Source organism: Serinus canaria, chromosome 24 (genome assembly GCF_022539315.1).
Source record: "Serinus canaria isolate serCan28SL12 chromosome 24, serCan2020, whole genome shotgun sequence".
Classification (NCBI taxonomy): Eukaryota; Metazoa; Chordata; class Aves; order Passeriformes; family Fringillidae; genus Serinus; species Serinus canaria.
Genome location: NC_066337.1, coordinates 3,273,256 through 3,334,203, shown reverse-complemented (window position 1 = coordinate 3,334,203; position 60,948 = coordinate 3,273,256). Strand labels below are relative to the sequence as shown.

Here is a 60,948-nt window from a genome sequence, read left to right as displayed (position 1 = left end):
GCATCACCAGGTCTTTGCAGGGAGGATGGGTGGGCTGAGATGGGGGAGCACAGGGGCGCTTCCTGTTTTCTGCCTGTTTTCCATTGAAACGAACCCAAATTCTCTCTTGTCAAGTGGGCTGTGCCCAGCAGGGGACAAGGAGCTGTCGCAGTGGGTAAATGGGGTGGAGCAGGAGCAGGGGAGGCAGCACAGGTGGTGCAATGACAGGAGGAGGTGGCACAGCTGGTGCTAGAGGTGACAGTGGCACTGAGCTGGTGCCTGGTGAATGTGACACCAAGCTCTGGTGGTGGCAGTGAGGTGACTGAGCAGTGCAGGGTCCTGGCAGAGGTGACAGCACGCTGGTACAGGGGGCAGATGACCTGTCTGCCCCAGGCTGGTGGGACGATGGCCTGGACCTCTGCCAGGGCACAGATGGTGGCAGCTGTGTTACCCTGAGCTGGTGCATGGTACAAGGCTGCAGTGGCATCAAGCAGCTGGCAGGGAGGTGACCCTGAGCTGGTGCAGGGTGGCAGGGACAGATGGCACAGCTGATGTGGAGCTGGTGCAGGGGGCAGGTGGCTCAGCCTGGGGTAGGGAGGTGACCCTGGCTAGTCACAAGCTGTCATTGGTGTGCCAGAGAAACGGTGTGTGGCAGCTGGGGCCAGGGAGGTGACACTGCACCAGGGGAGGGGGACACAACTGGGACAGGGAGGTGATGCTGAGTTGTTGTAGGGGGCACATCCAGAGACAGGGAGGTGACAATAAAGCTCTGCAGGGGCACAGCTGGGGACAGGAAAGTAATGCTGAACTTGCACAGAGAATGCATCTGGGGACAGGGAGTGACACTGAGCTGAAAGTGATGCTGAGCTGCTGTAGGGGACACATCTGGAGACAGGATGGTGATGTTGCACCACAGCAGGGACGCTTCTGGAGACAAGGAGGGAGCAGTAAGTAGGTGCAGTGACATTTGGGGATAGGGAGGTGATAATGAGCTGGTGCAGGGGGCACATCTGTGGGTGGGGAGGTGGCACTGAGCCGGTGCAGGGGCACATCTGGACACAGGCAGATGACATGGTACCAGTGTATGGGTCCTTCTGGGGATGGGGAGGTGACACTGATTTGGTGTGGTGACACATCTGGGGACAGGGAGGTGGCACTGAGTGGGTGCAGTGACAAATCTGTGGTCAGGGAGGTGACACAGTGCAGTGACACATTTGGGGGTGAGGAGGTGGCACCGAGTTGGTGCAGGGGCACATCTGTGGACGAGGAGGTGGCACTGATCTGGTGCAGTGATGCATTTGGGGACAGGGAGGTGACACTGAGTAGGTGCGGTGACACATCTGGACACGGGGAGGTGGCACCGAGCCGGTGTAGGGGCACACAAGGAGGTGACACTGTACCGGTGCAGGGCACATCTGGGGACAGCGAGGTGACACTGTACCGGCGCAGGGCACATCTGGGGATAGGGAGGTGACACTGTTCCTGTTCGGTGACACATCTGGGGACAGGGAGGCGGCACTGAGGTGGTGCGGTGGCACATCTGGACACGGGGAGGTGGCAGCGAGGCGGTTCAGGGGCCCAGGCGGGCGCGGGTCCCGGCGGGTGTCCGTGCGGGGAGGTGACCGTCCGGCGGAGGTGACCGCGCCGCTCCCGGCAGTGCGCATGATACTGCGGCGCAGGGGCCCCGTGCGCGCCAACCCACCTTGAACCGGCCCGGGCCGCGGCGGCGGCCAATCACCGCCCACTCCGCCGGGGCGCGGCCAATGGGCGGCGGGCGGGGGCGGTGCCGAGCCGCTAAAGGGCGCAGGCTAGGCTGCACCGCGCGGCGGAGCGCAGGTGCGGCGCGGCGCGGGGATGGGCGCGGGCATGGGCGCAGCGGCGGGCGGCCGGCCCTGAGCCGCCCCTCCGGCCCCGCCAGCCCCGCCGAGCCCTGCCCGGCCACGGCCAGCCCGGCCCGGCCCCGCCCCGCCCCGGCCGGGCCGCCCGGCGGGCGGAAGATGCTGCGCACCGGGGGCCGGTAGTACTATGATTTGGTATGTGGCCGCTTTGGTAGCAAGTGTGCTCGGCGCCCGCGGGCTGCCCGTCCAAGGTGAGTGCGGCCGTGGGGTGTTCTCCGCCGGGATGAGCCCTGGAGGGCCGCGCCGCGGTCTGCGGGGCGGCGGCGGGGCCGCCTTTGCTTGTCTCCCCCCCCTTCTCCCGGTGTACCGGATGCGGCGGGGGGGATGCGCATGGACCGGGAGGGATGCGCTCACCGGGGGGGACATCACGTCCCGGGGAGAGGGTACCGGGAAGGGGCTGAGGAGGAGGGTAGGGGGGGGAACTGCGGCTGCGAAGGGGGTTTGCGGGGTTCGCGTCTTCTCCGCTGCCGGTGCGGGGACCGAGCGCTTCCCGCTGCGGCGGGGCGCTGGCGATTCCTTCATCCACCGCTGCCGGGGGGAGCCGGGAGCGCCCGGCGCATCCTCCCTCCGCAGGCGCTCGGCGGGGTTGGCCGTGACCTCCCCGAGGGCAGCGGCTGCAGCTGGGGAAGTTCGGGAAGCCGCGCTGCCGGTGCGGCGGAGCCTCTGCCCAGGGGTTGGAAATTCCCTTTGGGAGAAGGCGAGCGGGTGCGGGTCCTGGCGGGGAGGGAGCACGGCTGGCTGAGTGTCCCCGTTGTTCAGGGATGGGCAAGCTTTTCTCCGCATTCGGATTTCTTCTCTCATCCTGAGGAAGCGCCTGCGGCAGCTCCGGGGGGTGCGGGCAGCGTTTGCCCTTCCCTGCAAGGGTAGCCCGGCTGGGCAAGGAGAAATGCAGGAGGGATTCGTCGCCTTCCCCTGCAGCGCCCCGGCTGCGGGTTTGGGGGTGACTTTGCTCCCACCCCCCCGCCCAGGAGAGGCTGCCCTCCTTCTCCCGCTACTGCAGGCTGGCTGCTGTGCTGTGGTAAACTGAGGCACAGGGTTGTCCAAGGTCAGGACGGAGACAGCAGCAAGGAATAACCCTGATTTTCCTGCTCTGGCTTCTTTCCCTTCAGCTGCCAGCCCCCTCCCACCCCTCCGAGCCTTCCCTGCAGGTAGAGGGGAGCTCCCTGCCGCTGTTGCAGCACCGTCCCCCATCTCTCCCTCTGGTTCCTCACTGGGCACACGGTTTTCCTTGCGTCCCGATGATCCTTCCCCGGGATGAGACACTGGAGCCGTGCCCTGGGTGTCACCCACCCTGCCCATGGGATGCGGTGGCTGCCGGCAGCAAGCGATGCCTGGCTGGGAGCCACCACCACTCCCCTCCCCGTGGTGGGAGGACGCTGCCTCGGGGGACACAGTGGGCTTGGAGGGGGCGCCTGCCGGGGTGCTGCAGCCCCCCCAGTTCACAGCGCTCCCTGAGCCCACTGGGTCACATCTGTGCCGCGCCACAGTCCCTTGTCCTTCTCGCCTGGCAGGCGGCTCCTGGAGGCAGGGGGTGTGTGCCAGCACGGGGCTGTACTTTCGGGGGTGTTCAGGATGCGGCTGCCCCATTTGGGGGTACGCAGCCCCTCTCACTGAGCCGTGGCCGGCTGCTGCCTGCCTGAACTGCGTGCTGCAGTGTGGTGAGGCAGTGTTTGCAGCAGCTGCTTGTACAGGGATGCTCCGCCGGGGAGAGGAGCAGAGCAGCGCGTTCGGCACCTGGGAACTTGGAAATGCCCTGGAGCCGCTGGGATGGAGCTCCGGAACTGGTGCCGGGGTGGGTGGGTGCCGGGAAGCCCCGGCACGGGGGTGCTGTGCGTGTGGAGCAGCGTGTACGTGATGAATGAGCGTGCCGTGAGTAATGCGGGGGTGGGTGCCGGGGGAGGGGGATGCTGCGGACCAGCACGGCCCCCGCAGGGACAGGGAGCCCACAGCACTCTCCCCAGCTGCTGCAGCCCTTTGGTCGCAGCGCTGTCCCGTCCTCATGGGGAGTTGTCACCCTGCATTGCTTGGGGACAGGGCTTTGGAGGAGAGCTGGGGTTCGCTGTGTGCTGGTGCCCTCGCTGGGGCTTTTCCTCTTGCCTTGGCCTTCCTCCCACACCACTTCCTCCTTGCCGAGCTGAGAAGCAGTGGTGCTGGCCCTGGGAAGCCTTCTTGCCTGGCTCTCCAAGGGCTTTCCAGGCGTTAATCGGCTCAGAGAGGGAAGGAGGGTGCGTTATCCCCTCTTATGGCATGGGGGAGGAGAGCCAGGACGTGACCGCGCCAGGAGTGGGTGTCAGAGGAAGGATCCGGCCTCCTGGCATTCCCAGCAGTGCCGTCACACCGAGGGGCTTTTCCTCCCTCTCCCACGAGTGTGACGCTGTGGCACCACACAGTGAGTGGGGACGCTGGTGGATCCGGCAGCAGGGTTTGCAGAGGGAGGATTCGGCTCTGGTGAGGAGGTTCCCTGGGCACCGCGGCGGGCAGTGGTCCTGGCGCTGACCTTGGCCGGTTGGAGTGGCTCGGGGTGGCAGTGCCAGCCCTGCATCCCCTGCCCGCTCGCCGTGCAGAGCTCTTGGGTTTTGCCTCTTTGGCCGTGGAGGAGTCTGGACCGGGAGCTGCTGGATTTGGCACGTGTGGCTTTGGCCCCGCTCTCTTCTGGCAAGGGGATGGTTTGGCACCGGGAACAGCCAAGGGCATTGGCTGGGCTCCCATTTCCATCATTCCCTGGAGGTTTTCTGCTCCTCTGGACCTGTTGGATGGGAGCACACGGGGCTCCGGGAGGGAGCGGTTCAGTGGATGACTTGGCTTGCCGGAAGGTCTTTGCGGTGATGCTTTGCCGGCTCAGTTGCCTTTTGACTTGGAAGATGCAACTTTGCTGGTGATGAGTGAGCCCTGCAAGTTCCTCTCTAGAGCTGTGCAGGGTGGCACATCTCCCCTTCACCTCTGGTCCTCTGTGTTGGAGGTCATGCCTTCATGCTGGACGAGAAGCCCTGCAGATGGGCCAGCAGTGGGTCTAACCCCATGCCGTGCTGATGGAGGAGTCCTTCCCTCTCCCTTTCCCTGCGGTAGGAATCTCCCAGGCTGGGAGCCCTGCACGACCAGCTGGCCTTTGGAAAAACAACTCGCTTCCTCCCGCTCCTCCATGGAGAGGCTGGCGTTGGTGGGAGGGCTGCCTGAGCCAGGAACAGCGTGATTCAGGAGCTGCTGGCGGGCAGCTCGGAGCGCTGCCTTCATCCCAGTTTCCTGCTGGAGGGCTGTGAATGCATGGGGATGGTACCCACTGCTCCACGGGGAGGGTGGTGCCAGCCTGCATGGGGGTACTGGTGTGATCTGGGGCTGGACTGGGGACACAGCGCCCTGGCAGTGCTCTCCAGCTGCCAGAGGTCTCTTCTGGGATGGGCTTGGTGCTCCAGCTCCCAGCACAGCTGCTTGTTTGTCCCCGTGGTCTGTGGAGAGAGCTCATGGGGAGTGCACAGGTAGCTGCTGGTTGTTGCTGGGAGATGATGCCTCCCACGAGGCAGCTGCCAGCACTGGATGCTCAACGCTGGGCTGGTGGTGATTAGAGGGAGGGGGCACAAGGGACCCCCAGGTAGGAGTAAGATGACCTCAGGGAAGTAATTTTCTTTCCTTCTCCATCTCCGTGCCTCTCAGAGTATCAAACTGTGCTCCCATGTGCTCGCTGAGCCGCTGCCCAGCCAGGCACATTCCCACCTGTGCCATTCCAGGGAGCAAGGACCCACTGTGGGCTGCTGTGGGGCAGCATCCCATGCATGCATTCCTCTTGGGATACCAGGGCAGCTGCCTGCCTGCCTGGTGATAGTCCCACAGGACACCCCTTGTGCCCAGGAATGGGGTTCTGAGTCCCCATTTCCCTGGGAATGGGGCATGAAGCCACCCCTCAGAGCTGCTAATCCTTCTCCTCCCTGGCCCCGTGTGACCTTGAGGCATGTCACTTGACCTGCGCATCGCCCTCCATCCATCTGGAAAATCGGGTTTAAAACGCAGGAATCGCACTGAAAGCCCAGATGCTGCTTTCCAGCTGGGGGAGGGGGTGAGGGCTGCGCTCCCAGCCCCAGGGCTTCCCCCACCAGGGGACAGACGGGTGCTTTTGGGGGCTCTGGATACCCCAAGATAGGCAAAGGGGCTCGTTTGTAATGGGGGGTGCAACCCCCACTGAGATATTTAGGGGGCTACAGGGGTGGGGGACAGGCAATCTCCCATCACCTCAGACCTTGCCCTGGCAGCCAGGGTCCCTGCAGCACGTTGTCCCTGTCCCCCACCCTGGGCTGCAGTCTCCCTCTGTCATCATTTCATGGCGATGGCTGCCTGCTCTCCTTCCCTGCTGGCCTCCATATGCCACGCTGGTGGCCTTGTCCTCAGAGATCCCTGCCATATCCTGCCTCCACCGATGGGAGCGGGATGTGTCAGAGCACATCTCGTCTCAGCTCACCAGGGAGGAGAGGTCCACAGGCTCCGGGCCTTGTGCCTGCTCCCTCAGCCGTCCCCATGGGGGCACAGGGGTGGGAATGAGTGCCAGGGGTGTGAGGCAGCACTGGAAATGGATAGTGGTGCCTCTGTTAGCAGTCTGCGAGGCGATGGTGGGTCTGGACAGGATGCCCTCTCTGCCCCAGAGCATGGGTGTCCACTGGGCTAGGAGGGGAAGCTTTCCCAGGTGTTCATTTCTTTGGCAACCTCTCTGCCATGGCCCTGAAAGCACCTGCAGGAAGAGTCCTGCTTCAGCGAGCACAGCAGAGATGCTGGATGCCTTCAGCTTCACCGAGTCCTGTGGCACCTTCCACCTCTGCCCTTGGGATCAGAGGAACTGCATGCCCAGATCCAGGTGAGGGTCTCCTCCTCCTTGGCATCGCCCTCCTGGGGAGCCCCGCGGTGGCACCGTCTCGGTGGCGGCAGCCTTCCCTCCTCTCCCTTTGGGATGCTGTTCAACTCCACCTCCGCATCTTGTATTCTTGCCTCCTGGCACGCGGCATGCTTTTATTTTTCCTGGATCTGCTTGGATGACGAAGCCTGTTGATTACTTGTTTTTCTTTACGAGGCATCCCCCAGCTTCACGTGAGCTCCTGCACCGAGGTGGATTTGGGGTTCGCCTCGGTGCTGCCGTTCCCTGATGTTGACCCTGTTTCCAAGCCACAGATTCAGCCTTGAAACCTCTCTGAACTTGGCTGGGAAAATCAAGTGGGTTTAAAAATACCCCGTCTATTTGTGCTCTGTTTCTTCTGGCGTCTGCGGGTTGTTTTCAAGCGTTTCCCTACAAATGTGGGGGTGAGAAAACACTTTGAATCGAGAGCTGCAGTCTCCATTGCTCGCTTTCTTCATGGTCTGGACTTGGAAGGAAAACCTGGTCAGGGTTGGCACCCCGCAGGGTTGGTGGGTTGGGAAGTTGAGGAGACCCCAAAAGGTTTTGTGAGACATCTCCCCGTTGCCTTCCTGGCGCTCTGGAGGTGGGGACAGGAGGGCACGGGGCCGGTAGCGGGGCGGGTGGCAGCTGGGGAGAGCCAGAGGCCGGTTCCCCGCCGTGGCTGCCAGTCGGCCGTGCGCTGGGGAGGTGATGCTCAGCCGTGCATGCAATTCCCCACCGGCCTCACGATCAGACACCGGCGCTGTGAGCTGCCGGGGATGACCTATTTTCCTGCACCCGGGCAGCCCTGGCCAGGCGTGGGTCCGGTGGAACGGCTGGCTCGTCCTCTCCCCGGGGACGTCACCCACTGCTCTGCCAGGGAGCCAGTCAGGGGATCCTGGTGAACTGTGACTCCCTGGCGCCCATCCCCAGGGTGTCTGGGTGGCCTCGTGAGCAGCGGGCTTGCTCCAGCTGGGCAAACATTAGCATTCCAGGCTCCAGTTGGTGGAGAGGTGCTGGAAACCAAGACTCTGTTTTGGTAGCCCAGAAGCTGGAGTGCTGGGGCAGGTGCGGGGCTTGGGAAAGGGGTTTGAGTGCTACCTCTTCCATCTTTTCCTGCTGGTGGGTAGAGGGTGTCACTTTGAAAGCGATGAGGTGCTGGGAACCTGCTTTCTCGGGCAAGGCGGCCGGGGAAGCGCGTCCTTGGATGCTCTTGAGCAGCACGTGACGGCTCCGTCCCCGATCAGCGCAGCAGGACCACGGGCAGGGAGGGGGGCTCCAGCCCTGCAGCGCAGCCCCCCTCACCCTCCCGGATGGAGGGGTCAGGACGGGTTCTCACAGCTCAGTGCCGGGGTGGCAGGGGAGGGCTGATACCGTCCCTGCTGACAGGGTGCGAAAGGGAGCTCATCGGCGATGCAGCGCTAACGAGGGATGGAAAGGTGCAAGAGTGTTGTCGAGGCGGTGCAAAGCGTGTGCGGGGGTGTGCGTGCACACCGCACGTGTGTGCTCAGCGATTCCCCCCGCCCCGCCGGGGTCCGGGTGGATCCGTGGCCGTTCAGGACCCCCAGCTCTGCAGGTCCCCCAGAGCGGGGCCGGGTGCCTGCAGTGGGTGTGCAATGCAGCGTCTGCTCCTTGCAGATGGCTCACAGCTCTGCACCCTGGCGTCACCCAGCCCGCTGCCACCAGCCAGCCCTCCCAGTTAAAGAGCCACCCGTGCCCAGTTTGCCGGTGGCGTGGGGGCTCGGGTGACCATCAGGCTGTGACCCTCTGCAGGGACACACCTTTTGCATGCCATGTGCTAGCGGCGGCCAGCTCTGCCCGCTGCCCTTCCCGCGGGGACACTCGGCTGGTGGGCCCGTGGGGTGGCACATCACGGGCCTCTCGCCGGTACGCGCTTGTGCCAGAGCCAAAAATAGCCGGTGATGCTCGGTGATGCTCGGCTCCCGCGGCGGGGAAGCGGTGATGTCACTCGCCGCCAATCACCGGCGGCCCCGAGGAGCAGCGCGGAGGAGTGGGAACGTGCTTCCCCGAGCATCCCTCCCCGAGCATCCCCCCCGGAACAGCCAGCGGCCGCGTGTGCCAGGAAATCGGGGGACCCTTCCTTAATGGGGAGGGCGATGTGGGTCTAAACCTAGTTTTGGGGACCCCCTGTTTGGCTCCCTCCCAGCCCTGGGTTTCCCTCTCTCTCCCTCTCTGAACGCCGTGCTGAGGATGCAGCTTTGCTGCTGCTGGCAGAGCGGGATGACGCCAGGCTGCAGCGAGCAGGGCGGCACAGCCGGGGTGGAGCAGCCTCGGAGCTGAGACCAAAGTCCCCTGTAATTAGCCAGCTGGGAGGAGCAGGGTGACAGACCCGACGCGCAGGTCGCAGACGGGTTTTAGGCTCGGGGCTCCCAGGGATGCCCGAGGACATGTGGGCTTGGCTGGAGCATGGCGGCTCCGGGGGCCCGGCCCACCCTGGCACCGGTGGGAGAGCTGGGTCTGAGGGTTGGCACAGCAGAGCTGTGGCCAGGGGTCCCTGCATGCTCAGTCTTGCCTGCTGGAGGATGCAGGGGCACAAGCTAAATGCAGCCTTTTCCCTGCCACAAGGATACAGGGTAGCCCAGATGGTGCTGCTATGTGGGGAGCAGTGCTAGGCATGCTCTGTGCCCCTCTACTGAGAGCAGGGGTCCCCAGAACCCCTGCGGGGTTACTGGGCATCATCCTTGCCCTGGTGCAGAGGTTGGGATGCTGTCCTGGAGCACTGGGGTGCTGATGGCCACTGTCCTGACTCCTGTGGTAGCTCAGGGGTGGCCTTGGAGCTGAGTGTAAGGGCTTGGGGCTCTCTGTTGGTTTTGGGGCAAGGGTGACCCACAGGCTGCCCTTGTTGGAGGCAGATGGCTGGGATGGGCATCCTGGTTCAATGCTGGCCACCAGCAGTGGGATCAGCCACAGATTCTTCCTTCGCCCCCTTGCAGGTGCCCTCGGCTCGAGGGAGGAGCCCGAGTTCGTGACCGCTCGCGCTGGCGAGAGTGTGATCCTGGGATGCGACGTGATCCACCCGCTCACGGGACAGCCCCCTCCCTATGTCGTGGAGTGGTTCAAGTTTGGCGTCCCCATCCCCATCTTCATCAAGTTTGGGTTTTACCCTCCCCATGTGGACCCAGAGTATGCCGGTGAGTCCCGGGGGCGCAGGGGGACGAGGAGAGGGTGCCGGGTCCCGGCTGTGGCACGGCCCTGGACGCGCGGCTCCGCTCCATCCGTTCCTCCGTCAGAAACCATGCGGGCTCTGCCTCTCGTTGCTCGCTTTCCACCCAGTTGGTTTTAATTAAGCAGCAGCGTTAGGAAGCCAGCTGGGCTGCGTGGGACGGGAGCAAGCGAGGCAGAGAAACCCAGGGTGACGCGTGGTGGCGGTGGCTGCTGCTGCCGCCGCTGCGCCCCAGAGCAGCTGTGAGCCCAGGGAGGGGTGCTGGGGGACAGTGGGGATGGAGCCAGGGCCACGTGCTGGGCGGAGGTGACAGGTTGGAGCTGCAGAACTCATGTGGCTGCTTGCCAATGTGCTGCCTGTGACACGTGGCCGGTGTCCCTCTGGTGGGATCTGTGAGCTGGAAACCAGCCCTGAGAAGGTTGGTGTGGCAGGACAGACACGTTGTGATATCTCTTTCCCTGTGGAATGCAGTCCTGGGAATCTTCCCTGGCTCTTCCAGGACTCTGCCCAAATTTCTCTCTGAGAAGTGCAGCAGCAGGGAAGATGCACCAGCTGAGCCCTGCCAAACTTGGCTCAGGAATGAGTGATCCCACAGCCCGGTGGCCACTGCACCAGGGTGGAGCTTTTGGCTGCTTTGCTCCTGACCCAGTTTTTGGGGCTGTGCACAGGGTCAGCTCAGGGCCGCCCTGCTTTCTGGGAGTCTCCCAAGCGGGGAAAAGCTTTGGGGCACGCCCGTGTGCCGGCTGTGCCGCCGCCAGCCCCCGGCTGGGAGCAGAAGGCCGGTGTCGCTGCGGGCAGACATTGCTCCAGGCACCTTGCCTGGCCCTGGCAGCTTGGCTCTGCCATCCCCAGATGGGCGAGTGTGTCACCGGCCTGGCATCACCATCCTGGCACCATCGGCTGCAGCCACACCACGGGGCTCAGCCAGCCCCAAACTGGGACAGTGCCCACACAGGGATGGGGTGTCCCCTGTGGTGATTCTCCAGGGGCTGCACCAGTTTGGGATGGGGTTTCCCTTGTAGTGATTTTCTGGGGGCTGCTCCAGTTTGGGATAGGGTGTCCTCTGCAGGGATCTCTGAGGGGCTGCTCTGGTGTCAGGATGGGGTGTTCCCTGTAGCTGTGCTGTGGGGGCTGCACCAGTTTGGGGTGGTTTGTTCCCCACAGTGATGTTCTGGGAGCTGCACCAGTTTGGGATGGGATGTCCCTTGCAGTGGTGCTCTGGGGGGCTGCTCTGGTGTTGGGGACATGGTGCCAACGCTGTGCTCTCCCACAGGCCGGGCCAGCCTGCACGACAAAGCCTCCCTGCGCATTGAGCAGGTGCGCTCTGAGGACCAGGGCTGGTACGAGTGCAAAGTGCTCATGCTGGACCAGCAGTACGACACCTTCCACAATGGCAGCTGGGTCCACCTCACGGTCAATGGTGAGCGGGGCGGGGGCTGTGGCGTCCCTGCAGTGCCAAAATGGGATTTCTGGGGGATGCTGGGTGTCTGGGGGATGCTGGGCCTCAGTGGCATCTGTGCCTGGCTGACACATGAGCCTGAAGCCATCCAGGCTGGCTGATCCGGCCAGGGTGTGACTTCAAAAGGGACAAAGCTTTATTAGGGATTCCTCAGTTTAATTACATGGAGCTTGTTTAAAGGAGAGACGTCAAGAACCGGGGCTGGGAATGAATCTCCTCTCAACAAACAGATCAGAAAATCAAATCTTTGTTTTCTTGAAATTCAGATTTACTCAAATTACTTTTCCATTTTATTAAGGCTGTATATTAAACTAATTAACAAATTGTCATTCTGTGCATCAGGAGGGAGATCTTTATTTTTAGCGCAGCAGCAGGGCTGTGCTTCTCTTGCTGCAGTGGGGTGGCTGGAGAGATGTGGCCACTGGCAGCTCCTCGCTGGTCTTGCCTTGACCTTGTGCAATTAATTTAACCTTTGGGGGGATGGCTGTGCTGTGGCACAGAGCAGAGCCACCTAATTGAGCCCAATTAGTGAGCAGGAGCTTTGCAAGCGGGGCTGTGCAGGCCACCAGCCCCATCCCTGCCTGCTGCCCTGCCTGCTGCTTCCTGCTTTCCCCCAGCCTGCTAATGAGCTCCGAGGGCTTGGGAAGGAGAGCAAGGGGAGGAGGAAGGAGGAGGATGGTGGTGCCTGGCTCACCTCTGCCACGTGCACAGATCCTGCAAACTGCCAGGCACAGGGGCTGGAAAATGGCCCCAGATGCCCTGTCCCTCCCCTTGGCAAAATGGGCCAGTTTTGGGGCTTTATGCAGCACGGGGCGTGCAGGGGCTTAATAACAATATAATAACCATAATCCTCCCAGCCCGAGGAATTGCTTTCAGGGTGAGGGCTGTGGCTTTCCCCCAGCGCATTACAACGCTTAATTTTCTTAGGGGGAAAATAAAAATCATTTGGGGAGAAACAAAATATAATTCCATTCCTTTTTTTTTTTTTTTTTTCCTCCCAAGCAGATTAAATTGCCAACCTGTCTTCCTCTAAAGTGGGCTTTAACAACCGCGGGTAATTAGGGGCGGGCTGTAATCCTGCCAGCCTCTTTCATCAGGAAGGAGCCTTTCGATCTGCACTGCGGTGTTTTCCCATGTTTTGACAATAGCGAGTTAATGTGCAGCGGGGTGGGGGGAGGACGTGGTGCTGGTGGGGAGGAGAGGGGACAGGGCTGGGGTGCGACGTGGCACCTCTTGGTCGGTGTCCCCAGGGACGCCCCTGTCCGTGCAGCCCCGTTCGCCTTTGGGGTGGACGCAGCCCTGCCGTGGGGATGTGCAGAGCGTCCCCTGTGCGCAGGCAGCAGCTTCCCCTCTGTCCCCGTGTGCCCCCAGACTCGGAGAGGCCACGGGTGACCCGGTGGTCTCGTGTGCCCCCAGCTCCCCCCACGTTCACGGAGACCCCGCCGCAGTACGTAGAGGCGAAGGAGGGCAGCAGCGTCACCCTGACCTGCATGGCATTCGGGAACCCCAAGCCCATCGTCACCTGGCTCAGAGAGGGAGACCTTTTGGGTGCCAATGGCAAGTACCAGGTAGGTGGGGGAGGGCTGCCGTGGGGACTCCTGGGCTGGGAGTTGGCAGGGACAGTATTGATGGGACCACGGTGGTGGTGGCTCCGCCGTGCCTGGAGCCAGCCGTGCTTTCTCAGCACTTCTCCTTGGTGAGATGCCCATTTTCCCCCACCCCATCCCTGCTGAGCAGCAGCCTGTAACGCTGCCAGCCCTTGGGTGCAGGCTGGAGACCCTCCAAGTGCTTGGGACAGCCCTGCTCCTGCACCTGACCTGCTCCCTGCAGACTCAGCCCAGGGGCCAAGACCCTGGAGATGGGGTGGGGGCTGCAGCCTGGGGTAGTGTCCCCCCAGCAGGGCAGGGCAGGGTTGAGCAGGGAGGATTTCCCCTCCTCCCCTCCCCTTCAGGACCCTTTTTGCATCCCAGAGGCTCCCAGGCAGAGATTCCCCCCTGAGCTGTAATTGGTAAATCAGGCATTGGAATCAGTGCAGGCACTAATGAGAGTAATTAGGAATCATTTGTTACTAATTGAAATAGAAGGATGAGGCAGAATGAGGTGGGGGGGCAAGCCTGGCTGGGAGGCCTCCCTGTGCGTGGGGGTGCTGCTACCCCAAAGGTGACAGCCCCTTGTCCATCCTTCTGCTGTGTCCCCAGGGGGAATCCATCTGCTCCTCTTCCAGCTGAGAGGTGGCCCCACAGGGAGGACAGTGGCCAAGCTGGGGTCTCTCCTCACCCCCCATGATGGAGCAGGTCCTTGGGGGGCAGGGAATGCTCCAGCAAGGCTCCTTGTGAAGCTCCAATGGTGCCGGAGTGCTTGGCAGGAGCGGTTTGGAGCCTGCTGCCTGCCAGTCACTTCAGGGAGATGAATGTGCTGGGATGGTTATTTATTTATTTCATGATTTTTTTTTTCCCTTCCCCTTGGCGTCGAGCAGAGACGCGTGTGTTGGTTTATTAATATCCCACGTCTTGCAGAGCGGGGAAACCCGTCTCTCATCCGGCCCTGAAAGCGCCGGCAGCTCTCTGCCGTGGGAATCAGGGAGGGTCTTCCCCCATCCCCCGGGGGTCCCTGCCCATGCTCCAGGGTCTTCCCTTGTTCCCAGGTGAGCGACGGGAGCCTCACGGTGCTCTCGGTCAGCCGGGAGGACAGAGGTGCCTACACCTGCCGGGCCTACAGCATCCAGGGCGAGGCTGTGCACACCACGCGCCTGCTTGTCCAAGGTGAGACCTTCCAGCTCCTCAGCATCCCCTGGGAAGCTGGGATGGGGGGGTTCCATGGGCCACAGGGCTGTGCTGTCACCCTGGGGCCACCCCCCAGGCCTCTGTGCCTGGCTGCCCCACGGCTCTGCATCCGGTTTGTAGGATGGAGGAATCTGCTTAATTGGGACATGGTGGTGGCCGTGCTGATGAGCAGGCAGGCCCTGATGGCAGCTCGGTTTTGTTTGGGAAGCGGGGAAAAGATTGAGGCTGTCATGAAGCGCCTCGTCAGACAGCGGTGATGCATGACAGGCCTCCTGCTCCTTGCTCCCTCTCTTATTAAATAAATCTTTAATTAGGTCAACAGCTACCAGCAGAGAGAGGAGCACGGGGTGTCCTCTGCTCTGCTTTTGTGGCAGTGGTGAGCTGCTGGCTCCTGGCAGTCTGCTCTCCCTGGATTTTTCCTGTGGGTGATACTATCCTCTAGAAGTGCAGGGGATGAAGGGAAGTGTGTCCCTGTGTGCTCTGGGAGAAGCACCATGGGCGTGGATCCCCTCCTCAGAGCTGTAGAGATTAGGAAGAGGGTTGGGAATAACAGGGTCACTGTGGTTCTCAGTCAGCCCAGAGATTAGGGAAAGGGTTGGTAATAACAGGGTCACTGTGGTTCTCAGTCAGCTCAGAGATTAGGGAAAGGGTTGGGAATAACAGGGTCACTGTGGTTCTCAGTCAGCCCAGAGATTAGGGAAAGGGTTGGGAATAACAGGGTCACTGTGGTTCTCAGTCAGCTCAGAGATTAGGGAAAGGGTTGGTAATAACAGGGTCATTGTGGTTCTCAGTCAGCTCAGAGATTAGGGAAAGGGTTGGGAATAACAGGGTCACTGTGGTTCTCAGTCAGCTCAGAGATTAGGGAAAGGGTTGGGAATAACAGGGTCACTGTGGTTCTCAGAGGATCAGGGCCAGCCCTGCCCCAGAGCCCTCCAGCAGCTCCCAGCCAAAATGCTGTGATGGAGTTGAACCTGAGCAACCTTTGTGGGGACGCCTGTAGTGGTGGGAGTGACACCTTCCTCTTCCCCCCTCCAGGACCTCCCTTTATCGTTTCCCCTCCGGAGAACATCACAGTCAACATCTCCCAGGATGCTCTGTTCACCTGCCAGGCCGAGGCGTATCCTGGGAACCTCACCTACCTGTGGTACTGGGAGGAGGAGAACGTCTACTTCAAGAAGTGAGTTTATAGCTGGGCAGTGTGTTCTCCTCCTCCTGCTCCTGGGCTGTGCTGGGAGCTGGGATTGTGCTGGGCTTTGCCCCTGGATCCCCTCGTGATCCTCCTCTCCTCTTCTCCTGCAGCGACTTGAAGCTGAGGGTGCGGATCCTGATCGACGGGACGCTGATTATTTTCCGTGTCAAACCAGAGGATGCTGGAAAATACACCTGTATCCCCAGTAACAGCCTGGGCCGCTCGCCATCAGCCTCTGCCTACCTGACAGTGCAGTGTGAGTGCGGGGATGGGGCTGGGATTGATAACACCTGGCTCCCAGGCAGCCCTAGAGGCTCTCTTGTCCTGGTGTGACACTGGGAGAATCAGGCTGATGTGACAGCAGCCTTTGGATGAACACGGAATCATCCTCAGCAAAAAAGCTTAAGAGCATCCCACGTGGGTGTGGGAGACAAGAAAGCAAATGGTCTGAGCAGCCTGAGTGACACTGCTCAGCTGGGACTCGCATCCACCTTGGCTACAAGTGTTTTTTAATTAGGTGAGCATCCTCACATGTCTGCTCCCTCACTGTCTTCACCCTGCTGGGGTGAGGTGAGGGCTCTCAGTGCCAAGGTGTGTTTTTTGGTGTTTATTTCGGGGGCTTATTCCTGCGGCACGGCCGTTCTGTTCTGCGAGCTCGGTGTGTCACATTCCTCAGGCGGTAAGCGATCTAAGATCTAAACAAGCGGAGGAAAAAGGAGCGGCGCTTCCCACGCTCTCTCGTTCTCCCGGAATCCCCGGGCGGTAATGGGTAGTGTGCCACCGGCATCCTGTGGCATTCCACAGTAATGGCCTCAATTGCCGCCGCTCCAATTGCAATATTGCTCTGCTCGGAAAGACTTCGGCGTTTTTATTTCATAATGAAAGACAGGCCTGAGCAAAGTGGGCTCTCAGCGTGGGTTTTCCAAGGCTGCCTTAGAGCTGCTGCTGCCTTTAGACCTGGTTCTGGTTAGTGGGGAGCCCAAGAGAAGGGCTGGCAGGTCCCTGTGGGGATGGATGAAGGGGCAGAGTGGGCAGGGGGACGGTGTGAGTAGTGCTGTGCCCAGGCACAGGCGTGATTTGGGGCTTGGATGTTCCCAGCTGGGTGGCTCTTGGGAAAGCCTGTGGCCTCAGGCCATTAAATCTGCCCTGCTGCTAATCCAGGGCCGCTTGTCAGGGCTGATAGCTGTTAAAAATAGCTCTAATGGCAGGGAGAACAGGCTCGGACAATCTGCTGCTCAGCCAGGCTTCAGCACAAAGAAGGGTGCTTGGCTTTTGGTGCCACAAACCCTTTTCCTCCTGAGCAAACCTCGTCCCCACCGGGGTGATGCCTCTGGAGGGCACTTCCCATCCTCCAAAAGCAGATGGGGACACAGCTCTGGGTCATTAGTGGGCTGGGCTGGCCCCTGGCCAGTGACCTAGTAGTGAAAGGCTCGATCCCATTACACTCTCCGGCACTGCTGGAGTCCTTGATTACATTTCCTAAGAGGCGGAGTTAAGCAGAGGGGGGGTAAAGCCTGCTCCATATGTGGCACTGGGCAATCTGGGTTATGGTGCCACTGCCGGGGGCGTGTGGTTTTGGGGAGTGGTTGGGGTGACGTGCTGGGAGCAGAGCTCCCAAACTCTGCTGGATTTGCCCAAGAAAGCAATAATCTTCCATCTTCCACATCTTCCATCCCTTCCTGTTAAGCACCTTAATGTTTACCTCCCCACTTTGCATTAGCAGTGCAGGGATGCTGCACCCCAAAACTCCCACTTTTATCCCTTAATGCAGCATAAGCCCCATCAGGATTTTCCCATAACCTCGTGCTGCTGGTGTCTAGACGAGATTGTAGAAATACTCACTCTTCTTATTAAAAATAACATTTTTTTTAAAAGCTTCTTATTAAAGAAAGTCTAGATTCTCTTCAACCCACTCGCACTTAATTAAAAAGCTCTTAGATGTGCTGTTAATGACACATTCTAGACTGGAGGATTGCGAGACACCTCTCTGCGTGGGTGGTGCAGTGTGGAGGGGGGGTTAGATACGTATTTTAAGGTTTTTGCATCTTGGAAAGGGTGAGGTGGCTGCTGTTCAACATGACCCAGCCTCAATGAGGCATGAGTACAAGTAGATATGGGAGATAAAGCACTCGTGGCAGCCTGGACACAGATCCCTTTTCCTATCTGTGTGTGTTGTAAGGCTTGGCAGTTGAAATAGCTTTGACTGCTTAAAAGTAAAACCAGGCTGTGTTGGGTGCTCATCACACCTGGCACATGGTGTGCTGTAATGGAGCAGCGCAAGCTTCAGCAGGATGCAAGTTGGTGTGCAACTGGGAGCAGGTGTATCTCCCATTTCTTCTTAAATGCAATCTTTAATGAGCCTCAGGTAGGAACACCCTGGACATGAGCAAAGCCTCCCAGAAATGCCAGGTATTCCAGAGGATTTGTGTGTAGCAAGCCTGGCTTAACAGCCTGTGGGAGCCAGGGTGGTGCGGGTTTGGAATTCATTACAAAAGTGAGGCAGATCCTCTGAAGCCGGGCTGGAAGGAGAGAAGGGCTCTCTCCCCATGCTAATGTGGTGCTGCTGCCCTCCCAGATCCTGCCCGTGTGGTGAACATGCCCCCCATCATCTACGTTCCCATCGGGATCCACGGGTACATCCGCTGCCCAGTGGAGGCGGAGCCGCCGGTCACGCTGGTCAAGTGGAACAAGGACGGGCGTCCCCTGCGAATCGAGAAGGTAACAGAGCCCCCGGGGAGGGGAGAGGGGGCCACAGAGGGGTTCGGACCCTCATGTCCTCAGCAAACACCAGTGAGCACCACCAGGCACCTGTGGGTCCCTTTCTGTTGGGAGAGAAGAATGTCGTGGATGGGATGATGCTGCTTTTCCTTATCAGCTGTGGGCAGGGTTAATTCCAGTTCTGATATGGAGCCCACAGTGCCTATGGACATTCTATGTCACCCACCTGGTGCCTTCTTCCCCCTAAAGTCACCTCCTGATGGCCCCGCTTTGTTTTTCCAATGGCAACTGGTGGTTAAAAGACCCTTTTAACAAATCTACCTAATCATGGTTTGATAGTCTGAGCAAGGATATTAGCCATTAAATATTTAAAGAAAACGCTCAATATTTTAAATTTTTTGCTTAAATATTAACGATTTGAAGTTTTAATTCCATTTAAAGCTGTTGCTGCTGTGGCCTCCTGGTCCTTGGTGCCCTAAGCTCTCCAGGTGGAGATGTCTTGCTGACTCCAGAACAAGTTTTATTTAGTGTTAGATTCTGATCTTACATCTTTTGTGCTATGTGAAGGAGCCTGGCTGTGCTTGGACAGGCTGATGTTGCCCAAGTTTCCTCTCTCTACTGTTGAGGAGATGCTTTGGATGTTGGGAGTGGGATTGGGCATCTCCTGGAGGTGGGACAGCCACTCTGGGCATGGGTGGGGGCTTGGCTGAGGGGGAAATAAGGAGCTGTGGTGGGTGTTGGCTTAGTGATCTCCCTGGTTCTCCCTGCTGCAGTATTCTGGCTGGAACCTGCTGGAAGACGGGTCGATCCGGATCGAGGAGGCCACTGAAGATGCTCTCGGCACTTACACCTGTGTGCCTTATAACGCCCTGGGTACGATGGGCCAGTCTCCCCCTGCCCGACTGGTACTGAAGGTAATCTTCTGCCAAAATCCCACGGGTTTGCTGGGAGCAGTGTCCTCCTGTGCCAGGAGCAGCTCCCGGGGCTGCAGAGAAGAGTGGGGAAGAGCAGAGGCTCTGGGCTGAGGGTGTGTCTGTGCTGTGGCTGGAGATGTGCTTCCCACCAGCACAGGCAAACCCCCAGGGCACCCTGTCTGGTGTAGCTGGAAATATCCTGCTGGAGCAGCAGCGTGGGTTTTGACACTGGACTGAGGTAGTTTGAGGAAACATCTCCCTGGAATGTCCCATTTGCCAACAAAACACTTAGCCCTGCTGGCCCGGGCTTGGGTTCAGGAGGATTTTAATAAATGGATGATTTGAGCTCCACGTGCTCTGGCTGCGTGCGGTGCCTGGGGCTTGCTGAGCTCCCAGTGCAGTTCCTGGTGCAGCTGGGGTGGGAGCTGCTGCCTCTTCCCTCCCTGAACACGGAGTCCTGTGCCTGGGAGGGAGCCGTGGTGATTCATGGTGTCTCGCCGAGGTTCAGATGATAACGCTTTGTGTACCAGACACACACATCCGCCGGGGCGGCTGCCGGGGCGAGGAAATCAGGTTGATGGCTGATGTGATGTGGGTGGGTTTCTTCCTGTTTCGAGGAGGTAAAAAGCAAGATGCTGCTCAGCCTGGAGAAGAGAAGTTGTGTGGGGTTGTCAAAGCAGGCTTCCTGTGTCTGAGGGCACCTGCAAGGAAGATGGAGAGGGATTCTTTGTCAGGAACTGTAGAGATGGGACGTGGGGTAATGGGATCAAACTGAGAGAGGAAAAATTTAGGTTAGATATTAGGAGAGTGAGGGTGGTGAGGCCCTGGCACAGGTTGCCCAAAGAAGCTGTGGCTGCCCTATCTTTGGAAGTGTCCAAGGCCAGGTTGGAGCAATCTGTGATAGTGGAATGTGTCCCTGCCCATGGCAGAGAGTGGAATGGGATGAGCTTTAATGTACTTCCAACCCAAACCATTCTGGGATTCCATGATTCTATGCTCCAGTGTGGTGGCTCTTTGCAGAGAATCTCCCTCCAGGTGTGTAATTTGGCGTGCCATTGAGGCTCCTTAGCACACATTCTCCACACAATTTTCCTTGCAATGCCTCAAGCTTACCCAGAATGGGGATTGGGTTGGTCTGGCAAAGGCTTGGTTTTGGTGATGGGAGTTTGGGCAGGCTGTCACTCCTTATTTTCCCTTGTTTGGCTGCAGGACCCCCCCTATTTCACGGTGCTACCAGGCTGGGAGTACAGACAGGAGGCAGGGAGGGAGCTGTTGATTCCTTGTGCTGCTGCCGGAGACCCCTTTCCCATCATCGCCTGGAGAAAGGTACCCGGCCTGCCAGACAAATCTGCAGTGCCTTTGGCTTTTGGTGAATATTGCAGACAGAGAAGCCACACTCTGTCCCGGTAAGAACAAACTGCAGGTACAGCTGCTTCGCTTTGGGCTGAGCCACTGCCGTCCTGTCCCGCAGGTGGGTGGGGGAAGCCCGGCTTGTGGCCGCCGAGTAATCCCGGGAAACCGACACGGCAGCATCCGCAAAGCTGAAACGCTGCCCCCGCCCCGGCCCCTCCTCTGCCTCACCAGCACTGCCCACAGGACACCCTCCTCCTTGCCTGGCTCCCAGGTGTCACCAGCAGGACATGGCAGTCGTGGCAGTGCCGTTCTCGCAGCACACACCTCCTGAGGAGGGAGGGGATGTGTCACCGCAGCACATCCAGGGGTCTCTTGGCTCTGGACCAGTCAGCAGCTGCTTTACTGCCCTGTGACTTCAAAGACCCTGGGAAGAAGCTGTTTTTATGATCCTGAATATAAAGACTGGATCCTGGATATAAAGACTTCGAGATGTCCCTTGTCATAGAGCTGAGTGTGGTGGCACAGCCTGGGAGCAGCGAGGGCTTTCCAGTCTTCCTGCAGCCTTTCTCTTGCTTCCCACCTTTACTGCTCCCATAGGAAAGCCACTGTACAGGAGAGCCCCTGGGCTCTTCGTTGTGCTGTCAGGAGCTTCCCTCCAAGCCTTCCATGCCCTTCTTAGGGCTCTTGAGAATGATCTGGGTCCCTCTGTCACCCTGTGGGACCATCCTCAATCCTTCTGTCTTGAGCTGATGGATCTCTGGGTCCATTTTAGCAGCATGAGGAGCACCATGATTTGTACACATTGCAAGTGACCTGCCTAAAGCTTGTTGGCTGTTTAGTCTTTTTCTCCATCTTATTTTTCTTTCCATGCCCTCACCAGTCTCAGCCAGGTTTCTTTCCAATCCCACTTGTGCCTTCTGGTCCTCCTCATTTTGTGACTCTGGGCTTATCTCCTCCAACTCTAGTTAGGGCTGGCTTGGGCTGGGCTCAGTTTGCCAGTGGCAGAAGCCAACCTCCTCCCTCCCCATCAGCTCACCAGAGCTGATCAGTCTCTTGAAGAACTCCTTGCCTTGCACTGGTAACCCAACGTGTCCTTGGGCTCCTCTGCTTCTTTGCATCAACCTGTGGGTCCTGGTATTGATCAGCAGAATCCCCCACATGAAGAACAGCTGAAGAGGACTCAGGACAACGTGTGATTTACACAACTTTCACTGATGGGCATAGATGAGTTGTTACAAGATCCATCTTTCCGCTCGGCTTGAGAGATTCCAGGCACCTCCAAGCACGCCATCCTTCCACATCCCCACGGGGCCCTTGCTGACCAGACCTCTGATTTTAAGGCTCCTGCCTCTCATCTGCTGCTAACTGAGGCTGAGGGGCAGTTTGGACATCTCCTGGGGGCCAGCCTGTGCCTTCCCCATCCCGGGAGGGGGTTTGCTGGGATGGCCAGTGCCCGTTCTTGCAGCAGTTTCAGCTTTGGATGCCGGAGGTTGAGCCCTGGCGCGGGGCTCGGTGTCCGTGCGAGTGCCGTGGGGTTTCCCGCTTGTGTGTGAGTGCTGACAGCAGCCTCCTGACGCATGCCTCTCGCGTTGCCCCCCAGGTCCTCTCGGAAACGGGGGAACCGTCTGCCTTGCCACGACCGGAGAGACCGGATCCCCTGCCGGTGGCCGGCGGTGTCCCCTGGGCCGCGCAGGTAGCTTAGTGACCCCGCCGCCGCCTCGCCCTGCCCCACAACCCGCTGCTGAGTCGTGTCTTTTCTCTCTTTGCCTGGCCCCCCACCCTGCTCCTTGCCCAAGGTAGGGAAGCCCAGCAGGAGCAAGCACAACACGCTGCCCGGCGGGACCCTGCAGATCCGCTCCCTCGGCAAGGACGACCACGGCGAGTGGGAGTGCGTCGCCACCAACATCGTCGCAAGCATTACTGCCAGCACCCACCTGACCGTCGTAGGTACGGGCAGGGGGGGAAGGGGCCTGGGGAGAGCCCCCCAGGCAAGGCAGGAGGTGGGCATGCTCCTCACAAAGAGAACTGTGGTGACAGGACAAGAGGGAGTGGCTTTAAACTGGGAAACAGAAGGTTTAGATGGGATATTGGGAAGAAATTCTTCCCTTTGAGGGTGGTGAGGCCCTGGCACAGAAGCTGTGGCTGCCCTATCTCTGGAAGTCTTCAAGGTCATGTTGGACCGGGCTTGGAGCAACCTGGAAGGTTGCTATAAGGTCTGCTGGAAGGTGTCTCTGCCCATGTCAGGAGAGTTTGAGTAGATGTCCCTTCAAGTTCCTTCCAACCCAAACCTCTCTATGATTCTAAGAGCAGTGTCTCCTTTAAATGTTATTTCCTGGTGGAGTTGCCTTTCTCTCTGCTGTTACTTTGGCCACCTGTCCTGCTGCCATTTCCAGCAGAAATGGCCTTGACCATTGGCTTGGTGCAAGAGGAGTCCCCTCGGACCGTGGCTTGGGAGAAGACCCCTTCCAGCCCTGGTGCTGCTCCCCTCTAAGCTGTCCCCTCTCTCTGCAGGGACAAGCCCTCACGCCCCGACCAGCGTGCACGTCGTGGCCGCCATGACCTCAGCCAATGTCTCCTGGGAGCCCGGCTATGACGGTGGATACGAGCAGACTTTCTCAGTTTGGTACGGCCCTCTGTGAGTCATCCTGGCATGCTTTGCTCTCTGCTTCTTTTCCTTCCTAGCCGACCCGAGCTTCGAGCAGCCGGGGGGAGGAGGGTGGGGAGGGTGGTGTGCCCAGCTCTGTGCCCGTGGGTCTTACAGGGCTGAGCTCCCTGGGGGCTCCTTGAAGAGATGGGTGGTGGTGGTGGGGGGGGGATCGTGCAGTTCCTGTATTTCCTCTCCCTTCTGTGCTGGCCACTGCCTCCGTCTGCCCCAGCAGGTTTTACTCTGCTTGTGGTACACAGGAGATGCTTTGCATTCGTGTAGCTGTGCCTCTGGCATCTAATTTCAAGATAAACTGTTTATGAGGCTTAACAGGCAGGGAGAGGATGGAAAATGCAACCTTTAGAGAGTGTGTCCTGGAAGAGCTGTGACTAAGCAGAAATGTTCTCTCCTTGCTCTGTGGCTCCCTGGAGGTGGTTAAATCCCAGCTGAGATCATGACCAGCCACTGTGAGATCCTGGCACTGAGGCTTTGCTCCCATAGCTCCTGTGTTCCCCAGCACCCAGGTGCATCCCACCTTCCTGCAGCAGGGCCAGGCTCAGCCCTGTGCTTTTCCCCTGGGGCAGGGGAGGGAGAAATGTAGCTGCAGCAAGGCTGGGGTTTACTTTGGGCCCTGCTGTTGTCATCTTCTTCTAAAGAATCGACCTTGGAAATGTGGAGGGGGTGATGTGTTCCCTTTCCAGGCTTGGGCTGGCATTCTTCAGCCTTTCCTCTCGCTCTCTCATTCTTTCCTTGCCTTAATTTGCCCTGATGGAGGCTGCTGATAGAGAGGAGAGAGGGAGACGCTGCCTGTAATGATTTCTGCTCTGCTCCTGCCTGGGGCTGGGCTGTCTGTCTGGAGATGGAAAGAAGGAATGGATTGAATGGAGAGGGGGAAAATGAGGGAGCAAGCTGAGCAGTGCAGACCTTGCTTTGACGAAAATGTCCTTGGGAAGGAGTGGTTAAACCTCTCTGCTCTGGCTGCATCAGCAGCTGCTGCTGCTCTTGCTCTGCAAGCTACTCTCGGATTCCTGCCTCCTCGTGGCTCTTCCAGACTCCACAGGGAGAGAGCAGCAAGCAGGGAAGGGTGTTTGCACCAAGCTTGCATTAAGGAATTCACAGGGAGCTCTGGGGACTTTGGATAGGGAGGCAGTGACCTGTCTTGCCCTGACCCTAGGGTGTGATCCCTTGGGGATGTGCTGTTCCCTGGGCCCAGGGATCTGGGGCACAGCTGGCTCATGTTGTGCCATCCAGAGTGCCATCCATGTGCTTTCCTCCCTGCTGTGGCTGTGGGAATCTCAAGAAAAACATGGCTCCATTTTCTCTGGATTCATGCTCTCCTCCTGCCTCTGTCGTTTTTGAGGCTGGAAGTGCAAACCCCTCTCCCCAGGGTGGCCAGGGCCAGCACAGCATTCCAGCTGCACCACCTCCTCCCTCAGCAAGGGGGTTCTCCCAGTTCAGTGCTGCATTTATCCCCTGCTTTCCCCACCCTCAGCCCCTCTCTCCTGTGTCCCTGCCCACAGCAGTGCTGGAATGGAGGGATGTGAGGGCTGAGGGATTAAACACAGCAGGGAAACCTGCCCAGGAGAGGGGCAGCCCTGCTGCCCTCCTGCCTCTGCCACGGTGGTGGGAGATGCTGGGATCTGCAGTCCCAGCTGGAGCTGCAGTGATCCAGAGGCTTTCCCTGGGTTTGGCAGAGGCACACAGCACATGCATGGCTCTCCACTGACCTGCTCGTTTCCATGGCTTGCTGCTGCTTCTCTGCCTCACTTTCTGCTCCCTGGACAGCAGCAGTATTTCTCTTTCCTCCATCTTTTCCTGCTGGGTGGATTCACCTGGCTGTGTGCTGGTAACTGCAGATGTGCCCTCTTACCTGTGCAGGACAGATCATCTGCACCAATCCTTCCCAAATTTTCCATGACACCACCAAAACCTGCAGCTGAGGGCTCAGACTCCCTAAAACATCTTTCTAACAGGAGCACCTGTACTTGCAGTATTGTAGTGGTGCTGCTTTGGGATGTGGGATCCTGGTGGGATTAATGGCTTGTGGAGGTGGCTGCATGGGTGGCACTGGGATAGCTCTGGGAGCATTTTTCACCCTGGGGTTGTGGTTAGACCCCAGCAGAAAGGTTCTGTCCTGCACTCCCTGCCAGTGCCTCTGCTGCTCTGCCGAACCCTGAGCGGTGCCCCAGGCGGTGCTGGCAGCCCCCGACTTGTGCAAATGTGGCAGAGAAGGGGATTTAGTTAACTGTCTCTTGTGGGATGGCATGTACAGGGCTACAGCTGAGGGAGAACTTGGCTCTGGCTCAGGAGATGTCGAGGTATAAATGGGAACAGGGCCTGTCTCCTGCGTCAGCCGTTCCCTTTGCAGCACTCACCAAAATGCTCCAGCTCCCACTTTTGCCCATGGGAATCTGGTGGAGATCACGTCAGAGCGGGGCTGTTGGCACTGCTGTTATCCCTGACCCAGCTCAGGGCAGAGGGGAGAGCTCGTGGCAGTGCCCCTGAGAGCTGGTGGGACACCAGGGGTTGGTATCCTCTGCCAGCTCGTGGGTGGCGAGTGGCTGCCCCATGTCCATCCACATCACTGCTGTCAAACAGAACCATTGCTCAGGAAAGCTCCATTTTTGCATAAGAGGTTAATGCTGCCTCTTTGTCCTCCCTGTCAAAGACACCTTCCTCTGAGGATGCTCCCTTTTCTCTTGGCAGGATGAAGAGAGCCCAGTTTGGACCCCATGACTGGCTGTCTCTCCCTGTGCCAGCTGGTTCCAGCTGGCTGCTGGTGGATACCTTGGAACCAGAGACTGCCTACCAGTTCAGTGTCTTGGCTCAAAACAAGCTGGGCACCAGCTCCTTCAGTGAGGTGGTCACTGTGAACACTCTAGGTAGGTCCTCCTTGGGAACAGGGCAGGGTTGGGAAGGGATCTGGGAGCTCTGTGGGGAGAAGGGGCCCTTTGCCTTCTCCATGTTTCCAGTCTGTTGGAGATGGAGATGAACATCATCAGCAATAGTTTCCAGCCACGTAGGGGATAGTTTGCAGAGGGTCCTGGATGAAGCTTGCAGATTTTGCTGGATGCATGAGGCTCTGGAAGGCTTGTCCTGAGACAGCATGGGGGAGCTGTACTGTGCCAGTCACCTTTCAGATCTTCCTTCAGTTCAGCTGGGATCAGGAGGTATTAATAGAGCACGAGATCACTTGGTGCAGCTCAGAGCCTTTTGGGCTCTCAGGTGGAGGTGGGAGGAAGCAGGAAGGCCTGGAGTCATGGCCTCATTAGTCCAGTGCCTTTTGAAAATCCACTTTTCTATTTCTGTGGTAAGAGACCAGACTCCCAGGACGTTCCTTAAACTCCTGGAATGTGGGAGCAGCCACAGTGGTCCTTCTGCTGCTGCTGGAGGCACGGGTGGAAGAGGATCTCCTGTGCTTGCCCTGCCCCAACTCAAAGGTGTCCCTGTCCCTTCTGCTCTGTCCCCAGCATTCCCTGTAACAACTCCAGAGCCTCTGGTGTTGGTTACCCCACCGAGGTGCCTAACAGCCAACCGGACACAGCAAGGCGTCCTCCTGTCGTGGCTCCCTCCTGCCAACCACAGCTTCCCCATCGACCGCTACATCATGGAATTCCGTGTGGCAGAGAAGTGGGAGATCCTGGATGATGGCATCCCGGGCTCTGAGAGCGAGTTCTTTGCCAAGGACTTGTCCCAGGTGAGCAGGGGCTGGCTGCCCTCACCAAGCCCAGCTCAATGATCTTTTCCAGCCTTCGTGGTTCTGTGATAATATTGCACCATCTGCTGCAGCTCCAGGGAAGTTTTGGAGTGGCACAATCAAGGAGCTGGGCAAGTGTTGGAAAAGATAGAACATTTTAATAATTTTAGTTAATGGTGTTAAGTAATCACAATCAATATACATATAAATGATAAATAGTGTGTTACCTCAATTACTCTTAGCGAGCCTTTGTATAAAGTTGTTTTAAGCTCCTTTTGTAGGAACACAGCTTGAGAAAATGACTGAGACTTAAAAGTTTTGATAAAGTCGCTCTGAATGCTTCAATGAACAAAGCCTGGGAGAGAAGGATATGTTGTTGAGGTTGGAATGTAGGATTTATGGACCACAAGGACATTTTTCAGAAACCAGAAGCTAAAGAGACTAACAAAGTCTCAGTATACATTAGAAAGTCCCTACTGGAGGAAAAATATACTAAAAATAGGCACTAATTAGCACAAGAAGCGAGAAATCAATAACCAATAGAGGATAGAGTATGAATTAATGAAAGAGAATTGTGTAATTTAGAACCAACGAACAATAATTTTTGTTTGATGAAGACGTATAAATAGATTAAAAAGTTTTGTATCTGTGTCTGGGTGGAGGCCAGAATTTCGGTTGGCTGCACAAAATGGCCACACAACCCCTGGGCAAGGATAAAAGCCTGACTTGCTAACATTTAAAAGGTGTTGTTAGAGGGTTTTGTGGGGATGTTGGAGGTTCTGGAAAGACGAGGCTGGAGGCTGTGTGGGGGCCCTGACAGGTGTGTTTGGTGTTGCAGGACACCTGGTACGAGTTCCGCGTGCTGGCGGTCATGCAGGATCTCATCAGCGAACCCAGCAACGTCGCTGGCGTGTCCAGCACAGGTGAGGGCTGGCTCCTCTCCTCCCCGCTGCTGTGGGGCTGTGAGCTGGGCTGAGGGAGGGGTGCAGGGCTGTCCTGGGTGTGCTGAGCTGACCCCAGGCTGCCCCGATGGGAGCAGATGAGGACAAATCCCCGGAGCACCGCAGAGCCCAGCCCGCCCCGGCTCTGCAGTGAGCCTGGAGAACAAAGCTCCGAGCGGGCACTGGCACAGCCGGGGAGCGGGAATGAAAGGTGGAGAGAGGGAAACGCAGCACTGCAGTGCAGAGTCCACAGGGAAAAGAGCTTTGCAAGCAGGGAGACCGCAACGTGCTGCAGTTGGTGCCTGTTCCCTCTGCACATGCAGCGCTGAGAATGCTCCTCGAGCCAGGGGCAGGCGGAGGAGGGTTGTGATGGCGCTGGGGAAGGCGAGGGCAGCAGGAAGGGATGGGGATGCGGCGAGCCCGGATTTTCTGGCTTTCGTGGAAAAGCCGGCTCGGCTGTGCTGCGATGCCGCGGTCTCTCTCTGCCCCCAAGTGGTGCCGGTGTGGTGAGGAGAGCTTGCTGCAGACTCCCTGCTCGCTGCCCTTGCTCCTCACGCCCAGGTTTTTCTGATGGGGTTTGGCAGGTGCCCGGCCCCAGGCAGCTGCTCTGCCAGGCTGAAAGCCCGGGCTCCGTGGGGGAATGCGTTGATGCTGGATATGGCACACGGCAGGAGCACCGAGGTGTGCAGGGTGCACATCTGCACGTGCCCACAGCTGAGGTCTGCTGGGGCTTCCCACGTGCTCCTGGTGAGCAAAGGGTTTGCAGCCCAGTTTTCATTGGAACGCTGAAATGAAGCCCTGACAAAGAGGTTGAAATGCCATGTGCTGCTGCAGCAGGTTATTCAGCTAGGAGGTGACTGCAGGTTTGCTGCAGTTGTGTGTGTTTAGACATAAATGTGTATTTGTTTGGTGTGGAAGCTTCTTCCCTGGGTGTCCACCAGCTAACACAGAAAGGTTTATCAGGTTGGTTTGGGCAATCTCATCTAGATGAAGATGTCCCTGCTTATTGCAGCGGAGTTGGACTAGACAGCCTTAAACAGCCCTTTCCAACCCAAGCTATCTTATGATTCTGTGATTTGGTGTGAGGTCACCAAATATCTTGGCCCTGAAGCAGCGCTGATTGCTCTCCCTGGGCAGGCTGGCTTGGAAGCAGGGTCTTTACAGAGATTATCATTCCTGGAGACTGTCATTGCCTCCACGCTGTGGCAGCTCCCTGGGGGAGGCAGCAGGTGTAACAGTGAACTGTGTTTTTTCCCCAGATGTTTTTCCTCAGCCTGACCTGACGGACGAGGGCCTAGCCCGCCCGGTGCTGGCTGGCATCGTTGCCACCATCTGCTTCCTGGCTGCTGCCATCCTCTTCAGCACACTCGCCGCCTGCTTCGTCAACAAGCAACGCAAACGCAAGCTCAAGCGCAAGAAAGGTGAGTGAATTCCCAGTGTGCTTCCTCCCTCCTTCCTGTCTCCCCCTCGTTTCTGCCCCCTGGTTGTGTTGTGGTCGTAACCTTCTTCCCTGTCTGTCTCTTCTTCGTCCGTGCGCGTCCTCAGGTGAAGCCCTGACTTCCTCCCTCGGCTGTGCCTGAAAGCGCCCGTGGTCGGGAGCGGGAGAGGCAGGGTGGGTGAAGAGGCACCAGAGAAACTAGCCTGGGAATTCCGAGGGAGCTCTCCCACGTGGTGATAACTCCTAGAGCTGGGGGGTTAGGCTGGGCTGTCCTCTGGGATGCAGATGGGTGGCACCGCTCACCTGCTCCAGGTTCCCCCTGGAGCTGGGCTCTAGAGCTTGCTCCCAGCCTGGAGTGGGCAGTGCTGGGCTAGAGAAGATCCCAAAGGAGACCCTGCTGCTCTGCTTCCCAAAAGCTGGGACTGCAGCCTCCATGCAGGAGTGGCTGGTAGGGCAAAGGGCGGCTGGGGAGCTGGAGAGGGCAGGGAAGTGGCTCCGTCTCCTTCAGCCTGTGGGGCTGTGACAGCAGGACTGGCAGGACCCTGTGACGGGAGCTGTTTGTTGTCAGCAACCATTAAAGCACTGGAGCAATGAAACCTTGGCCTCTTGTTGAGTGTCTTTTGTTGTCGTGATGTTGAGTGTGTCTTGTCTCTGTCGTGTTGCGCCTCCTCAGCGTTCTCTCTTCTTTCCCCTTTTTATTCTCTTCCAGACCCTCCTCTCTCGATAACCCACTGCAGGAAGAGTTTGGAGTCCCCGTAAGTATCTGTCTTAGCTGTGGCACCAGGCTGTGGGGTCTTCAAGGTGCCTCCCTCCTACAGTCATTGCAAAGCTCAGATGGAAATGTCTCATCCTTATTTGGTTGCTCCTGATGAGTTGGTTTTGAGTGTCCCCTGAGCTTTTGGGAACACAGCAGTTCACAAGAGACAAATGGGCTTTGGAGCAGGAAGCACCAGGGACAAATGCAGCAAACTGAGCTAAGAGATGACCCTGCTGGATCTGTGAACGTTTTCCAAAGCTGGAGTTGGCTGATGGAACTCAATTCCACACCAGTTGGAAGGGGCTCCTTAGGACAAGAACTAGCCTGCTGCATATGGAGTCCTTCCTGCCAGCTCAGTGTAGTTTTTGAGTCATTCTCTGTTGGCTCTTTTATTCTTGGGAAATTCATCTTTTCTCCTGAAGAGTTCCCTGCTGAAGCCTCTTTCCACATGTACCCAAAGGTGGTGGATTGTGGTGCTGCAGAAGCCACAGCTCCTTTCAGAGCCCGTCAAAAGTATGTGTAGCTGCAAATCAGCAGGAGCATCTTTCCGGTGGGAGTGCAAGAGTCTGGGATGTGGACACCTCATTCTTTGGCTCCTCGAAAAATGTTGGAAAATGTCCTGGTGCCGGTGGATCTGAATCTTACTAGTTTTCAATTCATCCACTGCTCTGAAATAACCTGTACTCTCTGTTGGATCTGCTGTCTTTTACCACTCAATCCTCTTTGTCCTAGGCTCTCTGGATAGGGATGAGGGAGCTATCCTGGTGCTCTCTGCCTTTTGAGGTGCTCATCCTAAAATTCGAGTGTTGATAATGGGAGAAAGAGTTGGTCTGAAATGATCCATCAGCATCTCCAAGTGAGATGCTGAGTTCTGTGGGAGGGAACATTTGCCTGATGTCCCTCTTCTCAGGGCCTTTCCTGGGCATGGATGGCTCAGGTGGACATAGGAAAGCCCAGAAGGACTTGGAAGCGAGCTCTGGATGTGTCTTCTTTCCCTGTGGGGCTGTGGAGCTTGTTGCAAGGTCTTGGTGGAGCTTGTTGTGAGGTGTTGGGGTGTTGGTGGAGCTTATTGCAAGGTGTTGGTGTGAGCTTTCAGCCCCGAGTGTTCCGAGCTGCCCTCCCAAGGGGCAGGGATGCTGTGCACTGCTGCTGGTGGGACTCTGCCATCCTGGTTAGCCCCTGCCAATTTCTCCCAGAGGTTCCTCTGAGAGCTGGTAGCACTTTGTTTCCTGGATCCAGAATTGTTCTTCTGGGCAGGAAGGGCTCCTTTCCGCCCCAGGTGACGTCCCCTCTCTCGGTTTTTCTCCCTGTGGTCCAGGTTGTCTTCCGGCAAGGTGAGTCCCGAGAGCATCCGCACGCTCCGTCCCCCCTCGGAGTCCTCTGACGACCAGGGCCCTCAGGCCAAGCGGATGCTGAGCCCCACCAAGGAGAAGGAGCTCTCTCTTTACAAGAAGACCAAACGAGCCATCAGCAGCAAGAAGTACAGCGTCTCCAAGGCGGAGGCCGAAGCTGAGGCCACCACTCCGATCGAGCTCATCAGCCGCGGGCCGGACGGACGTTTCGTCATGGACCCAGCGGAGATGGAGCCCTCCCTAAAGACACGGCGGATCGAGGGCTTCCCCTTCGTGGAGGAGACGGACATGTACCCCGAGTTCAGGCAGTCAGACGAGGAGAACGACGACCCCGTCGTCCCCGCCTCTGTGACCGCCCTGAAAGCCCAGCTCACCCCTCTCTCCTCCAGCCAGGAGTCCTACCTTCAGCCACCAGCATACAGCCCCCGGTTCCACCGGGCGCTGGAGGGTCCTGGCGCCCTGCAGGCCACCGGCCAGGCCCGCCCGCCAGCCCCCCGGGCTTTCCACCACCAGTTTTACGGTTACCTCAGCAGCAGCAGCCCCGGGGAGGTGGACCCGCCGCCCTTCTACATGCCAGAAGTCAGCCCGCTGAGCTCAGTCATGTCCTCCCCACCGCTGCCCCCCGAGGGGCCCTTCGGACACCCCACCATCCCTGAGGAGAATGGGGAGAATGCCTCCAACAGCACGCTGCCCCTGGCCCAGACCCCCACGGGGGGCCGGTCCCCCGAGCCCTGGGGCAGGGCCGAGTTCCCCTTTGGCAGCCTGGAGCTGGCCCCTGCACCGTTCCCCCACCAGCTCCAGCCCTGTGAGGCGGCCGAGGGCTCCCAGCCCACGGGCTGCCTTCCTCGGGGGCCACCACCCTCCTCCCTTCAGGTGGTCCCCGCATCCTACTCGGGCATCCTGCCCCTGGAGGCACCAAAGAGCTGGACCGGCAAGTCACCGGGCAGGGGTCAATCCTCCGTGCCCACTACCACCAAGTGGCAGGACAAACCTATGCAACCCATGGGATGTCAAGGGCAGCTAAGACATACCAGCCAAGGTATGGGCATACCCGTGTTGCCTTACCACGAACCGTCCGAGCCCGGCGGCCCCAGCGGCACAAGCACATTTAGCCTGGACACCAGGTGGTACGAGCCCCAACCCCGACCTCGGCCCAGCCCTCGGCAGGTCAGGAGGGCTGAGCCCAGTTTACATCAGGTGGTGCTACAACCTTCAAGGCTTTCTCCTCTGACCCAAAGTCCCCTGAGCTCCCGCAACAGCTCCCCGGAGCTGACTGCCCGCGCCCGGCCCCGCCCGGGGCTCATCCAGCAGGCAGAGGTGTCGGAGATCACGCTGCAGCCGCCCGCGGCCGTCAGCTTCTCCCGCAAATCCACGCCATCCTCCACGGGATCTCCGGCGCCGAGCAGCCGTGGGGACAGCCCCAGCTTCCGACCTACCACCGCCTTCACCCCCGTGGGCACTGGCTTCTCCAACTCCCAGGGCTCCTCCCTGCCCGTGGACACCATGGATGTTTTCGGAGACATCCCTTCTCCAAGGAGGGCTGGCGAGGAGATTCTCCAACCGGAGCCGACATCCACCACCACGGTAGCCGCCACAGGGTAAGTGCGTGAGCCCCGTGGTGACCCCCCCCAGCCCCTTCCTGGCTTCCCCCACCCTGCCTTACCCGCTCCCTCTGACTCCCTCCCTGCCATCACCATCCCAACTGGTAGGGTCTCTCTGGGCACGCTGCAGCATCCCTTTTGGAGACGGCGTCCCGCGGGCTTTGCTAGGCAGAGGCTGGTGCCACGGGCACGGGTTGCATGGCCGCCGCCCGAGAGCGCGGGGTTTTAGGCAGGCGACCTTCCCAGTCCCTTGGGAATCTGGGAGCGCCGTGACTCGGGCTACGGGCCGTCTACCAGGTGTACAAAGACCTGGCTCGCTTAGGTAAGTGTCCTGGTGTCACTGGAGGTTGTTTCCTCTTCTAGCTGCTGGCTCTTGGCTTTCTTCGAACGTTAGGGCCGCCGCCGCCGCGCCTCTGTCTTCCTCCTCTTCCTTCCCGCGGAGTCTAGAGAGCTTTAATGCATGACAGAAACAGCTATCACGGTCACCGCCCCACCTGCAAAAGGGATGCTGCAGCCCCAGGACGCGGGCAGGGAGAGATCAAGGACTTAGCCACACCAGCAGCATGTCAGGAGAGGAGAAAAAATAAAAATAAACTAAGCCCAGCGGAGATCGGGAGGCTGCCGGCACGCTCAGATCCTGCCCTAAAGAGGGATGTGGCTGCACTAGACAGTAGCGGCTGGTTTTCCAGGTACCAGGGTTGCTCCAGGCAAAAGCGTCTCTCTCTCTCTCTCTCTCTCCCTCTCTTTCTCTCTTTCTCTCTCTCTCTCTATTTCTCCTCTTTCCTTCCGTCTTTCACAGCACCTTAGACCCCGTAGCCGTGCTTTCGTCCCATCCTTTCGTCTTGCTTCATTCTGGCTTCTTGTCTGGTGGGGTCGAGCCCCCTCCTCCGGCTTGTGGCAGAGAGGAGTCGGGGGCCGGGGCTCCCGGCCCCGCGGAGCCGGCGCGGTCGGAGGCGTTCGGAGGAGAGGCTGTGTTCTGGGGAGGGGGGAGGCAGCGTTTCACCCCACAGTGCCCTCCGCATTTCACTCCCGCCCTCTGGTACCTGGAAGCGTTATGGCCTTAGCAAATCCCTCCGGCACTGAACGGAAGGAAGGAGGGCTCAGGGGAGAGAGGATGGGGAGGGAGAGCAGCTGGATGAGCCTGAAATGACTTCTGTGTGCCTCTGGAAAACCCAGCTACGGAGCGATGCAGTCAGGGATATAGTCAAAGGTCCATGTGTCTAGCAGGGCATGCCAAGGAGAGCCAGCTCCAGGACAGAGCCGTGTTAGAGCAGCACTGTTGTCCGTGCTTTTATGCAGTGTATCCATTCGCTTTGTTGATTATCGTTTTTGTTTCTTCTTTTCCTTTCTCTTCTGTTTCTTTCCCCCTTTCTTCTCCAGCCTCGTTTCGTTTGTGTTTCAGTTTGGTTTCTTTCCCTCCTTTTTCCTTTGGAGTTGTTGACGTGCTGATGTGTTGCGGAGCTCGGCTCCTTGCGGGTGTTGATAACTGCTTTGTTTTTGATTAATCTCAGCTATCTGGGCAGTGTTGTCGAGACAAGCTTCTCCTCAGCTCAATAGGTAAGGGTGATCCATGTCCGAAAGGATGGTGTGGGTGCTGTGGAGGGTGGCCGGGAGCGGGGCATGACAGGGGACACGGAAGGGGCTTTTCCAATACCATCTCTTCCTTTAAAGGGGAATAAGGAATGTGAAAACACTAGGAAACACTTCTGGACGCACAGTCTCTGTGGCTTTTGGGTTTCCCCTCCCAGCAGCACACGCTGCTCCCCTGCCTTCAGGGCTGGGGCTTGGGATGAGCCGAGCTGCCGTCTCCCTGGGCCACCCTTCCTTTCCTGGGAGGTGGTGACACACGTGGCACTTTTGGCCCTGACAGGGTGCACGAGGCTTGTGTGGTGTTAGGGAGGTGTGTGTTGAGGTGGGGTTGTCCTGGATGATCCAAACCAGGAGGAAACCACAGCCACCCCCTCAAGCCAGGAAAAACAGCCACCTCTGGAGCTGCCAGCTGCAGACAGCGTGCTCAGAGTGGGCTCCAAAAATCAGTCTCCAGCTGCAGTCCAGCACGTGGAGAATTTTGTTTCCAGCAGTATCTGGATTTGTTTTCTTTTTCCCAAGTCTCCTCAATCACAGAAAATGGGAAAAGTCTTTCTCCCAAGATGGATTGTATGCTTGGCAGCAGCAGAACTATGGTCTCAGGCTGCCAGAAAGGTATTTTTTTCTTCCCATTACAGGTATAGTAATGGGAAAATCCTTCCAATACCTGAAATTCTCCTTGGAGAAATCTTTAACTTCTTCTGACCCAGCTGTAATTAATCTGCCCTAAGCAGATCTTGAAAGACTTCCAAAAAAATTCCTCCTGGGCTGCCATCATGGGGCTGGTTTCCTAGATAGCCATGGGCATTTCTGGAACTTGGATGGAGTAATCTGGAGATGGTTTTCAGACCTTAGAAGCAGAAGAATATCACGAAAGCTGCCAAATCCAGATGGGATAATAGTAATTTGTGACCCAGGGGATTGGCAGCACTGACCTGTTTGGCTATCAGCCAGGCTGTTGTGAAAGCAGAGATGAGAATATAGATGGGCCTGTTTCTAAGGGCATGGCCATACCCAAACTTCCTTAGGACAGGTCTTACAAAAGGTTAAGTTTTTCTGCCTTGGTTGGGAAGAGTCAAGGTCCTGGATGATTCTCTCCAGCAGCCTGAGAAGCCTTGTTGGGCTGGCAAAGAGCCTCATGAGAGAGAGGTGGGATGCCTAGAGAAATCAGGGAGACGTTTCCAGGAGAGGGGGGCTCCTCCAGCTGACCTGAAGGGTTGTCCTGGGGTGGGGAGAGCAGGACTGGCAAGGAGGGGATGTTGGATGTGTGTGCTCCATGGAGGAGCCATCCTCTTGACATGACAAAACCCATCCTGTTTGAGCCTCCAAATCTCTTGAGCACTTGGCTGCCTTCTCCTTCCGTTTTTCCTTGCTGATCCTAGAGCGGGGCATCCTATGAGGAGCAAAGCTGGCACCAAGCCTTGGTGAGATCTGGGCTGTGCCAGGCTTTTTGGGAAATAGGGAAGCCCTCAGAGAGGATGTGGCTGTTTGTTCTTGCTCTGTGGCACTTCCCTGCTCTGGCAGCATTAGGGACACGAGCAGACATGGCTTTAGCACAGCAGAGGTGAGTCCAGACTTGTGTCTGAGTTTGGTGTGGCTCTTGCCCAGATCCTGGCTGGCTCCAGTGCTGGCTGCCGTGGGCTGATGGATTTTGAGGAGCAGGGTGACACTGCCCAGCAGGGTGACAGTGGCCGTGTGTCCTACTCCAGGGTGCTGCTGGGAGCAGCAGTCACAGGGGCAACTCCAGAGTCATTATCCCCAGAAAGGGGAAACCAGAAGAATAAATCTCACTTCAATAAGCGAGGAATCCCGTAGAGAGCCCAGCCGAGTAATTTCTTGATGATTTGGGGGTCATAAAATTGTCAGTGCATGCAGAGCAGAGGGATTTTATACCAGACCAGCCAGATTTCTCTATTGCAACGTTAGAAGCTGAGAGAAGGAGAGGCAGCAGATGAGCCCCCTGCTGCAGCATGGTGGCTTTTGCTAGGTGAAGCTGAGGTAGTTTTTATGAACGGGCAGGGATAAATGATGCAGTTACTGAGCCAGCACGAGGAGTTCTCCCACCGTCTTCTCTCGGGATGCAGCACGCATCTTGGAACAGGGAAAAGGGCGCTGTTGTCTCCCTGCAGAGGGAAACCCAAAAACCACAGACAAGGCACCAAGCTCCCCTGCTCCTCGGCACGGCAGCCTGCCCTGGATGGCCTCCCCAGGCCCCCCTCGCCAGGGCAGTACTGCCAGTGCTGGGAGCTGGGGGGCTTGGCAGTGGCGTAGCGTTGAGTGACCAAGGGACGTCGGCGCCAGGCGTGCGGGAGGAGCAGCTGCCCTCGCTCCCCGCTTGAAAGAAAACAGGTTCCCCTTTAAAGACTGTCCATGTGCTGATCCTCTGCATGTGTTCCATGCCTCCTTCCGCTTGGAGAAGTTGTGAGTCCGCTTGTCTGAGTGCGTTTTTCTTTTCTTTCTTTATTATTATTATTATTATTATTATTATTGTTACTTTACTTTTCTTTTCAGTATCTTTAATTTCCTTATATATTTTCTCACTCCTGTTTTTCATTTATCTTCCTCTCTCCCCTCCCCTTCCCCATGACTGTATCCCCCTCTTCCTGTCCAGCCCAGCCCCGTTTCCCTCGCCTTCTCTCCTCTCCGTCAGCATGGTGGTGAAGTCCGTTGTGTAGATGAGTTGTGGTGTCTGCAGACCTGTAGAAGGGCACCCCTTCTCTGGTGTGCTCCCTGCTGTGACCAGCCCCTTCCTCCCTCCCTCCTGGCGGTGCCTTGGCAGCAGCAGCAGCCCTGGCCTGGGGCTGTCACCGCAGTGTTTCTCTGGCACCTCTTGTGCTGAAGGATCCCAAGCGTGCCGGGATGGAGGCAGCAGCCTCGGAGCAGAGTGGGAATTCTGACTTGCAGGAGCCTCGTGTAGAACTGAGCTCTTCATGTGAGGAGGATGAAGGGTTGAAGGACACAGTGGGCTCCTTTCAAGTGGATGCTCTACTTCATCCAAGTGGATGCTCTAACATGCCCAAACTATTCCTGGATGTCAATGTCTTGGCTCGAGGAGAGGAGGAGACAGGGAGTGTGTGTTGAGATCTCCATGAGGTTAAATATATATAAATATATCTATAATATCCTTGAATCTCCTGCACCTTTCCTTTATGTGGGTTCCCTTTTGAGTGGATGATTTCAGGGGTCTTCTCCCCTATATCTTTGCTTCGTACATGGAAGGACATTTGAAGAAGAGCAGCTGTGATGTGTGTTGGGCTGGATACTTCTCCTTTACTTCCTTTTCCTGTCTTGGGACTCTTGGAGGTCCTTCAGTACCTTTGTGGCCTCTCCAGTACCTCCCAGTCCTTGCAGTCCAGACATTTGCTCATGCAGAAGGGTTTTCCTTTGAAGACTTGAGGAAAACTGCTGCTCCAGGTGTTGGTGGTGCCTCGCAGAAGGTGCCAGGAGTTCACGTGGGCTTCTCAAAGCTCCTTTGCTTGGCTCTATGCTGAAGTTTCCAGAAGAAGTTCGCCCACCTCCCTGAACATCTCATCTGTTGGTATTCAAGAACTCCTTCATGTGTGGGCAGCTGCCCAATATGTGAACTCTGGGGGCACGAAGAGGCTTTTGGCTGAGCTTAAAATGAAAATTAATTTGGAAGAATTGGCGCCCTTTGAAGAGATAAAGGGTGGGTAGAGCAGATAAAATTTGGCTGCTGAGTAGCATCATTTTGTCCTCTGTATCTCTTCCTTGCCAGAGGTCAGACAGTATTTATGGTGACACATGGGTTCAGTGCACTCACTGTTTATGTTTGTGTGTATAAATACGAGTTCAATTACGGAGAACTAGTGGAAATGAGCTTCAGGCAATTTCCTCATAATCCCTCATGTAAATCTGTTTAATTTTGTCAGCATGCCACGACAGCTTCTTCTTAGAAAGAAAAAAGAGTGGAAAGAGCAAGAGACTTTTACAGGCTGAGCTTTAATAACAGAGGCAAAAGCTGTCTGGGTGGTGGGAAGAGGTGGTAGAAGGCAGGTGCTGGTGGGCAGGATGGTGGCAGGATCACCGAGCTCGGTGCTGTCCAGGGCTTGGCACACCTGAACTCTGTGTGCGATGGAGCTGGAGCAGCTGAAGTCACCATTATCCAAGCACCTGCAGAAATGCAGCTCATGTGCACCCCACAGAATGCTGGCTATAAGTGGGAAAAGCCTGTCATTGGCCATTCAAGCAGGAATTGCTGTGGGGAATGCCATGCTGTGACCTGTGGGTCACTGTGGTCCTACCTTCAGCCAGCATGGTTGAAGCTCAGTTGGTTCAGCTCAGAGGGTAGAGCTGCTGCTGGCAGCATCTCTCACAAGAGGCTGATCGCACTTGGGAAGGCGTTTGAGCTCTGCAAATGTAAACGTTGTCTTCTGGATGAGGAAAAGCTTGGATCCAGCCAGCGGGACTCCCAGCATGTCTAATGAGCTGCTTCATCTCTGGCTGATGTGTTGCTCTGCTGGGAGCTGGAACAGAGGCTCTCCAGGGACTCTCCGCACCCTGACGTCTCTGTTGCGTTGGAAAACATGAAAAGGAGCTTTTCTGTGCCCAGTGTTTGGGTTTCTGTTGCGTCTGCTGCGCCTCAGCTGCTTCTTCACCTCGCGCTGCACTTCCCCGGGTGCTCTCCAATGCTGCCAGCAAAACTGAGAAGCTTCACAATCACACTCATCTTCAAAAAAACCCAAAAACCCTTCTGCTCCCCAAGGGGAAAAATCTCCCAGGAGCTCCTTGCCTGTGCGCTCCAGCTGAAATTTCAACGCTCTGGAGACCCTTGGGATGTTGGATGGGAAGCACTGCTGTCACACTGTGCTCTGCACACGTGGGGACCCGTGGAGGAAAGCCTGCAGGGGGTCTTCAGTGCCAGCCAGGCTCTGCCTGGACCCCAGGGGAGATGAGGAGCTCCAGACTCTCCGTGGGTGGGTGTACTCTGGTACCACAGCCTGGGAGTGCAGGGTCTGTGCTCCAGCCCGTGTCCTCGCCCCTTCCTTACTGCTCCTGCCAGCAGCCACGGTGTTTTTGCAATGCTGGATGGGGCACACCTTGCTGACAGACAGGGGGACATCATCCTCAGTGGTTCTGTGTCCCAGCAGGAGTCTGAAGGCACTGATGTTGCCTCTTGCAGCCAGCTGAGGTGATTCCTCCTGCCCTCCTGCTGTCCATGGCTTGCAGGGTTTGCTGATGGCTGCCCTGGTCACAGCGGAGCTGCCATCAGCACTGTCCTCTGTGTGGCTCCTGTGACAAAGTTTGGTTGCTGACCTCTGGTGACCAAGTTGTCAGAGCAGAAGAGAGTCATCTCCTCTGAAGGGTGCTGGCAGGCTGGTTTAAATCTCCTTTCCTCACTGGAGCCTGGCTTAAAGTGTGGGTTTTGTTGCAGTGAAAGGTGCTTTGTGGAGGCTTCCTGTCTTCTCTGGACACCTTGTCTGCAAGCGGCTTGGGTTTATCCCAGATGGCCTTAGACTTCTTCTGTGGCATTAAGAGTTGGTGACTCTTGGAGGGTCATGGAAGTAAAATGGAGAAGGGGGAAGGAGACGGGAAAGCAGCAAGAAGGGGGGATGCTGTGATGTGTTTTAGATAAGAGCTGGACTGCCCGCTCTCCTAAGGAAAAGGTTTTCCTCTAATGCTCTGCTCTTTACAGCAGTCATGCTTTCCAGGCCTTGGATGGGAAAAACAGGTACAGTGAAGGAAATAAAACAAAAAATCTCTTTGCAAAGGGGAGGATACTACACCTTGAGCTGGTTCCTGTAGAAGAGTTCCCCAGGGGGTACAGCTGATAAACTATCCCTTGCACCTGCTGGCTCTCCTGCAGGAAGCACCCCTTTGCAAATGTCCTTCTTGTCCTTGCAATAAAACCTTGTCAGTGTTCCATTTCCAGCTCCCAGCCTCTCGCTGTTCCAGGAGCAGATGCTCCTGTGCTGTTGCGTTTCTGTTGTCGCTTCTCACAGGGACCTGGGAATGAGGTATCTCTCCCGGCTCTGTTGGTGTGTGCCCTTGGTGTCCCTGTCTGTCGTGTGGCCCCTGGTTTTTCTGGCTGTGGGAGCAGGGCCAGCAGGATCCTGCCTCCCTGCTGTTTGTGGTGCAGGTGTTGTCCGCCCCGGGTGGCTCATGGTGCCCGTCTCGATGCTGCCATGCTGCTTCTGCCTATCTCTTTCTCTTCTCTCTCCATCACAAGGGGTACCCTATCACTTCCCAGAAATGCCTTATCGGACATAGGATCTGCCCCGTCCTGTTTTGTCTAGCAGTGTTGGCATGGCAGGCAGGTGAGCTGGGGTGCCCACGTTGGATGTGGCACCGGCCGGGTCGATGTGCCGCTCGAAAACGTGGAGGAGACGTAGGGGCACAGCGGGGACGCCTCACTTCCTCCATCCCGCGCTCTGGCACACCTGGCTGGCCCTGCTCCCTCGGCCCTGGGTTTCTCACCTCTTCCTTTTCCACGGCAGAGCCAGCTGGGATCGGCTGATCCCCCACCGGGGACGTCCAGAGGCCCGAGCGTGGCCGGGAGCCGCTGATGGCATGTGTCTGCTTTTCCTTCCTAGAAAACGTCCATCTCCGCCCGGGGACGCTGCTGCACCTGAGAGGCTCGAAGCTCTGAAATACCAGCGGATAAAGAAGCCCAAAAAGTCATCCAAGGGCTCCTCGAAATCCAGAAAACAACCCAGTGAGTGCGAGGACCCCACGGTCCCCAACGGCATTCCCTGTGTCCTGCTGTGAGCAGAGCTTGGGCAGATCCCTGCCGGCTCCAGCGCTGGGGTTCTCCAAGCCTGTTCCTGGATGCTGCCCTTGTTCCCTGCCTCCCAAAGGGATGTCTCCCCGGGCTGCTTGCCTGCAGGTTGTCCCTTCTTTGCTCCTCCAAACTTAGTCCTTTCCATGCATCTCCCATATTTAGTCATTTGTTTGGATTTTGAGTGTTAATTTCATTTTCCCTGATGCTCAGCATTTTCCCTTCTTGCCAAACTGCGTGTTCAGGGCCAGGCTTGCTGTTGCCTCCCTTTTTCAGCAAGCAAAGTGCTCTGCTCTGCCTGCTGCTGGCTCCAGTCCCATCTGCCTTCTCTCCCCCCTTCCCAGATGGCTCTGCCTCCCAGGTTCAGCACCCTCCCAGCTCTCAGGTACTGTCACCTGACGAAGCTGTCTGCCTCCGCAAGAAGAAGAGACACCCTCGTCAGGATCCCTTCGCCCGGCTCTCAGCGCTGAAGGACGACCTCTGCCACCGGCAGCTCCCTGAAGACCAGACAGCCATTCTCAACAGCGTGGACCACGATGACACCAGTGGACACGCCACCCTGCTCTAGCCTAGCACCGGTCCCAGGAGGTGGAACAGGAGCGGTGGAGGGAGCTGGTGTCACATCACGGGGGGATGGAGGTGATGGGAAAGAGGGGGGGACACCCCTAAGCTGTCACCTCTCTGAGGGGTTCGGTGGCTCACGGCGGGGACGAGCTGGGGTACCCGGGGGATGCTTTGGGGAGAATGCTTTGGGCTGGGTGTTCCTCAAATCCACTTCTGCCTCACCCCAAACAGTTTGGGTGGGGTGGGAAAGGGGTGTTGCTCCTCGGTTTTGGAAAAGATCTCTAGGCTTCAAAGGCATGGATGGAGCTTTTGACATTTGCGTCGGCAGCGCGCATTTAGGGGGAAAGTGTGGGATTGAGCAGCTGGCCCTCAATCGCCAGAAGAAGTTGAATGACACAGGGTGTAATTAAGTGACAAGAACCTAACAACCCAGGCGGGAACTGGTAATCCCATGAATCTGATTATGATAAACACATGACCAAATAATTCCAGGAAAGCTGTAATTGTGAAAATCTCCCTTCCTCCCCCCTTCCCCCCTCCTTTGACGTGAAGGTAACAGCAGCAAAACCACCCGTGACATCTTTCCTTACCTATGTCTGAAAGGGAAAAGCCAGAAAGACCCCGAGCCTTCAAATCAATGTGAGAAATCACCATTTGTCTGTGCAAATGCACTTGAGCCTCGGTAACGTGTGCTTGCTGCCGTGCGAGCGCGCAGGTGTGGGGCTGATGAGATCTGAGGGTGTTTCCCCCTCCAGGTGTGGCGTGTGCCGGCTTTGGTGAGGGTGGGTTTGATTAATTCTGCCCGACACTCTGTGTATCTCAGGCAAATGTTCTTCAGGGCCACGTGGTGATGTGATTTCTTACTGTGTGATGTTCAATCCCTACCGATAACGCAAAGCGGGGAGACGCGGGCGTGGCGAGCGAGCGGGGTTTGGCTGCCTGGTCCCCAAAGCCTCCGTTGGCAGGTGCTGAGCCCCAGGGAGAGCATCTGGAAGTGCCCAGCTCTGTGGATGGACGTGGATGGCTCCGTGCAAAGCTAAGCCCAGCGTTTCGCGACAGCTTAAAATATGTTGCTGCTGGTTTCACCATTTTTCCCTTTTTCCTTCCTGCTCCAGCCCGGATGTGTCGGCTGTGACACGTGCCAGGGTTGTGTGCCTCCCTTTGCTCCCTGTTCCCCTTAGTAATACTGTTCTAACCCTTCACCAGAATGTATTTCCTCTTCAGAATGGGGTAGGTTTGGTGGCTGGTGGTTTTCTGGATTGCATAGGCCTTTTTTTTGGTTTGTTTTTAGCAGGCAAGGTGTAACCCGAGAACAGCCGGGCTCACTTTCCTGCTCTGCCTCCACTCTCTGACTGCGTGGCCTTGGGCAAGTCACTTGACCTCTCTGTGCCTCAGTTCTCCCATCTGTAAAATGGGGATAAGTCATATTTGAGCACTTTGGACAAGCACTTGGTGGCCTACAGACTGCAAGTGCTATGTAAATGCTTAGTGCTAATATCAAGCAATCCCTACCTTTAAAATATTTAGAGTTGGTTCTTTTTTTTTTTGTTTGAAGTGGTAAAATCAACCACTGCATCCAGGTTTGCACAGTTCTTCCTCTCTGGTAAAGTGCTAAACCCTCCAGCCTGCCTGGGAATAAAACACCGAGTGTTTCATGTAGATATTCTTGCTTTGAGTGGATTCAAGCTGTAGAAAAAGTGTCAGGAGAGCTGGAGAGCCTGCAGGCATGTTTTTAGCCCCAGGCTCTCTATTTGCATATGAAACTTTTGTTTATTCCCAGGTAGAATTGCCAAGAGATTCTCTGCAATCTCGCCTTTAATTCTGCTTTGCCTTGGTTTTTGCTCTTGCTGCTGGTTGAACTTCCAAGGGCTGAGATGTTTGGAGGAAGACGTGAGCTCTCGGTTGTGATCTGGCTCTCTGACCATGCCACGCTTTTAGGTCAGAGCCTGTTGATTGCTCTGCCTCCACATACCTGGTTTTAGAGGTTGTGCTTCCTTTCCCAGCAGGATGCTCGGGAACCTGTGGCCACCAAAAGCAGAGCGCCGTGTCTTTTCCAATCTTCAGGCCCTAAGTAAGGTTTGAACCACTGGACAATGAATCCTCTAAATCGATAACCAGATATTTCTGAGCTTTAACAACTTTCTCAAACCATCACCAGGTTTGTCTTGGGAAGGAGGGAGGGTCTGGCAGAAACGCCTCTCTCTTTCCAGCCTGCACCAGGGCTTTTTATTGACGTGACGAGTGACCTGACGTAAGAACCTCAACTCTCAGAGTGAGAACTCAACCTTGCTAACAGTATGACGGCGAATTTCTTTTCTTTGGGTGTGTTTTTAGGGTTTTTCCCTAGAACCTGCTCGGATCTGAATTGATTTAATGCCATTCTCCCGCTCGGCAGCGGGGAAAACTCTGCCTGGCTTGGCCAACTTCAGCTCACCGGTCACTCCAGCCGGGCTGCTCCTGATGGACAGGTGACCCTCGGGGCCGGGGGAGGCGTGGAGGCTCTGTGCTACCTGTGCTGTGGCCAACTTGCTCTTCCTTTTGCTCTCATTGCCTCAGCCTCTGGAACAGAGGGTTGCTTTTCCATTTGAGTGCTTTCCAAACGATTTACGACACCCGTTCGGATGGGCCAGGCGCTGTCTTCAGGCTCTTGAGGTTTCTACCTCAGGACTATGCCCCATCCTATCTTAAGGAGCTCTAGAGGACTTGGAGTGCAGGGCAGGTTGACAGAGCATGCTGGCTTGCTGGGTCAGTCTTTTGAGATTTGTTTTCCTTTTGCAGGTGTTTTGAGCCACTGGGCTTTTCATGGTCTTCGACCTTTAGAGGCTGGAGCTGCAGCCCTCTCTCTTTCAGCCGTGTACCTGCCACGCTGCTGGAGTGGGAAATCCCGCCCGGGCGCCTCGTGGAAGCAGCTCCTCCCTAAAACCATCCTTAACTCCTTTCCCTGCTAGACCGAGTTACCTTCCGATAGACTCGGGCCGTGCTTTGGCTGACTGGCTCGCCTCTTGCTTTGGCAACCTCCTCGCTTCTCCAAACCCTCTGGTTTCCATGCCCTTCAGGGTTGCTCCTCTCTCCTTCCGTGGACCTGGAAACATCGAAGCCGTGTCAGACGATGCCAAACACTTCCCCCATTTCACCCCCGTTTGAACTCCGTGTCGCTTTGGTGGTTTGCAAACACAGCTGCTGTCGCTGCTGCTGCTGCTTCTTCATTTTTATTTTTTTTTTCTTTCCTTTCATGCTGCAAAATATATCTTGATTTTTATCTTCCTGGGCCAAACTCTCTTATTTTCTAAGCTGGTCTGAGGTAGATGGCTCTTTCTGTATCAGTAACTGTACAATTCCTCCTTTCACATTGTGAACATGATGTTCCATTAGGTCCCTTGGCAAATCTGGCCCACGATGAAGAAATTCCTCTGAATCACAAGGATATTGTCCCTGGGCTCTGCTGGGGTGTCAGTGCAGGGGTTCCAGCCCAGTTTTGGGGGGTCCTTGCTATGATTCTCCCTGCAAGGTGGCCATGGTGGGGATGCTCCAGCACTGGTTTCATGCCACCTTGGGGGTTGCAGGACTGGGGTACCCTGAACTGGGGGAGGTGACATGGAGAGGTGGGTACAGGATGCTCCTGGGATCCTGTGGAAGAGGGGTGCTCCTGAGGTGCTGCCCCTTGCAGTCCAACAATGAGTCCTGGAGCAGGAAGGGAAAAAGGGCAGGGAAAGTGCTTTGCCTGCTTTTCCAGCAGGACTTGCTGAGCTCTCATCCACGTGTTTGGAAGGTGACTTTGCTGTGCAGCCCCAGCAGCGTTTTGGTTCTGCAGTGTTGATGTGAAGGGAAATGCAAGTTAGTGTAAGGGTGGGAGAGGGAGCGTTCAGGGCTTGTTTGTGGGGCCCCGTTTCTGTGCCTGCTACTAACAGCACCCACAGGCACAGGGAGCAATGAGTTTGTGGGAGGGGGGAGCTGCAAGGTCCCAGGGCCCCTTCCCAGTCTGAACTTTGGCATGGTTTGCACTCTGCCCCCTGAGCTGAGAGGTCTCTGTGAGCCCCCAGGGGGTCTGTGTGAGCTGAGGATGCTTTTCCTGGGAGGATTCTCATTCCTGCTCCCCTGTGCTGGTCACCTGTGACTTGGAGGCTGCTTTGGGGCACTGGGGGACTCCAGGCTGTTCATCTGGTGTCTGTCACCTTGTCAGCTGGCTCAGTGCCACCTGCTTTGGAGGAAGGCTGGAGGTGATGCTGTTTGGATATAGAAATGTAAAGGGCATATAAAGGGAAGAACAGCTTGCTGTACCTACCTCTGGGAGTGTTAAGGACATTGGATATGGAATCAGCAGCCCAGGCATGGTCCTGGCAGGGCTTAGTCATGTCTGGTGGCATCCAGACATGGCACACATTCCAGACTCATTGCTGCTCCCACCTTACTGTCTGTATTAGGACAAAATCTGCCTGGCATTTTGGTTTCTCTTCCTGCTTCAGGCAGTGACGTGGATTTGGGAGTTCTCGGAGTTTTGGGTTGGTTTCAGCTGTAGCTCTTGTCTGGAGGTATTTTTCCATGAGGCTGGACCTTCAGGGATTTCCACATGTCCCACATGGGCTCGCTGCAGCCCCGGACTGAAGTCAGGGCTTTTTTGGAAGGAAATCTTCTCAAGGAACCGGAGTAAAACCCACTGTACATATGAGATATAAATAGATAGAGAAGAGTAGGACAAAGGTAGATAGGTTTGCAGAATTCAGTAGATTTGCATGTCGGGGTATGTGTGTGTCATGGGGAGAGTTTAGAGCTGTGCTGGAGCGGGGGATCAGGATGGGCAAAGCTGGGAAGGGGCTGGGAGCAGCTGCAGCCTGAGGGGAATGTGGGGATGGAGAGGTGCTGGTGTGAGCTGCGCTGTGGCCCTGCTGCACACAACAATTGCTCTGTTTCTTTATTTCATCCCCAGTTTTTAGCTTTGCTTTGTTCATGGTCTGTGCCTCACCCCTGGGCCGTGAGATGGAGGAGCAGGAGGGACAGGTCCTGTGCTCTGCGTGTCTGAGGCACGTGGGGCGTGACACGGGACACGACATGGGGGGGGATGTCACATTGCCTCAGCTCTGGTGCCATTGCTTAAAGAAAAAGCTGCACCACGCAAAAACCCTTCCCTCAAGTCCCTCTAGATGCTGCTCTCTGGTTACTCGTGTGAAAGCATTTTGCTTTGCGTCTGTTCTTCCCAGAGAAGCGTGAGTCAGAAGGGATGAGAGAGGGATACAGCTAAATTTGTCCCCTGAGCTGAGGAATGCAGCACTGGCTGTGCCAGCCAGCCCCAGCAGTGATTCCTGGGAGGGACAAAATGTTCTTGACAGTGTGTTTTTATTTTAAACCTCATTAGCAGGACTTTGAGGATCTGAGGCAGAGAGGGGATTTGGTCACCAGTGAAGCCAGAGCTGGTACTGACCCCAGGCACAGGGGCAGCTGGATTCAGGCTGGATCCCACTCCTCTCCCAGAGCCATCCCTGTGCTGTTTGGGCACAGGGTAGCCCTTACAGAAAGCAGGATATTTACTCCCATTTTGCCCCTTCAGCTTAATTATTTTTGGGGTTTTTTTTCTGTTTTTGAGTGTCTTGACTCCTCTCTGCCCATGTTTGTGGGAAGGAGAGGTGGGAAGTGCAGTTGTTCCCGTTAGAGATCTGTCAGGGAATGCTTGATCCAGGAACTGAGGGCTGGGAAGCAGCGACCAGATTTGGCAACACTGGTGCCAGCAAAAGAAGAAACTTAATATTGCATTCAATTTCCATCAGCTGGCACATCCCCAAGCAGGGAGGACCAGTGTGGTTGTGGGAGGGGACGGGAGATGGGAGCCTGTTCCCCTGCCTGGGTGACTGGGATGAGAGGGAGCCGTGTTTGCCTGTTTTCCCCAATTTTGGGTGTTTTGGCACAGCTGGCTGAGCTCTTTTCCTCAGCATTGCGTGACAGCAGGATGAGCATCCCCAGTCCTGGGGCTCTGGCTGACTTTTGATATGTGCATGGATGGAGGAAGGACCTGGGGAGGGGGTGGGCAGGGAGAGGGGCTGGTCCAGGCTTGGGGTGTTGGATGAGGCAAGCATGTGCTGTAGAGGTAGATAAGGATTTTTGTACTGGTTGCAGTGGGGTGGGAAATGCAGCATGGAGGGGCTGGCATCCCCCATGGAGGACAGTTTGCCCAGATTTTATATTTACCATCAAAATGACACTTTCTCTCCCAGGAGGGCTTTTATTCTTGTTCTCCTGAGGTTGCAGGGCTGCAAAAGAGGGTGCCCATCTTCCTGGGTCTGAAAGCTCCTTGGATTTCCACCCACTCCCCCCCCAGCACTTAGATGAAAATAAAACACACAAAAAAAAAAGACTTGAGAAATGAGCCCCAGTATCTCTATCTAAAGAAATGATATTGGTGTATTGAAACCGCATTGTATATAAAATTAAACAAATATATATTTACTCTCTATTTTAGAAGGGGGGGAGAATAAATATTTAAAATAATTCGTTAGTAATAGGTGTCAGAAACTACTGTGCAGCATGAGAGAGGCTGTCAGAGGTGGGGAGAGTCTCAACAGCAGGAGCAGAGCGAGTATTTTTACATTATATTGCGCTTCAGCTTCTCTGCTTCTCCATCCACCTATAAATAGACAAAAATATATATACAAATATATATAAATATATATATAAAATTATATATATCTAAGTCACATAGCTGTTTTATTTTTGTATCCATGCCTAGTGCTGTTTGAGCAATACAGTGGCGAGGGAGAGGAGGGCTGGGCCAGGCTGGGGGGCTTGCAGTGCTCCGGGGGATCCGCCCTCTCCGGGCCCAGCATCACCACTGTTTGCTGTTTCAGTAGGGAAAAACACTAAAAAGGGACAAAATCCCAGGATGGGGAAGCCTGGGCTTCCTGCCAGCTTGCCCAGGGCCGTGGCGAGGTGGTGCTTCCACTGAGGGCTGTCTTGGGCTTTTTTTTCTTAGAGAAAAAAGACAAATTTCAGCTCACAGGAGCATCATCCTGGGGGGGTGGCACAGGGTGGGGACACGCTGTGGGGACAGGGTCCCCACGCTGCTGCCTCCCTGGTCACCTGTCTTTGCTGTCCTCATAAACCTCGAGGGTTTCTGAAACCCTCCTGCAGTTGGTGGAGCCCCTCAGAGCCACCCAGGTGGCCACAGTGGGATTCTCCAGGTCCCTGCACCCGGCTGGAGCGGGGAACCTGCTCCGTAGGGAATGTCAGTACCTGTCCAGGAGAGTCCTGGGGCTTCTTGGTGCTGTGGGGTCCACTGGGGCAGGATCTGGGGCTCTCTCTGCCTGAATGGGTGGGATTTGAAGCTCTCCCTGCCTGGATGAGGTGAGGGGCTCCCCATGTCCCTCTGGATGGGCTGTGGGGCTCTCCCTGTCCCTCTGGATGGGATCAGGGGCTCTCCCTGTCCCTATGGATGGGATCTGGGGCTCTCCCTGTCCCTGTGGATGGGATCTGGGGCTCTCCCTGTCCCTATGGATGGGCTGTGAGGCTCTCCCTGCCTGGATAGATGGGATCTGGGGCTGTCCCTGTGGATGTGATCTGGGGCTCTCCCTGTCCCTGTGGATGGGATCTGGGGCTCTCCCTGTCCCAATGGCTGAGGTGGCATCGAGCCCTGGCACGGTGGGGGATGTGCTGGGGATATTTGGGGCTTTTCCTGCAGGGCAGTACAGACCCGCCGGATCCCTGCCCCCTTCCCCCTGGGCCGTGGGAGGACAAGGAGCCAGTTTGGGACTGAGCAATGCCAGGGAGCTGCAAACCACCCCTCTGCCTTCGCTAGGGCACGATTTGGGGATTGTCTTTGGGCTGTGGCGACCGGGACTTCGCTCCCCTCAGCCTGTGTCCCACAATCCTGGGCTCTGGGGGGGTCCAGGTGCTGTTGTTTGGGCTCAGATGTCCCTGAGGGGACAGTGGCACAGCCCTGGAGTGCTTACACCCCTCCAGAGCAGGCAGAGGTCCCTCAGCGTGGTCATGCCGTGTCCCCATGGCTGAGGCACTCCCAGGAGCTGGCCCCTCGCAGCAGCCCCGTGTCCTCTGTAGGTGTCACCTGTATTTTCCATGATATTTCTCTCTCTTCTTCGTCGGGTCGGGGGGGCTGGGGTGGGGGATGTTTCTAAATATCCAGCCGAGATTTGTTCAGCACCAATTCTTGATATCGAAGCAAAGCATGTTTGGTGGGACTAACTTGCATTTATTAGCGGTGAATACATAAGTGAGTATTTTATATGTTAAAAAAAACAAACAAACGTCCAAAAAAAAAAAAAAAAGAAAAAAAAAAAAGGATGTCAGGAGAAAGAGAAGGGATGAGATTTCTCACCGCTCGGTGTCCGGGCTGGGGGGCTGCCTTGCCCCCCCCCGGTGGGGCTTTGGGTATTGCTGGGGGTGGGCAGGGGGGCGGGCAGCTTTCTCCTTTCCCCATCTCCCCTGGAATCACTTACAGAAAAAAAACAGGCAAAGGAAAGCTAGAAATGTTTACAAAGCACACTTCCCACAGTACCGTTAACCCTCTGGATGCCAAACAGACACATCAGGAGCTGCCCCTCTCTGCCCTCAGGGGTGGTGGCTCCCACAGCATCGTCCTGCTTCCCGTGGTTTCTTTGGTTTGGTTTTTTTGGACACCATCCCTGCTGCCTCCATCCATGTGCACCTGCCTGGAACTTGCTGTCCAGGGGGGTTTGCTTCTGCCCCCTCCCAGGCTCTTCCTGCTCGGCTGGCAGCTGTGGGAAGCGCCTGTCTCTGCTCGGGAGGTTCTGGCTCGGTGGGAGATGCTGGCACTCACTCCTTGCCCTCCCAGATGCACTTTAAGGCCAAACTTCCCTTCTTCCCCTCTCTGGGGCTGGCACAGGGCAGGCAGGGGATGCTCCCGTGGCCCCAGGGGGTGCAGGACCTTCCACACATCTGTGCAGGCTCTTGTCCCTCGGCATTTCCCGTGTGGGGAAGCCCTTTGGAAATCCTGGGAATGCCCACGTTGCCATAAGGTTCATCCTTTGGGCATTAGGGGATCACACCTGCACTCCAGCTCCTCGGGGAGCAGCCCTGGGTCCCCCTGGGAGCATCTCCAGCTCTCCCATGGGAGCATCCCTGGCTCTCCAGGGGAGCCCAGACTTTTTAATCCCCTTTTAATAGGTTTGTAGACTCTCTGAACCCTCGTAGACCTCCATAGGTAGCTCTTGATTTCATCCCCTCCTAACCCCATAGTGTTTTCCCCTAAGGCAGGATTTTCTTCCAGACCCAACGCCTCTCTGGTTGCGTGGGACAACTTTTTCCTCTTTTTAAGAAGAATTTCTTGCCTCTGGATATAAAGACTAGACCATCCAACCTCGTTTCCATCTCTTGAATGTCGAGTATTACGATGTATAACACACGTTAGGGTGCTCTTTGGTGCTGTTTCAATGGTAACCAGTGGAACTGACTTTTTTAAATAACAATAACAATAAAAGAAACTTTAGTGCCGCTGGTTCCATAACGTTCCTTGTCGTGACCTTTTTTTTTTAATTATTTTTTTGGAAGTTTTGTTAGGGTTTTAGTTCTTTTTTTTTTTTTTTTAATTCTTTTTGAATTTTTACTAAACAGTGAGTAGCAATCAGCTGCCGGGTTTCTGTGGTGTTGATTTTAGTGACTGGTGGCTGCTGTAAGCTGGGCGGGCTGTGTCTCAACTTAGTGGGATTTGGGATCAAGTAGCTTCATTATGGAACTGCACACAGCAAAACGAGCATTTGATGGGAGCCCAGACGGCAACTAGAGGGTTAATTTTTGAACTTTCAGGTATGTTCCTCAGACGAAAATAATAATAATAAAAAATAATTAAAAAAAAAAAAAAGATAAGAGAAACAAAACACTATTTTTTCAGTAAGCTTTTTTTTTCTGTAAACGATTTACAAATAAATCTGACATGATGGTGCTGTACCAAAGCCTTATACGAAACTTATTCCGCTCTCTCTATAATCTCTCTGTATCTGTATTGTTGCTCTCGGCCTCCGCCAAGGCCAGGAAATGCCAGCAGGAGGGACCGATGGCCGCGCTGCCATCGGCATCCCTGGAATTCCCCGGGATGGGAATCGTCATTCCCCGGAATTCCCGGCCCGCGGGGAGGGAAAGCCAAATTTCAGCATCACTCCCCAGGCGTGCGATGAGGGGCACAAGAGGGGGTCCCTCACCCCAAACTCTCCTTCCGACTGGGTGCTATCCTGCCCTGGGCAGGGATCCGAGACCTCGCCGGGAGCGCTGCCCGCTGCTCCCGGCATCCCCACGGCGGCTCCGAGGGCGTTTTACCCACCGAGCCCCCTCCTCCGGGGGATCTCACATCTTCCAGCTCAGCCCGACCTCCGCAGTGCTCGGCCGAGGCAGACCCCTGGCTCTGCCCTGCGAGCCCTCCCCCAGCCCTTCCCCTGGAGAGCTGGGGCTGCTTTGATAGCTCGAAGCAATAATCCCACTCTGCCAAGAAAGTTGGGTCCTTTTGGCTCTTGGACTGTTGCCAGTTAATGAGTAAATGCTCATAAGCCAACAAAAAGTGGAAGAAACGAGAGTTTGAAGCCCTGCCTTACTGGGAGTAGCTGGCCCCTCGGTCTCTGCCTGTTGGAATTTTAAGGCCTGCTGAGTACTTAATTTATCGCCGGTAACATTGCATGTTCATAGATTGACTTCTTGAGTTGATTTTTTTCTTATTTTAATGTACCCACTATAAGAAATTCTGGCAGTGTTGCAATGTTACGTACAACTAGCCATGCTGTAGGAGAATGATGGGTTTTGGAATCGATTAACTTGCTCCTCATGTAACATTACCCTGCTTCAGAAATGTTTTGTATTTTGATATAAATAAACATTTGCTAAAAAAAATATATCTATAAAAAGGCTCGGTTGTTGCCATTGATTTGGTCGGAGGGGCTGTGGGGAGGGGATGGGCTGCCCCAGAGGTGTTTGTGGGGGATGCTGCGCTGTTCTTTGACCTCAGCATCCCAAGCTGTGTGGTCCCCCTGGGATTTGAAGCTTGTCCCAGCTGGTGCTCCAGGCTGAGGTGGATTCTGGGATGGACACTGATGCTCATGTCCTGATTTTGGGCAAGGAATTAGAAAAGGGGACAGCCCCAACCCCATCTGGCAGGGTGATGATGGACAGTAAGCCCTGTCCCTTACTGTTCCCTCCCACTGTTCCTTTCTCATCCCCTCCCCTTTACCTGCTGCCTTTGGAGTTTTTTGCCTTTTTTTTTGCTGCTGATTCATCCCGTAGGAGCCCCAGGATATTGAAGCCTGTGTGCAGCCATGGAGCGGGTCCGGGGCTGTGCGGTGCCCCGCTGTCCCCAGGCTGGCTGGTGGCCGTGCCCCGCTGTCCCCAGGCTGGTGGCCGTGCCCCGCTGTCCCCAGGCTGGTGGCAGTGCCCCCCTGTCCCCAGGCTGGTGGCGGTGCCCCGCTGTCCCCAGGCTGGTGGCCGTGCCCCGCTGTCCCAAGGCTGGTGGCCGTGCCCCGCTGTCCCAAGGCTGGTAGCCGTGCCCTGCTGTCCCAAGGCTGGTGGCCGTGCCCTGCTGTCCCCAGGCTGGTGGCGGTGCCCCGCTGTCCCCAGGCTCGCTGGTGGCCGTGCCCCGCTATCCCAAGGCTGGTGGCCGTGCCCTGCTGTCCCCAGGCTGGTGGCAGTGCCCCCCTGTCCCCAGGCTGGTGGCGGTGCCCCGCTGTCCCCAGGCTGGTGGCGGTGCCCCGCTCTCCCCAGGCTCGCTGGTGGCAGTGCCACGAGGTGGCAGTGCCGGCTCGGCAGCTCCCGGCGCTGGAGATGCGCTCCGAGGGAGAGGAGGCTGCCTCGACCACCTCCAGCATCGCTGTGCTCCGTGCGTCCCCCACAGGGCCGGGGTGGAGGGGATGCTTCTGTCTGTCTGTCTGTCTGTCCGTCCTCCTGCTTGCCCTTGAGCTATCCCCCAGCGCTGGGGTCTGCACCAAGTCTCCCTCAGCCTCCCTGCAAGGATTTTAGGGGCTGGAACATGCGCTGCTCTCAGCACGTTGGACAGGGCTCAGCCCGTGCAGCATCCTTAGAGTCGGTCCCAGGGTTAAAGCCCGCTCCCAGCTGAACCCCCGCGGTGAGCAGGGATGCAGCTCAGGGCACTGCAGCATCTTTGGGGTGCCAGCTCTGGGGCTTCCCAGTTAAACCCCGCTCCAGGGGGGAGCAGGGATGCAGAGAAAGGCAGTTCCCACATCCCTGCTCCCCAAAAGTGGGGGCTGAGGCGGCCCTGGACCCTGCACACCTTTGCTCTGTCGGTGCAGGAATCAGGGACCGCCCTGCTGAGGTCCCAGCACAGGTGGGAAGACGCTGGGGAGCTGTCCAGGTGCTGCCCTCCAGCTCTGTTCCAGGCTTGGTGAAACCCTGCGGGAAGGAGGAGGAATCCTCCCAGCTGGGTGCACAGGAGAACTGATCCACGCTGCTTCAGAGGGAGTGAGGGGGCACACTCAGGGTGGATGGGCTGTGACTCAGTCAGCATTGTGCAGTTGAATTGATGCCCTTGGGGCTGCCTAAAGACAGAGGCCAGGCAAAATTAGGAGAATATAAAGCAGATCTATTTATTGATGGGCCTTCAGGGACATTTAGGGCAGACAAAACCCACCCAAAAATGGACAATGGGTCACAGGTTTCACACTTTTATAACTTTGGTCCATTTGCATTTTGGGGGTGAATCTGCCAATTCCAGCTCCAGCTAATGAAGGCATTGACCCCAAGTTTGCTGCCCCCAACTCCCTTTTGTTCCCATCTCTGGGCCCTGAGGCAGTGAGGTGTCCTTGGCTGCCAGGCCTGGAGAGGAATTGTTGTGTCTGCCCCAAATGGGGAAGCAGCAGCTCCCACTGAGTGTGGGGTTTGGGGTTCTGCAGTAAAGAACTGCAGGGTTACAAACAGATGGAAAATAGAAAAGCTGAACTCCTAAGGCATCAGAATGATGCTGCTGGAGCTCACCCAGGCTGTGTGGGCCACAGGGATGCTCCCTGGGCTGGGGGAGGATGGCACTGGTGTGCATGGCAGCTGTGAGTCCCCGGTATCCCCAGTCCCCCCAGTGCAGGTGGGCAGCCCAGCCGTGCTGATGGCCTGGGGCACAGTCCCCTGGCAGTGCTTTTAAGCCTCTCAAGGACAGTTGACATTTCCTGAGGGCAGTTTGGACTCTCTCCAAGGGTGCAGGGGCTGAGAAAATGCCTTGAGCTGCAATCAGAGCCGAGGTGCTCCCAGCATTTTGAACACCTGTCCCCAGGTAACAAATTTGTTTCACCTCCCTGAGCCAGGCAGCATTCCCCTCCTATGGAGCCCCAGATTGGCTCCTGGCTCTCTCCCAGCCCCACTGGGAGCCAAACCTCTGCTGGCAGGAGCTGGAGGGAGGTGAGGGGATGCAGGGGATGCTGCAGGGGGAGGCTCTGTGCCCTCCACAGGTAGGTCTGGCTGGAGTTTCTGCTATCAGTGAATTATTGATTGGATTTACCGCCACGGCTCTGACAACACCATTACTGCCTTTGACTTCATGTTTAAATCATCACTCCAATAGCTCTGAAAGATGAGATCTTTTATTTAAAACACACTCAGTGGCTCTTTTTGATGCCCTGGCTCGTGTGCTGCTGGCAGGGGTGGGGAGTGCTGGGTGCTCAGCTGGGGAGGCACAGTCCCACACCAGGGGCTTTGGGGACACTCAAGGTCACTCTGCCGAGGGTGGAAGGAAAGAAACTCTCACCTCATGCTCCAGATGAAGGCTGCAGGTAATGGGGAGCTGCAGGGAGCTGTGCCATGCCCTCTGCCCCATCCCTGCTGCATCCACAGCAATCCCTGCAGCTGGTGGAGCAAGCAGGGAGCTCCTCCAGGGCTCTGTGCCCCCAGCCCACCCCGCTGTGCTCTCCCACTGCTGTGTCCCTGCTTGCCATCCCCAGTGCTTCCCCAGCTCCCAGGCTGAATCCAAGATGCTGTGCCTGTGTCTCCACAGCCTCTTCCCACCCTGACCTGGCTCTGGGGTGTGCAGGGCAGCTGTGCTGCTCTGGGGCTGCACATTTTGGGTCCCAGGAATAGATGTAGAGGCCCATGAGGCCATGATTCCCCCAGCCCCAGCTGGGGGCTGTTGGGATGCTCGGTGCCATCCCACTGGGAAGCTGCACTGCTCATTCCAGCAGGACGACAGGGCTGCCTGCATCCCTGCTTGTCTTTTTATCAGCTTTACCATCCAATATTCCCAGGCTGCTTTGTCTTTGCTTTACATTTATCAATATTACCAGCTGATCCCACAGTCCCCCTCCGTGGGTTTATTAATATTGCCCTCTGATCTGCAGGAAGCAGCCATGCTTTATATTCCTGCCCCATCCCCAGCTCCTCCAAGCCCCCACGCCATGTTTAATTAGATTTTCTCCTTGGCTCAGGCAAACACAAATTGAGCTCCTGGTATCTCTGTGCTGTGCTGGAGCTGGTGCCTGGCTGAGGTGGACAGCATCCTCCACCACATTAATATTCTAGTGCTGGTGCTTGTCTCGGGATGGTGCAGTCTGGGGGGTTTGCCTGGAAAAGGGATTATTTCTACCCCCACCCCCCCACTCTGTTTTCTGTGGATGGCAATTAACTTGGCAGGGAAATACCTTTTCCTGCGAGGTCAGGGTGCCCAGGTTGAGAGTTCATGATTAGGAAGCAGCAGAGGATCCCTGGCTCAGAGATCAGAGCTGCTGCTTCCCCCTCTCCCATTGCATTCCCCCCACCCTGCTGCTCTGGCCATTAATGTCATTTCCCAAGGAATCCTTCTGGGCTTGGCTTCCCCAAGTCACTGGGGACCAGCGTCGGCCTCTCCCACTGCTCCATGGCAGCTTTTCCACATCAGAGGGAAAGAAAATTGTTTATGCAAAGTTTGTCAGTCCCTCCAGGCACGGAGGGAAGCGCTGATTGTTCTCCAGCTATCTCAAATCTTTTGCCAGTTTCCAAAATTAAAATTTTTCCCTGAGTCTTGCAGACATATTTGGTGTTCGTGCTTGGATTTCCAGACTTTCTGTCCAGCAGCTGCACTATTATTATTAGTATTATTATTATTATTAGTATTATTATTATTATTATTATATTATTATTATTATTATTATTATTATTATTATTATTATTATTATTATTATTATTATTATTATTATTATTATTATATATTTTATTTTATTTTATTTTTATTTATTATTTTATTTTATTTCATTTCATTTTATTACCCCACCTCCCCAAAAAATAAAGAAATAATTTTATTTCTTGGATTTCTCCTGCTGCCACAGTCTCACCCTTTGTGCTTTCCTCTTCTCCCAGGGAATACAGGATGGAATTTGCTCCAGGGATGCTCACACAAATGCTCATGCAGGGACCAGGAAACCCCTCCTGGGGCTGGATCTGCCTTTCTCAGCTGTGATTCCATAGGGCAAAGAGCTTTCCATCCTGGCAGCCCGTGGTGCTGCTGGGATGCAGGATGTGCTCCCCTGCCTCTCCTTTCCCAGCCCTGCCAGAGGAATGTGCTCCTTGAGTCAATAGGAAGCTAATTAAGCCATTTATCTGGGAAAAGCAGCCACTCCTGGTGAGCTGAGCGGGTGGGATGGAGGAGGAAGGAGCACAGAGATGGGGAAAGCAGGAGAAGGCTGTGGGCAGCCCCTGGAAAGGGAGAACCTCAGCTGGGAGCTGAGCAAGGTGGGCTCCATCCCCAGCATTCCCTGCCAGGACACTGCCCATCCCTAGGTCAGATCCTGGTCTTGCATGTGCTGCCTGAAATGAATCCCTGAGGATGCTGCAGTGCTAAAATCACCAATAAACTGCTTTTCTAGCTGAGAACTTGGTGCTGAGTTCCATAACACCCATCATTCTCACCCATACTGACAAACAGTGTTTATTCCCAGCTGCCCCTCAGCCCTGTGCTATCCATGCAGGGGACCCAAATCCCATTTTTCCCCCCCAAACTCCCCTCTCCAGGCTTGCTGTTTGCAGAGCACGGCTCTGCACTGAAGCAGGCTGCACTCTAACTTTAAATTGACATTTTTAGTGGAGCCCTGGGAGGTTTTTCCAAGGAGTGCAGCCTATTCTTCAGGGCTTTTATAAGCCTTTAGTAGCTTAAGACACAACTAAGTTGGCCCTAATCCCTCATAAAAGCAAGCAGGTTTTCTTGCCCTTCTGCTGCATCAAGGTCTTAGCCGGGTGCTTTCCTCCACTGTTGTGTTTGTCTGAAGGATGGGAAGGAAACGCCTGTGAAATTTTCCTTTTTAAAGACCTGGATCCTCAGATCAAACCCATCCAGGGGGGCTGTGGGCAGGAGATGGGTTCCATGGGACAGGGGGAATGTCTCACCCCTGATGTGGTGGCACAAATCCTTTTGGTTCCATGGACATGCAGCACCTGGGGAAATCTTTGGCTGGATCATCCCCCCCAGTGATCCAGAGCGAGGGGGGCAGTGTAAAAAATGGGAAAAAAGGATTTCTCCAGCAAAACAACAATAACCCTGCAGTGAGAGGGGCTGTGCAGCTCTGCCCTCACAAGGAGATACCCTTGGGGTGGGTGAGTTGGCTGATTCAGCATTAGACACATGCAGGGGCTTTTATCCTTCACTGTGGAGAAGTTTCTTGGGCTCTGGCTGAGGTTTGTTCCCAGAGACATGGCTTTTGTGAGGAGAGATGAAATGCTGCATTGAAAGTTTGGAATGGGTGGATGCAGAGCTGGAGGGGTCTGCGCTTGGCCAGGGCTGGGCAGGAATTTATTCCCCAAGAGAATTCTCCTGGGCACTTGCAGCTGAGCTGTGCCTCATTCTCCAGCCTTTTCCAGACCTGGGGCTGCCCCAGGATCACTCTGTGGTGGGGTGTGTGTGTGTTACAGACCCCAAAAGGAGAATTTCTGCAGCCAGGGCAGCCTCTGGAAAAGGAACCCTGTGCTGGATGTTATCCCTGCACTGTGCCAGGGAGTGAAGCATCTTTGAAAGCCCTAAACCCTCAAGGAACCCTGTGGGGTGACACCAAGAATCACAGCAGGGACAGACGAATGCAAACCAGGAGGAAGGAATGTTTTCTCACCCCACAGCCCAGAATGATGTGAGCTGCAGGAAGGGTTGGAGCACACTGCTGCTGAACATGAATGCACAACTCTGCACCCCAAACCACACACAACAGGGGATTGTCTGCCAGTGGGGGAAAATTCGGGTCCCTCTGGGCCAGCCTGGCAGGAGCTGCCCCATTTGCATATTAGGGGCGAGTTTATGAATTATGCAGCCACCACGGCACGTCCAGAGGAATCGGCTGCAACATGGAAAGCATATTTATCTTGGTGTCTTATTGATTTATTTTTCCTCTCCTGTTTTTTCAAGCTCGAGCAGCTGCAGCGAGGAAAGGAAAACAGCCCAGGCAGCCAGGGGCTGCAGGGGGACAGTGTCCCCTCCCTGCAGCCATCGGTCCCTTGGGGCTTCTCCTCAAAGCTGGGAGCTCTTCCATAGAGACCAACAGGTTCTGAGCACTCTGGTGCTTGTTTTGGTGAATCTGGAGCCTGGGGATATTTCAGAGTGAATGGAATCACTTTTGGTGACAGCAAAGGAGCTCCTGAAGGGTGACATGGACCATGGGGTGGTGAGAGGGACAGTGACCAAGAACTGTCCTCAGTGGGCACCGTCACAGGTCCTAGACAAGAGCGGGGCTGTGAGGACTGGAACATTTGTCCTTATCTGGGTAGAAATGCAGCCATCCATTATCACATTGTCTCCATTGTCTCTTTGTCCATCCATCTACCCTTTCCACTCATTAACTCCACCATCTGCTCCTTCATTTATCTCCCATCCTGGCCAGTAAATCATCCCTGTCTTCCCTCTCCATCCATGCATCAGAGAAGAACCTCTTGGTCCCCTCCTCATCCCAGTCCCCCAGGGCCATGACCCTGCTTGGAGCAAGGCTCCATCCAGGAGGGAAGCTCCCAAATCCTTGGGGCTTTATTTTATCTCTTAGATGGCTCCAAAGCACTCAGGCACTGCAGAAAGGAACCAGACCTGCTCCATCCCCAGTGCTGGACTGTGGGTACCACTCCCATCCACACTCCACCTGCCCTCTCCTGCATCCATGGAAGCATCCCCAGTGCTGGACTGTGGGTACCACTCCCATCCACACTCCACCTGCCTTCTCCTGCATCCATGGAAGCATCCCCAGTGCTGGACTGTGGGTACCACTCCCATCCACACTCCACCTGCCCTCTGCTGCATCCATGGAAGCTCTCAGCCCTCCCAGCTGTGCCCTTTTCCCCCCAGCAGCAAAGGTTAGCTGAGATCACAGAGCCAGCCGGCTGCCCAGATTCCCGCTCCCTGGGGCTAATTATGGAACAACATTAGATAAAAGTCAACATATGTTGTAAAAGGCACTATGTATCAGTGCCTGACAGCTCCTAACAATGTGCTCATGTAACAGCTGTCAGGCTGCAATGCCTGGAAATGAGGAATATGTTGATTTATGGATATCAGATCTGCCCTCACGCTGGCCGACAGCAGTGCGGAGCAGCGGCAGCGCCCACCAGGACGGGCTGTTCCCCACGCCCTGGCTCAGCCTCCTGCTCTTCCCAGGGATGGTTCACTTCCAGAGGTGCCCACATTTGTGCTGCTGCTCCTACAGAGGAGGAAAATCCCCAAATCCTGTTTTTTCTGGTCTCTCTCCATGGGCTCGGAGAGCAGAGAGGTTCATCCAGCTCAGGAAGGACCTGGAGCTGCTGGAGAGAGGCACCAGGATCATCAGAGAGATGGAGCAGCTCTGCTGGGAGGAAAAGCTGAGAGAATTTGGGTTGTTCAGCCTGGAGAAGGGGAGCTGAGGGGTAACCAAATATCATCCTCCCAGCACCTGAAGGAGCCAACAAAAAGGGTGGGGAGAGATGTTTTACAAGAGCCTGGGGCAACAGGAAAAGGGGCAATGGCTTCAGCCTGACACAGAGTAGGAGTAGATCAGATACTGGGAGGGAATTATTCCTTGTGAGGGTGGTGAGGGCCTGACACAGGGTGCCCAGAGAAGCTGTGGCTGCCCCTGGATCCCTGGAAGTGCCCAACTTGGCTGAACAGGGCTTGGAGCAGCCTGGGATAGTGGAAGGTGTCCCTGCCCATGGCAGGGGTGGAACAAAATCATCTTTAAATTGCCTTCCAATCCAGGCCATTCTCTGATTCTATGATTTCTATATAGGACTGAAGTTAATTTCTATGCTAAATGTAATATTTTATTTACAATGCAATCAATAAATATTTGCTGGCCCAACAAAACCTTCTTCCCCCCTCATCCCTCCCTCTTTCAGAGCTCTGGCTGCTCAGACCTCTTTGCTTTGGTTGAGCCAATCACTGGGTGGTTTCCAAGC

General features: G+C 56.2%; 1 protein-coding gene across 7 annotated transcripts; it reads left to right on the top strand.

Annotated features, from left to right (window-relative positions):
* Nucleotides 1-1,950: 1,950 nt before the first annotated feature.
* On the top strand, nt 1,951-52,484 carry IGSF9B (immunoglobulin superfamily member 9B). Of its 7 annotated transcripts, XR_007779456.1 has the most exons (22): nt 1,951-2,068; nt 9,684-9,881; nt 11,187-11,333; nt 12,789-12,940; nt 14,017-14,134; nt 15,191-15,332; nt 15,455-15,600; nt 17,920-18,062; nt 18,836-18,976; nt 20,186-20,302; nt 21,930-22,022; nt 22,126-22,276; nt 22,841-22,964; nt 25,680-25,855; nt 26,444-26,670; nt 27,509-27,593; nt 28,871-29,032; nt 29,759-29,804; nt 31,125-32,756; nt 33,123-33,448; nt 34,271-34,316; nt 40,898-40,975. XR_007779456.1 is itself a non-coding variant. In XM_050983497.1 (21 exons), the coding sequence occupies exons 1-20, from the start codon at nt 2,005-2,007 to the stop codon at nt 34,314-34,316; spliced, it is 4,110 nt and encodes a 1,369-aa protein (XP_050839454.1). In that variant the 5' UTR covers nt 1,951-2,004; the 3' UTR covers nt 40,898-41,019. The 7 variants fall into 7 exon arrangements, 5 of the variants coding, with proteins under 5 accessions (XP_050839454.1, XP_050839451.1, XP_018779300.2 ...); XR_007779457.1 differs by lacking the exon at nt 34,271-34,316 and having other exon boundaries at nt 40,898-40,961; XM_050983497.1 differs by lacking the exon at nt 33,123-33,448 and having other exon boundaries at nt 40,898-41,019.
* Nucleotides 52,485-60,948: the final 8,464 nt, after the last annotated feature.

Coding starts and splice junctions, on each gene's coding strand:
- IGSF9B (XM_018923755.3), top strand. CDS start 2,005: ATGATTTGGTATGTGGCCGCTTTGGTAGCAAGTGTGCTCGGCGCCCGC. Junction 14,135..15,190: donor CACGCGCCTGCTTGTCCAAG/GTGAGACCTTCC, acceptor TCCCCCCTCCAG/GACCTCCCTTTATCGTTTCC. Junction 27,594..28,870: donor CGCTGGCGTGTCCAGCACAG/GTGAGGGCTGGC, acceptor TTTTTTCCCCAG/ATGTTTTTCCTCAGCCTGAC.